The following is a 72,089-nucleotide window of genomic DNA, read 5'->3' on the forward strand; positions in this document are numbered from 1 at the left end:
ATATCAAAATCAAACAAGTGGTTTTATGTTTGTTAAGGTCTTCCGCTCCAGGCGGAAGACCTTCTACTGATTCTGATGGTTAAGATTATTCTTATTATTCTTTTTTTTTTCCTAGACGCCAACTTTGAGACCTCATATCTTGCTCATTTCTCAACGGATTTTGCTCAAATTTGCAGGGTTTAAAGACGTTACAAAATTCTATCAGAATGCTGTCAAACATTTCAAAAACCCACTTCCGCTTTTGGGTTATCTCCCTTTAAATGAAAATTTAGGGGGCTTCATTTCCAGACAAAGGCTCAGAGACTACTGAAGCTGGAGTAGAAATTCTACCGAATTTAAATAATAGAAGCACTGAAGTTGTGCACATCGGTTTTTGTTTTTCAATTTCTGTATTCAAAATGGCGCTAGAGAGGGGTCAAAAATTAGAACGCCAAAAAGAGCGAAAATTTACACATATTTTCCTTTTTATCTTCTAAACTAAAAATATTTTGATAAAACATGTAGAACAAAAGTTGTGCACAATTTTAAGGCCTTTCATTTGAGACCACTAAAAAGGGTCTGGCCCCTAAAATTAGGGATCTGGGGCCCTTTAAAGTTTTTGCTTTATAACTCAAAAACGGTAAATATTTCGAAATAGCTGCCGTAATTAAAGTTGTTATTTAACATCTTATTGATCTCAAGAAAATGTTATTTTGTTTGAGTCTTGTGTTCTAAATGAGCTAGAAGCATAACACATATACAGGTAAGTGTTTTCATTCAGCAAGTAAACAAGAGCTCTTCATGCGTGTAATTAAAATAAACTTACTATAAATAATAAACCTTGCTATATTAGATGCTAATATTCTTTAGAATCAGGTTTTTGAAGTATTTTGTGCTTTATTTCCAAATTATTTACTGACAACTTTCCCTTTTATTTCGTTTGTTTTCAAATTTGGATAAACCAGTCTACTAAACAGGGAAAAAAGATAACCTTTTCTTCTTATCATATAAAAACAAACAATAAAGTCAGAAAATAAAACAAAACTTTAAACATAGACTATTCACAGCCATTAAGTACACGCCTTTTACATTCACCTCGTGTGTTTACAATTATGTAACCCCTCCCTCGATAGCGCGTGGCAAAGGAGGTCACCGAGGATCAATCGACCAGCGACCTAAGGTCATACACAAAACAAACCATAGAATGGCCATTCCAAATACATTTTACCTAAGTGATGAGTGGATAAATATGTTGAATCTTTCAGATTATTTCATATCTTTGATTAAGTCGCTAGTACATTTCGATTTATATTTTATTCGCTCAATTACAAGAAAGTTGCATATTTATTCTTATAAACATTGCATTGTTGAGATAATTGCGCTTTGTCGAAAATTACTTTAAAATCATTTCGAATCTTTCATATGATTCCGTCTTACTGTTTAATTATCACTCGCTCGTTTTAATCAGCTAGTCTTAAGTGCCTTTCGCTTATTCACTTCAAATTCAATGCATTTTGAATGCCGAAAAGACCACTTTCTTTGCGTATTAAAGAAACAGTTTATTTATCTCTCTAATGTTATTATTTAACGAGTTGCTATTTCTTTCATGAACATTAAACAGGATGTATATAATTAAAAATGATAATTGTATGTAGAGGTCACATTTTTAATTGTCAGGAAAATCGAAAATAAAATTAAGTACTTTTGAGTTTGTATTATTTTCTTCCTAACTTACAATATTATTGCATACAAAATACTAGGTCGGATGCATGTAACTTAACCGCCTCAATATTTCACTTGTATTTGAAAATTCTATCGAGCGTCGAATGAATTTTACCCGTTAAAAAAGTGTACCAAAAAAGAACCCTTCCTATGCAGTTTTCTTTGGGAATCAATTGGCTTAGATAGTCTACTCCGACATGTGTTGACAAAACTCACGCAATGAGAAGCCATACATTTCAAACTTGTGACCTCTTGGTCAGTGCATGTGAAGATTACGCATGGCAATTAGTGTCTGGAAAACGAAGTATGTTTTATAAGTTATTTGACAGGTTAAGATTTGTTCTCATTCCAAATTAAATACAAACACAAACCTTTTATTTTCTTTGTTATTTTATACCGTCAGTTATATCAGATAGATTGTTTTAAAAACGTGTTGTTTAGGAAGATTAATCTTATGCATTTGTTTTATTTCATCTAATAAATTGAATTTACCCATGACACAAATTATTGGTACATGCATGCAAGTACGCGTAAATGCGATTTAATTTGTTTATGCGGAAGAGCGCCCAAAATAAATACACTTCGAACTCTGGAATTTCCCTATTTTACTGTTTAAATCATATATAGGTCCACTCAGCTGACGAGTTGTTTTAATAACGGTAATAAATTATATTCAAGTCCTGGCCAGCGATCGTTACGGTTGGTGACATTGCAATTAAACAGTTCGATACTAAGGTACTAAGATACTAATGGGTGTATATATTTTCAACTAATATGTTTTCATTGAGTGTTTTCATAAGAAGTAAATTGCTGGAGGATATCATGTTCTCCCTGATCACATCGATAGCGTGTAGAAACAGCGGTATATGAACACACGCTTTTGTGTACAAAACAAACGTGTAAACCAAAAGGATGGGAAAAAAACGACGAAATAAAAACATTTCTCTATTAACTGAAATTATTGTCTTTAGACAGATAAAAATAAATGATTATCCGCCTGAGAACATGTGAAAATTATACCCAAATACAATGTAACGAAGGATTTTGGGTTTAATCCCGAGAACACAATTATAGCAATGATGTGTACATGTACATGCAGAATACCCCTTTTTTTATCCTTCGTCCATGTGTTCCTCCTTAACGGAAAAAATTATCAGTAAATTATATTATACCGAACGAGGTTGAAAAATGCCGAACTTTATTTCTTAAAATTAAAAGCAATTATCCGACTTTTCTCATATCACTGTAAAAATGCCGTAAAAACTAAAACCGTCTGGTTTGACTTTGTCAACGCGTTTTAGATCGGGTTTGAGATTTTTATTAAATGTCTGGAGTATTTCGCTTATTCTGCAAGTCCGTATAATGAAAGAAAACACTGACAGATTTAGAGGAGGTTCAGGGGGACTGCCCCAACTGGCGGATTTAAGTGGGGCTTGGGGGCGCACGCCCCCCCCCCCCCCTAAAATTTTCAAAATATGACATGACTAATATTAATAATGCCATACTTTGGTTTTATAATTAATGGTCAATTAAAAAATGGTAATTTTATTTTATGACCAAGTATCAGTTTTCTTAAAAATCAAGTCTGAAAACCTTGCATTCCCTAGGCTATGAATATTATCTCATATTAATTATTCAAAGCGGAAAACGTCTCCCGATTTCGTTTGAAGGGTAGACAGCACTTGTCAATTTCCTATGATGATGCAAAGAAAAATACTGCTGGTCGAAGGTAAATAACATTCGGCAAACCTCGGCTGATTCCGTCACCTTCATCCAGATGAGGTACGAATCGGCCGAGGTGTGCCGAGTGAGGTAAATAAATGAATTTATAATCAGAAGGTCTACGTTACAAACCTATCCACTGATTGATGTATTTATTTATCAAATGGTGTAACTATGCAATAATTTACTTACATAGATACAAGACTTTTTTTAACGTCAGGATATAGGTTAGGATGGTCACAGACGAGTGTAACTTCGACCACCTGGTTAATTTCGACTCTTCATAAATACCTTAAAATAATTTGTTTTTAACCCATTATAGTGTACACACATCTATTTTATGCAGAAAGAAAATGCATTTTTCATATACAAATCAATGTTGATAATAATAGGCGAAATTTATTTCTTTACTGGAAAATTACATCCAAGAAGAAACTTTATCGCCCGAAAAATTACGGACGAGTATTTTTAAACCATTGCGGGGAATTATCAGTTTATCACCTCTAAAAATATCTTGTATATACAGAAAGACACAGTGGATATTCCTGGCGTGAAATTTATCAACTATGTTTAAATTTGCAACTTAAATTCATACCTTTTAAATTTATAGTATTTAGTTTTTACAAATAAAATGCAAATCAGCTGAACAGAAATCGGCCGAAGTTACCCTTTGCATGAATACGGCGTCAGCAGGTAACTCAGTTCGACCAATGAAAATGACGCAATGCTATTTGTTACCAGAAAAAAATCATGACCACCATCCGTATAAAAAAAGTATTAGGATAATTATGTACAAGAATACTCCGTAGAAACTAGTTCTATAACCGTGAAAAAATCATCTGTTTTGTTTACATGCGGTTTAGATGCCTGCGCATATATATATTTGTAGCATGCCTTGATAAATCGGTAAATTAGTCTCTAGGCACCTGGTGCACTTAATGTCTTCAAATTAGGTACATTTTGAAAATTGCTTTTTTTTTCTTTTTGTCAGCATTTTTTTCACAATCTTTTATGTTTTACAACAGAATATGTATTTTTTTTTAAATTGGAGATGACGCGAATAATTTCATTTATATTTGCACATCGATCGAAAATACACCGTGTGCAGTTGAAGTTACCCAACACACATATCTTGTAAATCGAACACATTTATTTTATATCATGACGAATAATACATATAACACAATGTAATCTGAACAATAAAAGGTATTCCGAAGGAAAAATAATCCAGTAAATGTTGAGCGTAATACATGTAATAGGCAGTGACATACTTGAACAAATCTAAATATAATAAAATAATCGGTCGAAATTACACCACCCTACCCTACAGTGTATCTGTCATATATGTATAATACTTATAAAAACAAACGTTGCAATATTTAATTTTTCAATATTCAGATATTCTTTGCGTATCATTGTGCTTCGTTTATTTCATACTGCTATAAAGGGAACTGCACGTTACAGCGTGTTTGTTTATATTGTTTCGTTGGCTGCGGTGGAGATACATGTGTAGGTCAGTGAATGGAATTTAAAAAAAAAACAACAACACTCTTTGGAATAACATTACAGTTACATACAAATATCAGGTTGACTAGCATCCTTGCTGAAATAGTAATGATTCAGAACGACTTGTGACATACACGAAGTTCGGAGATTCACGAAGTTCCGAGATACACAAAGTTTCTGCTTTCTCAAGAGTAAATTTGAAATAAAAATTATCAAATGATTAATAAATTTGTACATTATTCTTAAGCAGACGTGAAATTCCTACAAAGACTTTAGAGTATTGTAAGTTACAAACTTAATTCATATCTTATAGGCTTTTGTGTAAAGGAAGTAATCAATACAACTATTTTTGTGTCTGGTTTTACTGACTCTTAAAATTCACGAAAACCCAGGAGCTTCCGGGGGCTTCGCGCCTTAAGGCGGCCCCCAGACCCCCTGCCTGAACGAAGTTATCCACGCCCCCCCCCATTACAAATCCTATATCCGCCCATGGCCCCCTTTTGTATCCAAAATATACACAAGATTTAATAAATCAGTTTATAATGTGGCTTTGGGCCCCTACCCCGACACAAAACTGGTCGGGCCCCCTTTTCAAGATTCCTGTTTCCGCCACTGAAAAAGAATGTGTTGTTCTCTTGGATGTCGATATCTGAATTATGTTTTATTTAAACACATAGTCTAATATATCATGGGCGCCAATAATAGGACGATTATTTGTTTTTTAAAATAAAGTGGTTCTTACAGATGTTAAAAAACCTTATAAACGGCTAAATAATTATTTAATTCATCTACAACGAATGTTAGTTTAGTTCTTTGCTTTCATAATCTAACTTTTTATAAATTAACACGAAAGTCGTGCGATCGTATACAAATACTCAGAAGCAATCTTTCATATTTAATGAACGTATAGGTGAATAAATTTCCTCTCATCACTATACGTAAACCCCCATCCTCGAAATAAATAGAATGTTTTCCTTCGCAGTCGATTGGTTTTACCAGGTACATGTCAGTACAAGTGAGGATGGAGCTTTATAGAAGCAGGTGATGAATTCCGAGAGAAAGGCACTGCCTATTTTATATACAGGTACATTCTTAGGGACCTGGTTTTCTGAACCCATCTCACTGTTATTCAAAGACCTAGCTAGAAATTCTCTCTCTCTCTCTCTCTTTGAAATGCAGGCCCGTCGATTGTAAAAAAAAAAATGACAAAATAATTTCAATTTTTAATAAGTATCTCATCTCCCAAGCCAAAGACCCAAGTAAGCTTTTGCTGTTCATAATTCTTCATCTTTGTTTGCTATATTGGTGTATATAAGCATTATCGTCGTTGTTGTTCTAAAGCTACTCGTAAAGGATCACTTCTATATAAATAGGATCTGACCTATAGGGCCGGGCTTGGTTTTTTTCTCTACAAAAAGCTTGTCGATTTCCGTTCCGATTAATGACATTAGGCTGAATACATGTAACAACTTGTTTTTCATAAATCTTTATTTCAGTGAGTAGAGGTAGGAGGAACATTGATATTCTGAGTTTGTTATCTCCAAATGTAACAATTGAATGATATTTTTCTTTACTTCTCATTGTACATAATGGTAATGTCTACTGTCTCTGGAACTCTGTTTTTTATGTCTAGGCTATTTATTTTACAACACATTTCCGTTGGATATAATAAAAACATGCAATTAATGTGTGCAAATCATATGGGCCTAAATGAAATCCAAGGGAGTACAGTTACTGATATATGTAGCCCTACTGTTTCAAAACTTAAGATCTTAAAACATTGACTGAAAACAAAAGTACATGTATGTTATTCTAAATATATTAAGCTCAAATAATTCAAGCAATACGTAACATTCATGTGCTACATGTAACCCAGACAAGCACTAGTAGCACAGACAGAATAAAAGCAATGTGATTAAATTCTAAGGAATATAAATACAATTGAAATTCATCGCAGCTCAATGCTGCCGAGAATACCTGTATCCAGTAACACAGAGTGAGTTATTCTTGTCCTCGGAGAAAGTGTGCTATACTGAGACTTGTTCCGCCTGACTGACAAGTGTATATTGGATTGTTACGATTTGATCTCTCTCTAGTGTTTCTTATATCAAAAAATGGGAATGCATAAAGGATAGATAATTGAAGAAACATACACAAGCCTATAAAAAAATTAAAATAGTCTTTGAAAAGGCAAAAATTTAAAACTATAAAAGTGTGGCAACAGGTGGATTCGAACCCCCGATTTTAAAAATAAAGTACCCACGATATAAAAGTCAGCGCAGCGCATATATCAAATGAGCTATTGTGACTACAAGATTGAACGGTATAAATTTGAAGCAGATTGTCAAAATCAAGTTTACTTATTTTTTGTAGGTTTTTTTGTGAATTTCGACCCTAGGACAGGGGTGCCCCTAAAAAATCCTATCTTAAATTATTCCTTACATCCCAACCTATCAAAATATCACAATTTTATTTAGGGGCAGGCCTGCCCTGAAGGACTTCTAGGCCAAAATTTATGCAAAAATCAACGCTTTAACGGACAAAATGGTGTTTCGGCCAACTTTGGAGGTTTATTCTGAAGTTGTAAATAATAAATTTTAGTTGTAAAATTCAAATTTGAAAAATTTAGACATATATACGGTAGAAAACAACAAATAAAGATTGATTTTTAAATGTCACTTTTTCCGGGAAATTGTTCTCTCCTATAGGTCAATTCTTTTGTAATAGTGAATACATCCTTTTTCTCATTTTTATCTTATCAAGAACCACTGGACCATAACAACGAAAATTAACACAGAATATATTTGGTAAAGTTTTGTTTAAATGAAGTGTCACATCCTCTTTTAACGGATACATGTATAAAAAATTAGATGGGGTCCAGGCGCAGATCAAGGAATTTTTTTCCACGGAGGGGGGGGGGGGGGAGGAGGGGATCCCAATTAAAAAAAATATTTCAACCCAGAAATTTCTTGACGAGCCAAACAAAAGAAACTCTTTTCCCAAACGTGAAAAACCTATTTCGTGTGTGTGTTTGTGTGTGGGTAGGGGGGGGGGGGGTCGTTGACTTTTAAAGCTTCATACCTAAGACTTTTCATACCATTTTAACACAGATCCGCGTTTTCGAGGAAGTGTCCGTGTTTTCTAAAGGGGGGGGGGGCATGGTCAGTTTTACTTGTTAGCTCACCTGAGCTGAAAGCTCAAGTGAGCTTTTCTGATCACCCGTTGTCCGTCGTCCGTCCGTCTGTCTGTCCGTCCGTCCGTCTGTAAACTTTTCACATTTTCAACTTCTTCTCAAGAGTCGCCCGCGTGGCGCAGTGGTTAGAGCGTCTGCTCTAGAGTCGCGAAGTAAGGAGTCGATCCTTACGTCGCGGGTTCGAATCCCACTGTGGGACGTGGAGACCGGTCCTTCGGATGAGACCGTATAAACCGAGGTCCCGTGTCGCAGTAGGTGCTGGCACGAAAAAGATCCCTCACTGCTCAATGGCCGTAAGTGCCGAGTATAGGACAAAATTTGCAGCTCTCCACCGGCAAGTGGTGGCGTCTCCATATGAGTGAAAAATTCTCGAGAGGGACGTTAAACAACATACAATCAATCAATCAATCTTCTCAAGAACCACTGGGCCAATTTTAACCAAACTTAGTACAAAGTATCCTTGGGGGAAGGGGAGTTTAAATTTTTAAAATAAAGGACCAAGTCCCCTTACAAGGGGAGATAATCAAGAAAAGACAAAAATAGGGTAGGGTCATTAAAAAATCTTCTTCTCAAGAACCACTGGGCCAAAAAAGCTGAAACTTACGTGGAAGCATCCTGGGATAGTGAAAATTTTAAATTGTTAAAGTCATGACCCCCGGGGGTAGGGCAGGGCCACAATAGGAAATACAAGTTTTACATTGAAATATATAGGAAAAATCTTTAAAAATCTTCTTCTCTAGAACCACTGAGCCAGAAAAGCTGAAACTTATGTGGAAGCATCCTGGGGTAGCGTAGATTCTAAATTGTTCAAATCATGACCCCTGGGGGTAGGGCGTGGCCACAATAGGAAATACAAGTTTTACATTGAAATATATAGGAAAAATCTTTAAAAATCTTCTTCACAAGAACCACTGAGCCAGAAAAGCTGAAACTTACGTGGAAGCATCCTGGGGTAGTGTAGATTCTAAATTGTTCAAATCATGACCCCCAGGGACAGGGCTGGGCCACAATAGGAAATACAAGTTTTACTTTGAAATATATAGGAAAATCTTTAAAAATCTTCTTCTCAAGAACCACTGAGCCAGAAAAGCTGAAACTTTTTTTGGAAGCATCCTGGGGTAGTGTAGATTCTAAATTGTTCAAATCATGACCCCCGGGGGTAGGGCGGGGCCACAATAGGAAATGTAAGTTTTACATTGAAATATATAGGAAAAATCTTTAAGAATCTTCTTCTCAAGAACCACTGAGCCAGAAAAGCTGAAACTTATGTGGAAGCATCCTCAAGTAGTGTAGACTCTAAATTGTTCAAATCATGACCCCGGGGATAGGGCGGGGCCACAATAGGGGGAATCTCAAGTTCAACATTGAAATATATAGGAAAAATCTTTAAAAATCTTCTCAAAAACCACTGGACCAGAAAAACTGAAACTTATGTGGAAGCATCCTGGGGTAGTGTAGATTCTAAAGTGTTCAAATCATGGCCCCTGGGGGTAGGGTGGGGCCACAATAGGTATTACAAGGGGGGAAGTCTGGTAATGAACAGCATGGCCAAAGTTACTCAGGTGAGCGATGTGGCCCATGGGCCTCTTGTTTAGTATATACATTTAACTGCCCCCAACCCCCTCTAGATCCGCGCATGGGGTCATTTGAAAATAGTATTCTCAAGAATCCCTGGACTAGAATGAGAAAATTTCCAACATAGCATACATTCATTTTTTTTTCAAATATTGATTCCAGGGAGAAGGTTTGGGCCGGAAAGAATGTTCATAATTTAACAAAGGAATTTATATATCCCCCAATAAGAAGTGTGTGGGTTTGAGGTGGGGGTGTTTTGAGTCTTTTGGAATCACACTGTCCGTCTGCCTAGCAGTCCGTCTGTACGTGATAGTTCGCCAAGGATATTATAACTTCGTTATGAAGAAACTGGAAGGTCATACTTGGTACAAAGATTACTAATGATCCGAAGGTGTGTCATGGTTTTGATCCAACATCATTCCAGCAAGTTCAAGGTCATTGGAAAAAAATAGCAAGTATCATACTTGATACAGAAATTGCTTATGACAAAATTAAAGGGTTTGACACGACTTTCATCCAAGGTCATTCCTGTAAGTTCAAGGTCACTGACAGAAAACTGTAAGATTACTGTATGCGTTATAACTTTTGAAGCTCATACTTTGAACAAAGATTGCTTATGATCCACCGGTTTGAGATAACATAGTACTAGACTGGCAGAAGAAGTGGCAAAATTCGTGCCTGGATTATAAATTTATAAGGGGTGGGAGGAACACAGGAAACTTTTTCTCGGATTGCTTGAGATGGGTTTTCCTGACCTTGAACAAAGGTTTTTTCGGCAAGTTCAAGGTCACTGGCAGATAAATATTATTTTTTTTCCACATGCTATAACTTTGTTATATAAAATCACTGGAAGCTTTTACTTGATACAGAGATTGCTTATGATCCAAGAATGTGTTTTGACCTTGATCCAAGGTCTTTCTGGCAAGTTCAAGGTCACTGACAGAAAAGTGCAATATTCTTTTTCAGGTATATCTTTGTCATTGGGTATCACTGGAAGCCCATAATTTGTTCAAAGGTTGTTTTTGACCTTAACATAGGTCATTTAGGCAAGTTCAAGGTCACTGATATAAGTGTAAAATTCAAAAAGGTCTAGTCGCCCAAGTGGCGCAATGGTAAGAGTGTCTGCTCTAGAGTCGTGGATTATGGAGTTGATCCTTACGTCGCAGGTTCGAATCCCACTGTGGGACGCAGAGACTGATCCTTCGGATGAGACCGTACAAACTGAGGTCCCGTCTGGCAGTAGGTGCTGGCACGAAAAAAATCCCTCACTGCTAAATGGCCATGTGTGCCGAGTATAGGTCAAAATTTGCAGATCTCCATCGGCAAATGGTGGCGTCTCCATATGATTGAAAAATTCTCGAAAGGGACGTTAAACAACATACAAACAAATAAAGAAAAAGGTCTGTACTTTTGTAATAGAAAAAATTGCATGCATTTGCATTTCACTGAAAAGATGATAAATATATCATCCAGAGTGTGTAATGGCCTTGACTTAAATTCGAGGTCACTTAGAATATGATGTTTTGGATGAATAGTCTGAAAGAATACGTGACTGTGATTTTTTTTTATGTCGGTGACATAAAGATCTTGCTCTTAACCAGCTGCAGAATGTGTCATGGCTTGACGCAAAGTTATTTGGACAAGTTCAAGTTCACTGACAGGGGAATTTTACATTCCTTTACTGTCTTTCTACTGTTGAAACATTGAAAGTTGATGCCCCTTACAGGATTGTTTATAACCTTAAAATGTTGCATGACCTTGACTCAAGGTCGCTCTGTCCTGTCCGGAGCTCCGACGGAAGACCTATTCGTTGCATTGCAACGAGCTCGGCTCTAGTTTATTTATATGTTGTTTAAAGTCCCTCAAGAGAATTTTTCACTCATATGGGAACGCCACCAATTGCCGGTGGAGATCTGCAAATGTTGTCCTATACTCACCACTTACAGCCATTTAGCAGTGAGGGATCTTTTTCGTGTCAGCACCTACTGCGATATGGGACCTCGGTTTATACGGTCTCATCCGAAGGACCAGTCTCCAGTTCCCACAGTGGGATTCGAACCAACGATGTAAGGATCAACTCCTTACTCCACAACTCTAGAGCAGACGCTCTAACCACTGTGCCATGCGGGCGACAACAAGTGGTTTTAAAGAAAAAATCAAAAATGTGAAAAGTTTACTGATGGAAGATTAGCTATACAGACAGACATACAGACAAACAAATAGATGTCTGATTAGACGATGAACAAGGGTGATCAAAAAAGTTTTCTTGAGCTTTCAGTTTAGGTAAGCTTTATAACGCTCACATACACAGATTGTCACATACACACAAACTTAAATAAAGAAATTAATACTGCAATGCTTTCCATTTAGTTTTATCATTTATTTATCAAAATTAACCTATAGCTAAAAAAATGGCTACAGAACATAAATTATACAAAAAAGGAAGGAAAAATAATTATTTTAAAAATTCAAACACTGATGAATCGAATTGTCATGAAGAACTTTAAGACAAAATAAAACCATTGTTACACTAATTTTTTTTTTACCTTGGAGGCTAAGAGCTCTGTCTGTTGATTACACTAATACATTTCCCATAAGTAATGGTTACAGTGTTACCATTTTCTCAAAAACTTCCCTCCTGATCAGTGTAAAATCCTTATTGAATGCAACAAAAACTCTAAAAATGAAATAAAATGTAAGGAGTTTCCCATTTTTATGGTATGCATACATTTCAATTCCTAATCTCCTTTCAAAGATTAAGTAAATTAGCTTATTCAGCCCAGGTGACCCATTTCTTACATAATATATATTACATTGTACTCCTGCAACATCAGGATCTATCTGATTTTACAGTACACTGTACTTAATTAAACTACTCCCATCCCATATCCTATCAATTAATTCTAATAAAAATTCATATTATTAGCAATTAAGCTAGAACTTATTTGAAAACAATTTGAAAAATATCTTTTATTACAAGTCCTCTAGCAGTTTTGCCCTTTGGAATTTAGTTACACAGTTGTAAGAACATGTAGATACATTTTTTTTTCTCAAAAGTCATGAACACGCAACTAAATCGATATTCCAGAGTATATGATTGTATTCATGGTAAAATAAATGAGTTAAGCCGCATAAAGATTGATTTTTCACCCAACGTTTTTAATACTGTCCTCAAAGATTGAAAAAAAAGCATTGATATATATGACCCAGACTTCAGAGGATCAACCAATTTTCTAACTAAATATATAATAGTAATTTGATGTTTGCATGGTTACTTCCAACCAATTAATACAAGTAGATAAAATTTTCAGGCATTGCCTTTTGGGTTTGTTACATGTAGTAGGGTTCCTCATACTATAAGCATTGATCCCCATATCTCATTATCTTGACAGCAAAAGATTAGTACTTGCTATATATATATGCTATATCTGTATATGTTTGTAAACCCTAAAAACCACTTTTAACCATGTCTGAGAGAAGATAATGCTTTTTTTCCAGTCAGTGATGACAAGCTGATGACTATGATAAAGTTACTTATGAACTGTAACTTGTAAGTTACAGAAAATTTAAGACATGACAGTATTTCAAATAAGTACAATCACCAGCCAGTGTACACATTGAGGAAATTCGAACGAAAGAACACTACACGTTCTTATTGAGGAAATTCGAACGAAATAATTATAATGTATTCCTATGCGTACTGTCCGTTGATTGTTTACATTGTTAACTAGTATAATGTAGGCCTACTACAGAATATCTAAGTCAGCTGCTAGCTTTGCAAACAGTGACAAGTTCATAACAGTTGAAGACATGGTGGCTGTCTAATCATGATGATCTATAGATAATCTTAAACTTGTTTAAAAAAAAAAAGAATATATGAAACAGGCCAATAATTTTATGCATTTCCATACTTTTAATGAAATAAATAACAAATGAAATCATTCTAGATCTACTTACAAAAAAATAGGACATTCACAAGTCTTTGTCATAATATTCCTGTCGCCGGTTTTGGTATTGGGTAATTCTAGGAATATATGCATGTACAATGTATGAAAGAATATTGCTGGTTCTTTTTTTTTTTATTGGCTAATCCTTTTTTAAATTGAAATAAAGCACACTCCACAAGAAAATAAAGAAATGAATTAAATTATGTGGCCTGATTTTTTTTTTTTTTTTTTTTTTTTTGTAAATTAGGGAAATACTGCCATTGGTAATAATGGTAATACGATTGCATTTATGTGCGATACCAAATTTTATAACATGTTCATGTAAATATGAAAATAGGACATGAGAACATGATAAGAAGGAGGAGAAGCGGGGGGGGGGGGTGTAGTCACTCTGTATCTCTTAAATAAATTGTTTTCCTTGACAAGCACGCACGTAGCAACAGGGGGGGGGGGGCTCCCCCCCTTTTTTTCAAACATATATACTATTGAACATGTTCATTGAAAGGCCGCCCCCCCCCCTCACTTGTTTCGGTACGAATTAGGATTTTCGAGTTCGGGCAATTTCCTTTTTTTTTTTTTTTGCTTGTCAAGTTTTTTCAGGTAAGTTGAAATTTTTTTCTCTGGCTGCCCCCCCCCCCTTTCAAAAACGATGCTATGTCACTTACAAGTCAAGTGAATTCTATTTGTAGTCAGCGTATTTACTGTACAAAACAACAGATAAAAGTGCTGTCAGTGGCCTCGATAAAAACCCTTTTTAGGTCTTTCCACCTTTCTGTGGAAAGACCTATTGAAATTGTTCTGTTTATTATTAGGTCTTTCCACCTTTCTGTGGAAAGACCTATTGATTTTCTTCTGTTTATTATTATTATTACTAGATGATTTCCCGCGCAAGCGCGGAGAATTGAATTTATACCACTACCGACAGAAAATATCTTGTAGTTCTCTACTGACAGCTTACAGGCTTATAGCAGGAATAAATACTTTGTTCAAAATCCCACATGAAGTAGATTTACCTATCCTACCCCCCACCCCCGCCCGTTTTTTGTGTTTGTTTTATTATTATTTAAAAAAAAAATTGAGAAAATAGCAATTTCATTAATTGACGTTTATTGTGAAACCTGTTATACTATGTTATGGATATTGTACTCCAGATGCTCTTATTTCATTTCCGTCAAGGATAAAAACAACGAATGGGGGAAGGCGGTAAAAATTGGTTTATAAATATGTTTGTACCTTATTGATATGTAAAAATGTACTTTACTTTTTTACATATCAATAAGGTACGTATACATTTTTATAAACCAAGAACCAAGTACCTGTGTAAAATTAGCTTTTAACGCCCCATGAATAGGCTGAGTATTTTATACAAAAGACTAAGCTGCAATAATGTAGCCCTCTCCGATTTTTTTTTTTGATCTGATATTTTCTGGCTTCTCTCTCCGCCCCCCCCCCTCCCCCCTCAAAAAAGGAGAGGGCTACATTATTGCAGCTATAAAAGATTGTATTCAGAAATTAACTGTGCATTGATTAAAGCGCAATTTTTTACATCTTTAATTGTATATGAACAATACCTTATTCATTAATTTTCTCTTTTCATGTAAGCAAGTTTATTACGAAGTGCAAATTGTACTTCGGGTTCGTTGCCACGATGCTCTCAGTAAGGCATATATACATATTTTACCGATAAATTTATTAGGAGAATCTACTACATACATGTATATGTAATAGTCTTTCGATATATAATTATATTCACAACTTATAGTGTTATCAGTGATTTACCATTATTTCAATTATGACCATTTACACAAAAGTTTTTTTTTATGGTCATGTAGCTATAATCGCCTCGTTTTTTTCTTAACATCGGGTTCGATGCTGTATGATGTTCTAGAAGCTTCCGTCAATATAAAGATCGGTGAATGACGAAAATATTTTGCACATTTCCCTTTTTAATGGGTTATCACAACTTATTTCTTTTGTATCATTTAAATCGAGTTTTGATTGAATAATTCAGTGATGACGTTTTATGTAATAAATAAACAATTGCTTGTTGTCAGTTTCATCAAAAATTGCCAGTGACTTAGATCCGCCAACCGGAAACGCCACCGTATTCACGTTTTTGCTATTTCATGGCTGTTTATAGAAAATGAAAGTAGACTTTAAATTTAATGTACGATACTTACTATGCGAGTGAAATCTAAATATAGTTTACGGACATCAGCTTGTATCTAGTGTGTTGTTAGAGGAGTAAGTGAGAACTCTGGTGCACCCGTTTCGGAGTTTATTTGCAAAATTTATTAATTTATAAGTATAGATTCTTCTTCTTATTATTATTATTATTTTTCTTCCGCTGATTTTTTGTTTCGACATTTATCGAAAAGATTTTTTGTTCATCGTAAAGGTCATAAAAAGTTATGAACAAATTTGACCCAACGCGTATAACCTATGACCTCTTTCGCAGTTATTGCCCCTTTCACTAGAAACCTTGTTATCGCTACTCCTCTGAAACCGTATACCGTAGAGTTACGAAACCTTCACCAATGTCTTCGACTAATTGAGGAGACTCTTCAATCTATTCATTACGAAAGGATTCGTTGAGCCCTTTTATGAGTTGTTGCCCCTGAAAGTTTTTGAAGTTTACAAATAATGAAAAATTTTCAAAACGATAAGTCGTAGAGACATGAAACTAACTGCATTAGATTCCTTAACCCTAGACCTTGAAGTTTATGTCAAGGTAAAAGGTCAAGGTCATTCCAAATAAAAGAAATAAAGCTCTTTCTATAGCTCTTTTGTCTTTCAACATATACAGTATATCTTTGCATCTTTAATATGTACTTTTAAAACTATTTCAAAGATTTCAATCTTGTCCCCTTAGCTTAACCCTTTTAAAAGTTATTGCCCCTTGTGCGAAAAACCTTGTTATCGCTACTCCTCTGAAACCGTACACCGCAGAGACACGAAACCTTCACTAATGTATTCAGTGTCTTTAGACACAACTTCAATCTATTCAGTGCGAAAGTATCCGATGACTCCTTATATGAGTTATCGCCCTTTAACGTCTTTGCGCTCACTAGTAAACCTTATAACTTTAAAGCTAAAAGTCGTAGAAGCATGGGGTTAATTATAATGTGACCCTTGGCCTTTGACCTTGAATATTTGTTCAAGGTCAAAGGTCAAGGTCATTTCAAAATTTTTAAATTTTCATTTTTTCCATCTCTCAAGCCATTTCTGGTTTCTTTTGTATAAAAATAAAGAGTAGAGAGTTAAATATGAAGAATATATGAAATTTAAAGGTGGAAAGACCTCTAATTGTTCGAGAACAATTAGTCTACTAGTTATTTTTATTATTTTTCCGCCGAATGATTTTTTGTTTCATAAGTTATCGAAAAGATTTATAGTCCATAAGAATGTACTTCGTAAAAGATTTTTGCAGTTGACCCTGCATATATGAACTTTGACCCCTCAAGGAGTTATAACCCCTTTCGCAATAAAAGCTTGTTATCGCTACTCCTTCGAAACCTTAAACCGTAGAGATACGAAACCTTCACTAATGTCTTCGACTAATTGAGTAGACTCTTCAATCTTTTCAGTGTGAAAGGTTGCATGAACCCCTTTAATTAGTTATTGCCCCTGAAAGTTTTTGATGGTTACGAATAATTATTTTTTTTTTAAATGATTAATCGTAGAGACATGGGACCAATTGCATTGGATATCTCAACCTTTGACCTTGAAATTTATATAGAGGTCAAAGGTCAAGGTCATTCAAAATATGAGAAAATTAGTTTTCTTAATATCTCTTTTGTCTTTCAACATATACTAAATATCTTTGCATCTATAATATGTCCTTCTAAAACTATTTCAAAGATTTCATTCTTGTCCCCCGAGCTTGACCCTTTCAAAAGTTGTCACCCCTTTTGCAACAAAACTTTGTTATCGCTACTCCTCAGAAACCATAAACCGTAGAGATTCCAAACCTTCATCAGTGTCTTTGACTCATTTAGTACTCTTTTCATTCTATCATTGCGAAAACATTCTTTGGTCCCTTGTATGAGTTACTGCCCCTGAAAGTTTACGCTACTTACATTAAATGAACTTTTTTTTAAAACGGTGTATTCTAGAGACATGGGACCAACTGCATCGGCATATTTGACCTTTGACCTTGAAATCTAGGTCAAGGTCAAAGGTCAAGGTCATTTAAAAACATAAGAAATTCATTATTTATGTGTAAAATATAGCAATTCACCAAATGACCTTGAACTTTGACCTTTGACCTTGACTTTGGGTCAAATGGAGAAGTAAGGACATGCATTCAGCTCCAGTATCAGGTAAAAACTTAGAAAGTAAAGATTTCCTCCTTTTCTTTTTCTTTTTTTTTTTTTGTAATGACCTTGACCTTTGACCTTGACCCAAAGGTCACAATAAGGCTTAAGGATGTGGAAGTAGTTACAATTCTTAGTTTGAAAGAGGCATAAAATAAATAATTCACCCTCCCCCCCCCCCTTAAAAAAAAATCACATCAACAACAACGTAGAATATTACTCTAGAATTCAAACCAGACCTCGGATCGACACCAAATTTGGTACAAATGTAGTATAGACCTCAGAGAAACTTTCTGGAGAGTTTTACGGTGAGTCTTATAAGTTTATAGAAGTCATGAAGTTTCACGGCAAAAACTACAAGTTCTGTTGTGTTTGAAATTTGAGTGCAGGTGAACGAAAAAATGATCGAAACCTTTTATCGGCTATTTCTTCAGATGTCGTTAGTAGCATTCAATTCTCCTGATATGATACGAGATTTTAATACCAAGCGTTCTCTCTTTCTTTTACATTTGGAATTTATTTGATTTTTATTTAGAATTAATCAGTTTCCAGAAATAGCGATTTTCGGTATATTAAAAACAATTCTCACTTTCATTGTCGTGTTTCCCTTCTTAAAATGCATGTTGGGAGTTTAATTTGGGCTACACATATTTAATTAAACCCAAAGAAATGCTTATTTAAATGTTTCACATTTATTTCAGGATATTCAGTCAGAAATGTTAAAATCCGAACCCGATCTTTTAAGCTTACAACGAAGCTATTTACAAAAAATTCAGCATGCTCACAATATCGATGAATCGGGCTACAGTTCATTAATACATTTTCATTAGGGAACAGTGTTAACGTTTTCTCACGCAGCCCGTCCCTTGTTATTTTATATACTGCTTGCAAGTTCAGGAACTATTTCCTTTTACGGAACTTCTTTCTTCCCTACCGATTCTAAAAATACGCTTGCATTTCTTCAACAATTAACTTACGAATGATATCAGAATGCGTGGCCGAATGGTTAGCGCACCTGCCTTTCAATCCAAGGGTTTTGGGTTCGATCCCTGCTGGAGGAACAATTTTATTTTTCCCCATTTTTTGCATTTTTCTACTTTTTCTCAACCCAAATGACACGGAAACACTTAAAAAGGTGGAAAGGCCTCTAATTGTTCTCTGAACAATTAGTTTACTAGTTCTTCTTCTTCTTTTTTTTACATTGTGATTAAGGGGGAAAATATATAATTATATATTAATTGTTTGAGAATTGCTATCAATTGTGAATGCTTGGATTTCATTTTAAAACTAAAAAAGAAACAATTATAACTTGATCCGAAGGTTGAGTATTTGCATGGAAATTGCCATCCATTTCATGAATTTCTATTGTAGAATCAGTTGTTAAATCGACTTGCTCTTTTGTGTTTGTTTTATTAGTTCTATGCAAATTGAGACAGTTTTGATACCAGGGAGAAACAAAAGACTCTTGTCTCTAGGTATATACATATCATACCCTATCTCGATCTGTAGGTGTAGATTGGTTTCTCGAAAGTTAGCAAAGGGGGGGGGGTAGGTTTAACACCAGATTTAAGTTCCCTTATTATTATTCAAACATAATGCAAGATTATGAAAACGAGATAATACGAAAATGTTGGTAAATTTTCTGTGAAATCAAACTCAGATGAAAAATAACATAGTAAGTTCACGTTGAGCTTAACTGAGGACACCCCCGGCCCAAAATATGGTCTCGTCCAAACCTAAAACTTTAGAAGTCAACATGGTCAATATCTCGAAGTACGTTTACGAAGATGCCCTGTTATAAGTTGTTATTAGAAAAAAAATTAATAATAATAGCTTTAATTTTGCGCTTTCAAAATATCTCATGTGCGATCTAATCTTGTTACTACTGAGGACACTATATGCATAATACGATCCTCTTTACAGAGGACACTATATGCATAATACGATCCTCTTTACAGAGTTATGTCCCTTTCTAGGATCTAAGATAAAGATTTAACATACGTATGTTCTAATTGTTTACCTAAAATTGTTTTTTCATCTAAACAATAATAGCCATTGTATTTTTTATTTTAACATAGTTTGGACGAGAAACATTTTCTTTGAAAGATTAATAAAAAAGGACAATTTATATATCCTTGATTTAAATTCTCTAGAGTAATCAAAGCTGTCTCCGGAGAACTGTTGGTATATAAAGAGATTAATAAATTGTACATAGCGTGAAATCATGACTCGGTTTTAATGTTGAACACTTTAGTACACTTTTCTTACACTGCAATTAAATCTTACAACCCATAACCCTTTCTAAACAAGTTTCTAAAAAGAACTAGATTATGTTATAAACGTAAATATTAAGTGACTTTGTGATGTTGAAATTTCAAGTTTCAAGCTATGAAGTGTACACAAAAAACAATAATCGGGTGCCATACAAACTAACTAATGCTGTGTATTGAAAGTACACAGACCACATTTGTAGTACAGTCGTGATGGACATATGTGTCGCTGAGGCTACTATGATTAAGATTGAAGTCTGTTCCAAATGTTTTTTTCCCTCCTATTAAATCTTACGAATTGTACAAACTCAGCTATGTAAATCAACACCAAATACAGATGAGGAACGGAAAGAAAAATATTTCTTACACATTTTTCGTTTTTCGGTAAAAATAAAACAAAAAAAAAACAAAAAAAAACAAAAAAAAAAAAGCAATAAAAATGCTACCCTCACATTTAAACGTCTCTTTTACGTTACGAATATTATGTAACATAATTATAAAAGTAATATGCTTGTATAAAACCTTCATCAGTCGAGCCCACCTCCTTAAAAGTACCCCCCACCCCCATCCTAAAAGACAACTGAAATTGCTTCCGAAGGCCGGACTTTTTGTGCTTTTTCTTTCATTTATCCCAAGCTTTCCTCGAGTGTTGATATAAAATTAACAGAAGATTAAAAGACATGTATGTTATCTTTCTAGCACCATAAAAATTATGACATGCAATGCACATGATTATCATAATTTATTTCCAGGTGTGTTGAAATTTGGAAAACAGTCTAAATATATTTAAACCCCTTCTATTAGACAGAGTTCTCATGAAACTTCAAAGAGATGATCTGCAGATTTATTTTCAAGACATCTAAAGAAATTTCTTGATTCTGAAAAAAGTCGTCTTCATAATTGTTTATAACGTTGTAAAGAAACGATCAGATTGAAATCATTGAATGGATCCCGATTTCACACCTTTGAAAATATATTGGAAAATTTAGCCCGAACACAGGGGCTTGCTCCCGGCGTGTAATAATTATTTATTTAAAAAAAATCATATATGTTAATACTAATGTAGTTTTAGTATTAACGTATATGATTTTTTTTTAAAGAATTATTACACGCCGGGAGCAAGCCCCTGTGGCCCGAAGGAATGTTTTCACACCTTTCAGAATTTCAGTCTGAACGATGATATACACATATATTCAACAATTCATCTCCACGCCGACTGATCATGACACGCGCCATTTCCTGTTTATTATCCATTTGTGTATATATACCTTGTTTTGGAGTAGCTACTCTTAAAAATTATTTTTAAAAGTTTTCCAAGAATAAAAAGCATATTTCAAAGTGTCGATTGATGAACATGCAAAAAAAATATGTAGTTTTTACTGCATAACAACTTAGATGATAAGTCCTAACAATTACCACAGTTACCCTGTTTAGCTGTCACAGTGTAATTAGGAGTTAGGCTACAAAATGTTGGGCTAATTATTGTGTTATTACCAAATGAAAACAGTCATTGATATTTTTTCACAAGAAAATTTCATAATATAGGAATATAAGGCTTCATGGTTGCTCATTCAAATATAATATAGGACCTTTCTTTTTACATGTACTTAAGTACTGCCTTTTGGGTGAGTGGTGTAGATTACAACCACTTATAATAGTTCAGACTCCATTCACTAGAAATTGTATTTTTTTCATTTCAGAACTAATTGTTGGGGAAATTTAATGAGTAAAGTGTATAAAATTAAATGAGGAATATCTAGCTAGGTTATATTTCATCTTAAATTGCAGGTTGATTTATACATCTGAGCTTTTTGATACAACCCTTGAAAAATCTTAATTAAGATTATAACAATCCTTTAAATTTAAAAATAACCAAAAATTTGGTGTTGTTTTACTTGCAAAAGCATGGACTTTCTAAATCTAAAATGATAAATTAATGTAAAAGGATTTAAATTTTCATAGGGAGAATCCATCATCATGTTTATATACTCAGTCAATTGGCATTGGTGTGTTCTCTTAATTGACCGTAACTTTTTTACTTAATAAGTAACTTTTGAATTAAATTTGGCCAATTTGGTGTTGTTTTTCTTGCAATAGCATGCACTTTCTAAATCTAAAATAATAAATTGTAAAAAGACTTAATTTTCACAAGAAGAATCCATCATCATGTTATACTCAGTCAATTGGCATTGGACAGGTGTGTTCTCTTAAATGACCATAGCTTCTTTACTTTTCAGTGAAATTTGGCAAATTTGATTTGATTTTCTTGCAATAGCATGTACTTTCTAAATCTAAAATGATAAATTGTAAAAAGACTTAATTTTTTTATAAGGAGAATCCATCATCACGTTAAACTCAGTAAATTGATATAAGAGACCATAACTTTTTTACTTTTCAATGAAATTTGGCAAATTTGGTTTTGTTTTTCTTGTAATAGCATGTACTTTCTAAATCTAAAATGATAAATTGTAAAAGGATTTAAATTTTCATAGGGAGAATCCATCATCATGTTATACTCAGTCAATCGTATTGATGTATTCTCTTACATGACCATAGCTTCTTTACTTTTCAGTGAAATTTAGCAAATTTGGTATAGATTTTCTTGTGTTAGCATGTACTTTCTAAATCTAAAATGATAAATTGTAAAAGGATTTAAATTTTCATAGGGAGAATCCATCATCATGTTATACTCAGTCAATCGTATTGATGTGTTCTCTTACATGACCATAGCTTCTTTACTTTTCAGTGAAATTTAGCAAATTTGGTATAGATTTTCTTGTGTTAGCATGTACTTTCTAAATCTAAAATGATAAATTGTAAAAGGATTTAAATTTTCATAGGGAGAATCCATCATCATGTTATACTCAGTCAATCGTACTGATGTGTTCTCTTACATGACCATAGCTTCTTTACTTTTCAGTGAAATTTAGCAAATTTGGTATAGATTTTCTTGTGTTAGCACGTACTTTGTAAATCTAAACTGATATTTGAATTTGTATATAAATATATTAATATATTTTTGAAATGTTTAAGGAAACGAGAGATTTTTTTCTACTCAAGGCGTGCTGTCTTAAAAATTTAATAAATTATTGAAAAAAGGAGGAGCTTGTGAATCAAGTGTTCTTAAGCTGCATTATAAATACACAGTCATAATAATTAATATTCAAAATTAAATATTAGGTTTAATATAGTTAGATACCTGCATGCATTTTGTAGGTATTTATTAGACCCCTTGATCGGTGAAACCTGAGGTCAATATAGGTTTAATCCTTGTCTGACAGTCTGTCTCTCCCTCTATCTGTTTGTCAGCTAGTCTTTCCCACTTTGTTTTACATTTTTTTTTATTATAGATAATGGAATACTCTCAGAATGGCTTGTTTTAGGGATAATGTTTGCTTTATACAAGATTAAATGTCCCATCTGCATTTAAAGTCAGTAAAACATTGCTCATGCATATAAACGTAATGAATTCTTTAAAAAGTTCCTGTCTCATCATACTGTCCACTGCATGGTCCCACACTGGTGTTGATATATTGCCTGGTCCTTTAAGGTGTTCAAAAGTATCATGGGAGATATTGATTTTGAATTATTTCAAACTAGTTAAATATTTATAATTGCAAGATAATTAAAGTGAATTGAATCAAATTCATATGTCTTATAGTATATTAGAAGCTGCATGGCCATTTTGCATCTTAAACGTTTTTGAAAAATTATCTGCTCTTGTTAAAAAGAAGAAAATTTTAATTTTACTTTTGGAAAAACTCTGTGATCCTTAAAGATGATTCATTTTACTTCACGTTTTAATAAAGAGAGAGTTTATGCATATCTTACCATGAGATGTTTATGAAATACAAAGTCCTTTTTTTCTGAAGGATAATGATGAGAGAGAAAAAAAACAGCATACCTGTCCTTATTTCTTCATCTTAATAAAACATATGCTGATAAAGATTTCAGTGTAAAATTCAAAGTGTAATTAATTGGACAATTAATTTGTAAATTCCTTTGGTTGAGTACTTTTCTTCGATAACACCTTCAAAACGCTACCATGATGATAAAATATAGGAACATTCATTTATAAAGTACAAAATATAATCGTTATACACTGAATATAGTGGCGGATCCAGTACTCTATTTAATTGGTGTCACCACATTGTCACTACAAGCAAGACCCCCCTCCCCTTTTCGAAAAAAAAGACGCACACACATCTCATGCTATGACACCTAATGACAATTGTAAGAGGAGTATGTCTTTTGAGGCAAAACCACTCCAATATATCCTTTTTCCAACCAGGGACCTATATACTAACCTGCAATAAAAGGGGGACGAAACTTCTGGAGTGAATCCACACAGTCGGGACGAATCCACCCATTACCGATCAAGGTCTCCATTACGCTTTTTATTCGTAGTAAAAAATAATTCTGCAAATGCATTGTTGCAACAGAGATGCAGGAACTCCGAAAGAAGAGTAGAAAGCTGATCTTTGCTTGAAAGGATTAATTCACGTACATTTAAATCAATTTAGTCTCGTTTATATTCATTTTATTGAGATATTGGTTTAATATGCTTGAATTAGTCCATAATCACCTCAACGCAAATCTAAGCGCGTGAGTAATCAACAGGCAGAGATAGCAACACAGGTGTAAATTAAAAAAAATATATTTTGTTTTCAGTATGATCGTGTGTTGGACAGAAACAAGTGTTAAGAATGCTATGACAAATATAAGTCAGACAGTAACACAATAAGTACATGAGTGCATTTACATGTAAATCATAAAGTAGGCCTGTAGGCTTACATTTTGGTAACAACTAGGTCTATAAACAAGTCTTACAACTGTGAATTTGACACCACTGTAATTTAAAGACATAATTAGAATTTAACAAAACATTGCCAAAATCATGAAGTTGATAACAAAATCTTGGATTCATTAAAATACTCATGTTAGTAGTAGTCATTATAAACATAATCATGATAATAAATAATTCACAGAAGTGAAAGAAAAACATTGTAAAAAAATTCTTGAGTACTTTTTGGTATTAGACCTGTTCAAAGGTGTTAAAAAAAAAGGACAGCTTTCCTTTGCCATTTTGACTATCCAATGCTAATTACTAATTAATTGAAGAAATTTCTATGTTATATCTTAGATTAATTTCCATGGGATAAAAATATTCTATAAAGTATTAGATATGGGACTTTTATTCCTATATATGTGAAAAATGGAATATTTTCTCCTAATTCTTCTTATATGGGACAAAATATCCCATATCAGTTAAAAAATGGGACTAAAAATTCTGTGGGAGACAATATTCTATGGGATTTAAAATATCCTATAGGATTATGGTGGGATATCAAGTAGGATAAGAAATCCCACCAAAATCCTATGGGATTTTTGTTTTGCAGGTGTTATATCTCCCACAATATACAAAATACAGGTGTCATAATTGGTAAATATAATGAGAGTACAAAATCCCACCATACAATATTAAAGTTATATAATATCTTTAAAAAAGTGGTTGGCGAAAGTCCGGACACATGTCGTGTCCGGAGTTAAATATCGCACTGTTGTATATAAAAAAGAATTTGTTTAATATATCTTTTTTATTGTTTGACTAATAAAAAATACATTTGTTGGTGATATTTCATAAGCTGATTTTTTTTTTAATTAATAAAGTCGTTTTAAACGGTGAAAATGCGTTTTTTAATAAATTATAATGAAATAAAATTGGATTAAATTATACACATATCTATACAATTCAATTCTAGCATTTTCATTAAAATTTCGATTTTAAATGTCAAATGTCATTGTGTACTTGTCAAAAAGGGGCTAGAACGACGTGCCCCCGTCCCCGTACACAATGCATAAGGTGAGGTGTCAGATAATGAAGGGGGTAGTAAAAGTTTCCAATAGCACAAGGTTTTAAAGTGTCACTATCCCAATACACAAGGTATAGCGTGAGATGTCAGATAATGACGAGGGTATATAGTGAAGGATTCCACGCAAGCTTCAATGTGTCACTTGTTCTGCATCGCCAAAAGAAAACCAGCAATGAGAGGTATGTTAAAACAGTTTTGCACAATAATGAAAACCTTTTTTTTTTAGTTTCTCTTTACGCATCATTTAATTAAACAGTATATGCATTTGGAATGCTCCTACAATTTTCATAGAAGTTTTTCGCTACCCCCCCCCCCCCAAATACAGTTTCGCCTAATTATAAATGTTTTTCAAAGTCTTAAAGCTTTAGGAATTCTGCGAGTTAAAGTCCTTTTATTCAATGAAAAATTTAAAATAATTCTCTAATTCGAACTGAAACGTACAACATCATTGAATTATAAACGAATGATCATTGAATTACATGCATTATTGAATACTCAGGACTCTAGCTTTCTCGTTGTCTGGGGCAAGTGAAATGTCATCTCGGGAAAGATAGTTTTCATGATAAACTAAACCGAACGGGAGAGTAATAAATTTCAGCAATTTTTTTTAAGTACAAGTGTATTAAAATCAATCAAAAACAATAAACATTCAACTAACAAATCTGCACAAGGCTGGAACATTTCGTTTATTTAATCTCCGCCCATCGGTAATACATTTGCTTGTATAATATAGGAACCAATTCATAAGATTTCTAAATTACGGAATGGCTTTAAAAACAGAAACGAGGTTTCAAATAAAAAGTTTTGTCTACCTATGTGATTAAATCAATAGATATTTTAACAAAATAGTAAACAAGTACAAATAGTGATTGCTGTCAAGTGGCGTTTACATTAAGAATTCAAATAAAAAGAAAGAAATAACGAAAGAAAGAGTGAATTGTTAATATTTTTTCTACATTTAAGTTTTTGAGTTCTGTTTCCTGTGTTAGATATAAAATAGAGGGGAGTGGGATTTTCAGACTGGGCAAGTGGATTACCAGTCAGTACTTGCCCGTGGAAAAGTGGCTTTAAAAAAAATTCTAGACCCCTGAATACTGTTACATGTATCTCTCTCAGTCTCGCTATATTTCTGCAGGTACAAAAATGTTTAAGTTAAAGCACATAGTATAAATAATTATTATCTTTACTGGAGAGTTTAAATTTCTCGTTGCTGCCTTAATTTGTTTGTTTCGTATTAAAAACTGTTCAACATTGTTATATCATTATGAAAATTAACTTCCGTTTCGACCGCTCCCATAACCAACTTAAAATGTATATTACATTTTTTTACTACTGTAGCATATTAGCGTAAGAGAATTTATCATCTGATAACAATGTTCTACACTCAGTAATAAAATATGCCTGTTCATTTAACACGTGCGTTGTATCATATTTACAACCCAATTTAGGCGACCTCATGTAGATTCCAACCAAGCCTGCCACTTTGAAAAGAATCTTTATTGTACTGAAGCTGTAATGTCTATTTCTTTTCATATTGACTAATCAAGTAAATTATATACAGCATGATGATGTCAAAAAGTCAAATAAAAATCAATGTTAAATTTTTTCAAAGCACAGAAAATTTGAAAAATAATCGGAATGGGATTAATGACAGACGAAATGCTCCTCAATAATAATTTTTCCAAAGATTTTGTCATTGAAGTATTGCCATTTTAACATAAAAAAAATGAGGTACCTTACCAGGCATGTGTGTAACATACCACAGGATGGTGTTTCTTATATATTAGTAATCCTTTTGGGGGAAAAAGAAAACACTTAATTTGTCAATATCAATTTTTTTGTTTCGATTTTTCAAGACAATAAGCAACTGGTTTAGAAATCAGAAGGTAATTAAAATTTTGAATATTTTTCATACATTTTAACAAAGGTAATACATTCAAAACAGATTATGAGGAACGTATCGTTTCACCTTAAAGGGGTTATGCATTTTTTGCGACAGCTGCAACATTAATTCCCGTACTAACAACCAAAAGAAAACATTTTATTAAATAAGCACTCGCATAAAATAAGGAATCTTCAATATTCCTTGCATTATTTTAAGCCTTAGAATTCATTTACTTTAATATTAACATTAACTCGATCAACCACCAGTGTATCACAGATGCAAGAATGGTCCAATGATGGACTAATATGATAGACGTCACTCATCGTGTATTTATTAGCTTTCAAATGAAATTGTTGTAGGATTTTTAAGGATAAATATTTACATTTGCTATGTTTTTCTACAAAGTCAACTTTGAAATTGATTTGAATGCCATTTTCGTGTATACGCATGCGTAGAAATATGTACGGAGAAACTCGCGCGAAAGTGATTTCACAATGAGCTACAAATGTATAGAGACGTTAATAAAAATGTAACGATATAGGGCAGCGAATAATTCAAACATTGAGTATATTTTTGGTACTTTTGAACTCGTAAAATGTTATACTTAATTGAATGTTTTTAAGTTTACTGTGAATTATTGGTGTGTAAATCACACAGACTCGCACGTAGACATATTTTTCATGACGCGCTAGCGCCCTTCATGAAATATGCCTAGGTGACACACTCCTTAATTAAATGTCTCAATAACGGCCACTGTAAATATTGATTATTTCCTTTGTAGTGTTGCACAATTTCACTCCCAAGAGTTACCTCTCTTTGTACATTATCCCGGGTATGTAACCCTTTACGGTTTTTTTTTTTTTTTTTTTTTTTTTTTTTTTTTTTGAGACTTTTTATGTTGTTCCTACATGAGGATAGGAGGCCATCTTGGCCAACGTGCTTGTTGTTTTTGCTTGTTCCAAGCATTTACCACCTAATAAATCATTCTTGTGGGTACACTCCTGCACCATGTGTAAGTATTGCAAAAGAAAAATAAAGGAATGTGTTTGTTATTAGCAGTCTGTGTAATGTTTACATATTATGACTGGGGGATAGACTTGGGATTTGGCACATGTCTTAAATCTTATTCTTGGATACATTTCTATATATGTATGTATGTATTGTGTTAATTATATTTTAAGCTTACTTTGATCAGATAGGTAGATATATTTTGATGTGTATTAGAGTTATTAGTTATGTAAATTTCTGTTATGAATGTAAATGCTGTATTGATCCTCAGTTCATGAGATGTATAAACTGCATGTAACTCAGAGTGTATTTAATATTTCTATGATAGGTCAATGACCTATGAGTTAGCATCCCATGTCGACCGATTTCACCTGCCCGGCGCTTCATATCATGATCTAGCAAACGGAAAAATCCTTAGACGATTCATAGTATTTGTTTGTTAAACGTCCTTTTCGAAAAATTTTCACTCATAATAAGACGCCTGTAAATGTTAGACCCATGAGGGTAGTCCAAAAAGTCATAGGCAGAGAAAACAATTTATTCTTGCTTTGCTGAATTAAATTTCATGTAATAAAATCGGTACCGTATATTATTTACATTGACACAGAAAAAGCATTTAATGATCAAGAATTTCAAGTTTCAAGATAATACCACATTTAAAATGAAAAAAATAAAATAAAGATAGCATATTAGTGCAGGCCAGCACACGAAAGAAAACGTTATTTACGCCTCTTATAACGCCATGAGCTGTTTTTAGTACTGTCCTTTGAGCTAAAGCATCGATTTTTTTTTAAATGGCAAACTCTTAAAGGGATCAGACTAAGCGCTCAAGAAAAGAAGTTTCAAATTGGGCTTTAAAAGACATGAATAGTTCAATGACTTTTAAAATATGTTGAAAGACAAACGAGATAGAAAAAGAACTAAATTTCTTGTATTTCAAATGCTTTTGACTGAACTAAATTTCAAGATCAAACAGTCTAATGCAGTAGGCTACATGTCTTTACAATTTGTCGTTTAGAAAATTTTTAATGAATCTTAAACATTAAAAACTTTCAGGGGCAAAAACTACTTAAAAAGATTGACGAATCTTTTCGCACTGAAAAGACTAAAAGGTCAGCTAAATAAGTCGAAGACATAATTGAAGGCTTTTGATCTCTGCGGTTTACTGTTTCTGAGGAGTAGCGATAAGAAGCTTTTCTTGAGAAAGGGACAATAACTTCATAAAGGGTCATCGATCCATGACGTTGGATAAAATCTAAGAATCATTTTTTAGTCGACATGAAAGACGGAAGAAAAACAAATTAATAATAATAATGATAAACAGAACAATTTCAATAGGTCTTTCCACAGAAAGGTGGAAAGACCTACAAATGTTCTGATTTGAAAGAAAAAACGGGGGGGGGGGGGGGAGGGGCTGACACCCCCCCCCCTCGCCCGACTCCATACTACATTGTAGCAAAGGTAGAGAAAATAGTATAAAATACCTTGAAACATAATTTGCTGAGTGAATGTTTCCAGCTAACTGCCAAACGAATTATTAGGCTGTGAAAAACCAATCGATACATTCTATAATTAGAGATAGCGTCGTCATAGACCGTCGGGAGGTCAGAAAGTAGCCCGGATCACCTGAAATTTTTGAGCGGGCAGATGAAAAGCAATGTGGCAGAAAACGGCATAAGAAATTTTCTTGAAGGTGAAATATTCGTTTTTTTTTATCATTTGCAGTAGTGTTAGTTTCAATAAACATACAATACTGAGGTAAAAAGTAACTTTTACAACATGTTTGTTTATATTTGCACGACCAACACTTCATTTTTATACTTTTAAAGCTACTTTTCTTTTTGTAAGGAGGCCCTATGCTCCAGATTAAGAGGTTGTGCATTGATTTAATCTAGTAAATATTAAAATGCAAATATATCCACTTAATCGTTTTCCCCGTCCTTTCAGAGAAAATTATTTATTTCAGCAACACTTTGCACTCATATCAGCAAGACTAACCGAGTCAATATGTGATAAAGTGAACCGGGTAATCTCCCTGGTGTCTGAAAAAAAGTGCACCCTGTGATATCATGTTGTATTTTGGCAAGCACTTTTTTAAAAAAAAATCATCATTGCGAAAAAATTCAAAGTAATCTTAACTGAAATGGTGCAATTTGAAATTTCAATATGCTGAACGTCCACAGTGCTATAAATAGACAGAATTTGACTTGCATAGTTTTTGCTTACCGGTTGCCCGCGTGGCGCAGTGATTAGAGCGTCTGCTCTAGAGTTGCGAAGTAAGGAGCTGATCCTTACGTCGCGGGTTCGTATCCACTGCGGGATGTGGAGTTCCTCCGGATGAGACCGTATAAATCGAGGTCCCATGTCGCAGTAGGTGGAACGAAAAAGATCCCTCACTGCTCAATGGCCCTAAGTGCCGAGCATAGGTCAGAATTTGCAGCTCTCCACCAGCAAGTGGTGGCGTCTCTTTATGACTGAAAAATTATCAAAAGGAACGTTAAACAATAACAAACAATCAAATAATATTGCTTTCCGAAACGCCAATCAACGAATAAACTTACCATTAATGGAAGTGTATTTCCTAATGAAATACTTGCGCACGTAAATAAAAAAGTAAGTTTATTCGTCATGTAACTGTATAAACGTTTGCCTCTGTAACAGGAAATGAGAAAATGAATGGCTGGGACGGGAATGGAAACCCAGGAACCCTGCATCACTAGTCAGGTTCTCTACTGACTAAGCTACCAAGGCCGATATCCACGGCCTAAACCATTACATTACCCCCTCCTTCAATTGTCTTAGCCCTCGAAGACACACGCCAAGTTTTATTTGCCCCTAGCAGGACTTTCACCTGCAAGTCCTGGGTGGTAACGGCACCAAATCTGTGATAGGAAAGGAGAAAATGTACGACTGGACAATGAATCGAACCAGAGACCACTGCATCCCACTAGTCAGATGTTCTACGGACTGAGCTACCTAGGCCGATATCCACGGCCTAAAGCGCTATATTTCTCAAGGTAAATGCATCAGAATAATGCTTGGTGGTACTTAACACGGTAAGAATGATTTACATAAAGATGTCAGTGCGTAGTAATCAAAGTAGTGCAGGGTGTTATATCTGCACAGATAATTATAACTGCCGGGTGCCTCATATGAAATCAACTGTGATCGGCATCAGCTGTGATTGGGATTGGCCGAAGCCGACCACAAAAAGAAGAGCAAGAACACGTAAGGGAATTTTATTTTAATTTATAAAATCTAGGCACTGTAGGGTTTGTTTATAATTGATAAGTTAAGACGCGAAAGTTTTGGAATATCTGTAGGTAATACAGGGTCTTGACTTCATTTTTCGTAGGGTGGAAAGCAATTTATAAACAACTTTTCTACTAACATTGCAGTGTGTACAGCTGTAATATGTCGCTTCTATATCTGAAAGGGACAAACCACATTCAAAACAACTTTATCACATACTCGTTAAATCAGCAGTATCAGTCCCAAATACCAAATGAGAAGATAGTTCTTTCAATTCTATTAACCGGTCACGGTAGCCTAGTGGTAGGGCAATCGCGTCGTGATCGGAAGGCCCGAGTTCGATTCTCGTTTGCCGCGCCGCGTCGAACCTAAGATATAAACATAGGTAGTGACTGTTTCTTCGCCAAGCGCCTGGCACTAGAAGCGAAAGTCACGGGTCTTTCGGATGAGACCTTAAAAGGTCCGTTGTCACGGTAGGCTTTGGCACCATAAAGAACCCTCACTGCTCAATGGCCCGAATGCCGGGTATAGGTCTAAATTTGAAGCCCTTCACTGGCAAACGTCGACGTCTCTATGTAAATGAAAAATTCTCGAATGGGACGTTAAACATACAATCAATCAATCAATCAATCCATTCTATTAAGAAATAAGTTATCACTTTTTAGAGTTTCACTGGGATATGACATGAAGTTGGTTACGTGATCATATCCTATAACGTGTACCGTGCGCTATAGCAGATTTGATCACGTTGAAACTTGAAATTCCTAAAAAAAAAAAAAAATTATTTCTCATATTTATATTTCTAATTTCATTCATGTTGAAAAGAAAATATGCAGTATTTAGACTTTATTTTTGAAATGCATCATAACGTACAAATAAGACGTCATGTGACGTCACAATCTAGACCTTCCAAAAGTCTCGAGAAGTTTGCTTTCCTTAAGCACGAAAGTCTGATCACATGACCGTCTTCATGTCATTGAAAATTGAATGTCAATTTAATTCGTATTGTCATATAAGGAAATACATTGGCATTTATAAATCAATGACAAAATAAATATTTCGATGATCAATATTCAAATATATATATGCATTTTTCTAACGGCCACGAGACAGGGAAATATTCTTTGGGCCTACACAACAGATGTACAAATTGCAGCAATGGTTGAAGATGGGTCCTGCTTTGCTGAAAATGGATAAGGAGAAAGATGAAAGGGAAACATAAATTTGCGAATATGAGAAAAACAAATAATTCCCAACATGGCCACCAAACGATGCTATCTATAGTCCCTGGATAACACTATTGATGTCTTAAAAAGATTTAAGTGAAGAGAAAAATTGTCTTATAAATTGAAATTTACATAGTACCACGAACATGTCCAAGTTGTGGTTTGAACAATATTTCCTAGTTATACTATGAGATTTTGTGAATGGGATGTTTGAAATTCAATTTTCACTGTCTCATGATGTTAGTTGTTTGAAACTTCTATGTTGAACACCTTCGACCTGACACGATGCCGAATCCAGAATAAATAAAAGATGCAAGTGATAAAGAGAAAGTGTTAAGTATATTCAAAATTTTGGATAAACTTTTAGGCAGCAGCGTGAAAGCAAAGCATGTAAACAATTGGATATTCCATATTTTTATATATGCTTAAACTTGATGATTCGAACCAACGACGTATGGATTGACTTCTTTCTCCGCGGTTATAGAGCGAAGGCTCAAAGCACTGCGCCATGCGGGCGACGGTCCTACGTTGGAGAAATCACTTTCGGGTTAATGAATAATGGGCCATCGTTGGGCCAGCACAAATAAAGGTCACTCGAACATTATTTAAACGACGTACGGACATGGTGCCTTTGTTGGGCCAAAGCAAAATATACGTTGGTTCATTGCTGGTTCTTTGTTTATACAATTACTATTGGTTATGGACGTTCATGGGCCACCATTGATCAAATGCAAATATACAGTGGACAAACGATGTGCATAAATAGGGCCGATGAATTGAATTGCAGTTGGCCAACGTTAGATTGTCAACATTGGTCCAAAGCAGTCTGTGGGCCATCGTAGGCCAAACATAGTCATGCATAGGTTGCAGGATAACCTCCGAGGTCAAAAAATGTTGTTTTGAAATAAACCCGAGACGTTGGCCTGCCTTTCAACAATGTTTGTGTAATCATGACAGCAAAAAGAACCAGGCGATTTTGATATTATATGCATCTCAAAACGTACACTTATAAACCAGATATGTAAAAAAAAAATTCTAATAACACAATGTCAATTTCTTTACGGGAATGCTAAATAGTTCCTCCTATTCACATGATCCTAACTCTGTTTTCTTGTTTTCTTCCCTGTTCTCAATTTGCAGTTTTTATAGAATCAGCGCATTGATTTCTTTCCTTAATTTAATATTTTCAAAATATCAAAAAATGATGGTTACAAGTAAAAGTGTAATAATTAATATTTGAAACATCTAAGCATTATGCAGCTTCTATTTATTAAATTTGAAAATTGTATATTTTTTTCTATCGTTGCGATGCCTGCTAAAGATAAAATTAAATTATCTGCTAGAATTAAAATAAAATAATTTGCTTTTAGTATTATCTTTTACATCGGGCATAAACAAACACTAAATTGTCGGGGACGATCGTTTTTGAAAAAAAGAGGGGGGGGAGAAAAAATTCAACTTACTGAAAAAAAAATTGGAGAAGCAAAGAAAAAGGGAGGATTGCTGAAACTCAAAAATCCTATTTCGTAGGATTACCCTTAATTAATTATACTAAAGCAAAACGCCAGCTGTCTTCCAGTGAACATTTACAATAGGAAAAAGAAGTCTGTGAGCTAACGCTCACTAGTAATTCCTCCTCTTTGATTGAATATAAATCTGATGTGAATATACACAACCGGTCACGGTAGCATAGTGGTAGGGCGTTCGATTCTCGTTCGCCGCGCCGCGTCAAACCTAAGACGTAAACATAGGTAGTGACTGTTCCTTCGCCAAGCGCCCGGCATTAGAAGTGAAAGTCACGGGTCTTTAGGATATGACCTTAAAAACGTAGGTCCCGTGTCACGGTAGGCGTTGGCACGATAAAGAACCCTCACTGCTCAATGGTCCTGAGTGCCGAGTATAGGTCTAAATTTGAAGCCCTTCACCGGCATACAGTGACGTCTCTATATAAATGAAAAATTCTCGAATGGGACGTTAACAATATACAATCAATCAGTCAATGAATATACACAAGTTCAATTCCGGACTGACGCAGGAATAAACAGGAAGTTGACATCCCACCATATGGCATGCCTCAACAAAGAGTGTGTAAAAATTCAAAACATCTGCAATGAGTAGTTGCTGAGAAAGCTGCGGATTAACAGGAAGTTGACATCGGATGAAAACAGAAATAAATTCTACCAAATGACATGCCTAAACAAAGATTGTTATAAAAATTTCAAGCATCTGCAATGAGCAGTTACTGAGAAAACTGCAGCGAAAATTTGTTATGGTACGGACAGGCGCACGGATGAACAGGAAGTTTACATCGGATTCATACAAAAACGAATCCTACATGTACCATATGACATGCTTAAACAGAGGTTGTGCTAAAATTTCAAATATCTGCATTGAGTAGTCGCTGAGAAAACTGAGACGAAAAATTTGTTATGGACAGACATACACAGACACACAAGGGTAAAACAGTATACCCCTTCTTCTTCGGAGATGGGGTATAAAAAGATATGTTTTGAAAAAAAAGGGTGGGGGCAGCCACTCCTCTCCGGCCCTTACTTTGTTCGCTCAACCTTTTGAAAGTATATCCCTTCCATTCATTTTGTTATGATTTTTAGTTTTAAAAAAAGAGAAAAAATTACAATGTCCTAAAATGTAGATTTTTTCCAATTTCACGAAAACACACCCAAACAGTGTATTTGGTTACAGTCCCGCGGCTTTTTACATGGCCGTAGGAACCGGGGGGGGGGGGCATGGGGGGCCGTGCCCCCCCCCCCCCAATAATTTTGCCGATATATAGATTGCTATAGAAAACATAGCTACTACACGCTTGTGCCCCCTCAATAAAAACATCTGACCTTTTTTTTTTTTTTTTTTTTGGTAGTCGATATTGACCCATCAACCAAGAATGTATGGCTGTGCCCCCCCCCCCCCCCCAACTGAAATTGCTTCCTACGGGCCTGTTTTATTTATTGAATGCAAAGCCACGTCAAATTTATGGGATTTTATTGTGTTAACTTGCATTTATAAATTGAATGCACAGCCATGTAAAACCTATCCAATCCTATTGTGTCTACCCGCACACTGAAAAAAAAATTGATATCTTATTTTACAGATATGAAAAGTTATTTATTAGTATGCTTAAGCAACATACAAACTGACTATCTAAATGTGTTCTTAAAGAATATCTCAAGGATTAACCTAGAGTTTAAATATCTTTGTTATCTTTCTATTCTGACTTTCTTTTAACAAAGATAAAGATCAGTGAAAATTCTCGTATCAATGATAAAGTATAACAAGCTAATTCAGAAAATTTGTGTCTCCTGTTTAAGGAAAAGAGGAAGAGCATGCGTAGACCTGGGGTGGGGTGTTCAACAGGATTTGCAGAGTTATTAAATGTATATTCTGAAGGAAATAAAAAATACCATTATGGATTTATAGATTTGATTCCTTATTCTTAAAATTTGAACGGAAGATTCGTATTATATAAAATATTTATCACACTGTAATAATAATTTTATAAGGTTTGTACACGCCAGACGTCAAAACTTCTTCATTTCATATATTGAATACTATCATTTAGTAAATCGAAAAAAAAAAACATTCACCCCTCTTCCCAAAAAATGGAATCGTCTGGGATTTGAGCCGGGGACCTCTAAGCATTCGAAGCGAGAACGATACCCCTAGACCAACGAGGCGCTTGATGTTGATACAAATCAAATGCAAACAGGTCACATTTACATATATATATTCACATTCGATATTGTCAAAATTTTACACAACACATGGTGTCTAATTTAGCCTTAACTAAGCAGTTTAGAATATAAAGTCCGCTGACAACCTGCATTATATGTAATAACTCTCTAAATGCCCCTGTGCTAAAAATAGTGCCACGCGACTTTTAATATAAATGGGGATTAACTCAAAAACTTTGAACGTAATTTCCAATTGACTTTGGGAAATAAATGACCAAAATAAATTTTAAAAAAGCGCAACATTTTGAGAGGGCAGGCGGACCCAAAGGGAGTTATTGTATAAAATTGCGTTGCAAAAGCTAAGAAGCTTCTTGAGATATCGCCATAACACGAAGGTGTTACACACAGACAGAAAAAATAACAAGTTCTTGTTTCATCTTTTCCTAATTTTTAGCTCTACTGGTCAGAGACCAGAAGAGCTTATGCGATACTAAGGTGTCTGTCTGTCCGTCCGTCTGTAAACAATTTTTCAAAATGCTACTCCTCCTACAGTTTTGGTCTGATTTCAATATAACTTGGCACACAAGTAGACTACACTAAGATACATAATTCTGTATATCGGTTTTTAGGTCACCTGAGTCACTCAGGTGACCTATTGCTATCCGTTTTCGTCCGTCGTCGTCCGTCGTGCGTCGTGTGTTAACATTTGAACATTTTCCGCTTCTTCTCTAAAACCGCTGAACCAATTTCAGCCAATTTTGGCATATGGCATCTTTGTGTAAAGGGGAACAAAATTTGTGAATTTCATGGTCCCTGCCCCCCTGGGGCCTGAGGGGTGGGGCTAAAACCACCAAAATTAATGCAATTTTTAAAAATCTTCTTCTTTACTCCTGGACAACAAGGGGTCAAACTGTTGGCATGATTGTAATAAGCATTGAGCCCTCTACCAAAATTGTGAAATTCATGGCCCCAGGGTCAGGGGTTCTGGTGCTAGGGCGGGGCTATATAGATCATATAGTGAAAGTGCATTATTTCTTTGAAAATCTTCTTCTCTACTCCTGGGTATTATTGAAACAAATTGAATACATAGTTATGATAAGCAAGGGTGACTCTACCAAAATTGTGAAATTCATGGCCCCAGGGTCAGGGGTTCTGGTGCTAGGGCGGGGCTATATAGATCATATTGTGAAAGTGCATTATTTCTTTGAAAATCTTCTTCTCTACTCCTGGGTACTATTGAAACATATTGAATACATAGTTATGATAAGCAAGGGTGACTCTACCAAAATTGTGAAATTCATGGCCCCAGGGTCAAGGGTTCTGGTGAAAAGGTGGGGGGCTCTATTGATTATATGGTGAGAAAGCAAAATTTCTTTGAAAATCTTCTTCTCTACTCCTGGTTATTATTTAAACAAATTGAATACATAGTTATGATTAGCAAGAGTGACTGTACCAAAATTGTGAAATTCATTGCCCCAGGGTAAGGGGTTCTTGTGCTAGGGCAGGGCTATATAGATCATATTGTGAAAGTGCATTATTTCTTTGAAAATCCTCTTCTCTGCCCCTGGGTATTATTTAAACAAATTAAATACATAGTTATGATATGCAAGGATGCCTCTTCCAAAATTGTGAATTTCATGGCCCCAGGATCAAGGGTTCTGGTGAAAAGGGGGGGGGGTCTATTGATTATATGGTGAGAAAGCAAAATTTCTTTGAAAATCTTCTTCTCAACTCCTGGGTATTAATTAAACAAGTTAAATACATAGTTATGATAGGCTGACTCTACCAAATTTGTGAAATTCATGGCCCCAGGGTCAAGGGTTCTGGTGAAAAGGGGGGGGGGCTCTATTGATTATATAGTGAAAAAGCAAAATTTCTTTGAAAATCTTCTTCTCTCCTCCTAGTTATTATTTAAACAAATTGAATACATAGTTATGATAGGATGCCTCTTCCAAAATTGTTAAATTCATGGCCCCAGGGACAGGGGTTCTGGTGCTAGGGTGGGGCTATATAGATTCTATAGTGAAGGTGAATTATTTCTTTGAGAATCTTCTTCTCTGCCCCTGGGTGTTATTTAAATAAACTAAAAACATTGTTATGATATGCAAGGATGCCTCTTCCAAAATTGTGAATTTCAGGCTCCCAGGATCAAGGGTTCTGGGGAAAAGGGGGGGGGGGGCTCTATTGATTATATAGCGAAAAAGCAAAATTTCTTTGAAAATATTCTGGTTAAAAAGCAAAGAAGCCAAGTGTATAGTTATGATGAGCAAGATTGCTTCTTCCAGAGTAGTGAATTTCATGACCCCCTAGGTCAGATGTGCTGGTGTAAGGGTGGGGCTCTTGATAATATAGTGAAAATGCATTAATTCTATTAAATAATTCTGTCTGCTCTTAGTGCTAAGCAGACAAACAAAGTGATTACTTATGATGAGCAAACTTCTGGTCCCAGGGTGAGAGGCTCTGGTGTTTCTCAGTGGGGAGAAGGGGGGGGGGGTGCTCTATTGATAATATAGTGAATATAGTGAATCTGTAGTAAAAATGCATTATTTCTTTAAAAATCTTCTCTGCACCTGGGCATATCAGAGGCAAAAAGAGTAAAAGTTTTAATAAGGAAGGGTATTTTTACCAGATTTTTGAACATCTGGACCATTTGTTCAAGTGTTCTGGTCCTGTCCAGGGCTCTATTAATTTGTATTCTACTGAGAGGAGTTATTCCCCTTTGCCATTTACTTTTGATAATTAATCACTGTAAATAATGTACTTGAAAGGTTAATAGAAAAGGAGAATTATGCAAGAATTGTTATTGTATAATACAAAAAGTACTTTCTTAGTTTTAATGATCAGGTAGACATGTAAGTAGTAGATAAATAAAAATCAGACAAAAATAACTTGTCTTATGAAATGTTCATCAAAGACCAAGAGAGGCCAATGTAAGAGATTTCAACAAGGAACGAAGCACTGATAGTTTGTTAATATACTTATGGTGAGAGTGATAAATGGGGAAGAGTTTAGAACCTAATTTATGAACTGTTAATGAATACTAGACTAATTATTTTGTTGATCCTGATCACCCTATTTTTCTTGCTTTTGGGCAACAAAGGTTCACCTTTTAGTTCATTTTATACTAGATGGATTCTCTAAATTGTTGTATGATACTCAGGTGACCGTTAAAGCCCTTGGGCCTCTTGTTTTTTTCGATGAAAGGTGTTGCCATGGTTACTAAAAATAGAAATTTCTGTGAAAAACATTCAAAATGCTACTCCTCCTACAGTTTTGATCTGATTTCAATATAACTTGGCACACAAGTAGACTATACTAAGATGCATAACTAAGTGCATCGGTTTTTGATTTCGATGAACGGTGTTGCCATGGTTACTAAAAATAGAAATTTCTGTGAAATACTTTCAAAATGCTACTCCTCTTACAGTTTTGATCTGATTTCAATATAACTTGGCACACAAGTAGACTATACTAAGATGCATAATTCTGTGTATCGGTTTTTGATTTCGATGAACGGTGTTGCCATGGTTACTAAAAATAGAAATTTCTGTGAAATACTTTCAAAACGCTACTCCTCCTACAGTTTTGATCTGATTTCAATATAACTTGTCAGACAAGTAGACTATACTAAGATGCATAATTCTGTTTATCGGTTTTTGATTTCGATGAACGGTGTTGCCATGGTTACTAAAAATAGAAATTTCTGTGAAATACTTTCCAAATGCTACTCCTCCTACAGTTTTGATCTGATTTCAATATAACTTGGCACACAAGTTAGACTATAATAAGATACATAATTCTGTGTATCGGTTTTTGATTTCAATGAACGGTGTTGCCATGGTTACTAAAAATAGAAATTTCAGTGAAAAACTTTCAAAATGCTACTCCTCTTACAGTGTTGGTCTGATTTCTATATAACTTGGCAAACAAGTAGACTACTCTAAGATCCATAATTCTTTATATTGATTTTCTAATTTCGATGAACATTGTTGCCATGGTTACTAAAAATAGAAATTTCCTTGAAATACCTTCAAAATGCTACCCCTACAGTTTTGACCTGATTTTAGTATTACTTAGCACACAAGTAAACTACACTAAGATACATAATTCTCTGTACCAGTTTCGGATTTCAATGAACAATGTTGCCATGGTTACTGAAAATAGAAATTTTCTTGAAATACTTTCAAAACGCTACTCCTCCTACACTTTTTGTCTGATTTCAGTATAATGTGGCATACAAGTATACTACAGAGATACATAATTGGTGTTATTGTTTTTTGATTTTATTGAATGATGTTGCCATGGTTACTTAACTGAAAATTTCTGTAAAATTGTTTTAAAAGGCTACTCCTTCTACAGTTTTAGTCTGATATAATAATAAATCTTGCCACAAAAGACTAAACCAAGGATCATTATTCTATTTATTGCTGTTGCAAAGTTTCAAGTCCAAGTGCTACTTTTATCTTTCTTTATAAATACAACCAGTAGAGCTACAGTCTCGTCAGAGACTTCTCGTTATTCTAGCCATTCTTGGAAGCCAAGTTTGCTGTAAGGCAAATAATATATTTGAAGTAGTGGAAAAATTAAGGTTATTTTATGTTTATTGTAGAACAAAACATGAACATGTAAAATAACAAGCTCATGGAATCAAATAAAACAAACCCCAGTGTCTGAAAAGATGTAATTTATTTATAGTCATTGTCATACTAGCTCGATTATAATTTTAATTAATAAAAACAGGATCACAAAATGTCCTATAACATCTTTCAGATATTTATGAAATGGTGTAATCATGGCAAAATCAGATTTCAGTCACAATTCAAGTCCCTTGTGGGATTCTATTTCACTTTTCGTTTGAAAATTTATGTCCTCAAAGTCAAATATATGGAATGATGTGTGCATGAAAAAATGGAGTTTTTTTTTTTCAAAGGACTATATCAAATAATGTTTGATATTGTCAATGATAATTTGAAAAGCCTGTTAAAGTTAGGAACATATTTAAGGGTCCGGTGTAAAGTATTCTATTTTTCCATTTTTTCCGATTGCATTTTATTTGTAATTTCCAATTTTATCAGAAAGGAACCTTTTTGTCAACCTGAATTGCAACCGCGCCATATTTGCATGAGTTGATGCTTCCTGTAGTGTAGCTGTTTATTCTTATTGCATCGATATATCAGAAATAATTACGATATATTTTTACAAGCTCAATATTATGTCTATCTATTATAAAATTATATTCAATCTTTTCCTACTTCTAATAAGTGATGGAAATGAATTGGCCGATTTTGATATACTTAAGAAAGATAAACAGTTTCAAGGCATCACAGCGTTATTCAAACATTAAAATCGCATACATAACTAATCCCCTCCTATCATTCGATAGCTTTTTCAACTAAGCATACGCATCCAATCAAAATTTAAGTTTTTTTTATATGGCATCTACTTTGAAAAAAAAACTTAGATTATATATTGACCTTTAAAAGCTTAATACGCCTTATATTATTCAGTAAGGACTCAAGAAACAACGATCATGAACAAGGCTTTGGTTTGGGCTTCGTTTGTTATTTTCTTCAGACTTACGAAATCTCTGTCAAGGAGCTTCTTTGCTCATTTAGACCAAGTCGACGTAATATTTCAGGGAAACCTTTCGGCAGAATATGATGCTTTTTCGCTAACTAAGTGTGCGGTAATGTGTGGTTCGGAGTGTACGTACTTTGGTGTTAATTTGCAAAAAAAGAAATGTCGAATTCACACGGGGCGTCAATCAAGCAACCTAAAAGTAGGGGAAGCGGGATGGAGATACTATAAAAAGGAACTTGAAGGTATTATTACTTACAATTACTTTAAATACAGTAAAATATGTTTATTACTATCTCGAATGTAAGAAGTTCAATATTTTAGGAATGAATTTAATAGCTACCCATGTTATACTGGTATAATCTGGGTTGGCACAGTTTACGCTTTATAAACCGCGAAGCGGTTTATAAAAAAGCATGAACTGCTCCAACCCAGATTATACCAGTATAAATTGGGAAGCTATTAAAATTATTCCTTAAAATTTAATTCTCCATCATCAAGTATACAAAATAAGACAATTTATCCTTCAAAAATCCCTTCAAACTGAATACATTTTAAAAGTAACGCGAAGCGGATTGATACGTTTTTAGCTCTACTGGTCAGAGACCAGAAGAGTTTATGCGATAGTAAGGTGTCCGGCGTCCGTCCGTCTGTCTGTTTGTCTGTCCGTCCGTCTGTCTGTAAACAATTTGTCAAAACGCTACTTTTCCTACAGTTTTGGTCTGATTTCAATATAACTTGGCATACAAGTAGACTACACGAAGATACATAATTTAATGCATCGGCTTTTGATTTCGATGAACGGTGTTGCCATGGTTACTAAAAATAGAAATTTCTCTGAAATTTCTTTAAAACACTACTCCTCCTACAATTTTGGTCTGATTTTAATATAACTTAGCACACAAGTAGACTACACTATCATACATAATTCAGTGCATCGGTTTTTGATTTCCATGAACGGTGTTGCCATGATTTCTAAATGTTGAAATTTCTGTGAAATTTCTTAAACGCTAATCCTCCTACAGTTTTAATATAAGTGGACCTTACTTAGATACAAATAATTTAGTGCATCGGTTTTTGATTTCACTGAACGGTGGTGCCATTGAATACACTATGATACAAAATATGTATTTCGGTTTTTGATTTCAATGAATGATGTTGTCATGGTTACTAAAAATAAAAATTTCTGTGATTTACTTTCAAACGCTACTCCTCCTACAGTTTTCGTTTGATTTCAATATAATTTGGCACAGAAGTAGACTACATTAAGATACATAATTCTATTTATTGTTACATGTTGCAAACTTTCAAATCCAAGTGCTACTTTTCCTTTGTTATACGTACAGACCAGTAGAGCTACAGTCTCAACAGAGACTTCTGGTTTACGTAAGTCACTGTGATGTAGGCAACACAGATTATACGATATAAACTAATTTTTTATCCAATCAAATGACACGTTACAATCAAAGTTAAATTATTTAAGGAATAATTTGAATCTCGCAAAAATGATAATGGTAACACGGAAAATATATTTTAAAAAAAGTATAACAAAGTCTCATATTTTAACTTCGCTCAAAATAAAGAACCTGTGTAATAAAAGTACTAATTCAGAAATAATTTATAATTCCGCATAACCGAGAATTTTCATGAACATTTTTTCTCCAAAGATTGCAGAAGGATGGCCAAGGATTTCAAACTTTTCCTCTTAATTTCTTCAGTGTATACAATGTACGTGTCAGAGATATATTTCATACGAAGAAGAAATTGTATATTTTAAAACAAACTCTCAAAATATACTTCAGCATTTTTTTTTTTCAAAAAAGACTTATATGAAGATAAATAAACTTATGCAATTTCCTAATACGGATAAACATGTAAGGATATGACGAACTTCAATTGAAAGATTTTATATGTATCCGGAGGAATTTCATGTATGTTACTTATCATTACATTGTCTGTCTTTCCGTGCTCTTATGTCTGGGAATTTTCTTTGAAAAGAGAAAATTGTACTTGTAAAAAGATAGCTTATGACCGGGGGATATGTCATGTACTTGACGGTCTTTCTAGCAAGTTACAGGTCACTGGCAAAAATTTAAAAAAAAAGCATTGAAATGTCCGTTCAACAACGTACGAAATTTATTCGATACCAGGACGATTCTACACAGTATTGGGGAAACATACTGTCCCAAATTTGAAACAAGATGGCGATACGAACATGGAATTTTGAGTTTCCTAAGAAGATGGCCCCAAATTTTTCAACATCTAATTAACAGTTAACGTGCATGTAAGTATGATGCCTACAGAAGGTTCTTAGATGACACCTAAAGCACATACGAAGGCAATACAAAACTGTTTGTTTAAATGGTTGTTTAAGGTTCCTTCGAGAATTGTTCACTCGTATTGAGACGCCACAACTTGCCGGTGGAGGGCTGCGAATTTACACTGTACGGCTTTTGAGCCTTGAGGAATCTTTATCGTGCCAGCACTTACTGCGACACTGGACCTCAGTTTATAAGTTTATCCATAATTCCATAGGTTATGATATTATAAAGTCTATATTAAGTAGTATGGGAAGGCCACACGATGGATTCAAGACTTCGTATTTACAGCCAAATGTGTACGAACTATGGCACAAAGTCATCAAGACACTTCGACGGCTTGAAACATTCAGCCCACCGCCTGTATACTTGTATATAAACAAGGAATGTCAAAATCTTTATTTTTTATAGGCGATTACTCGATTGCATCATTCGAACTGTAGTCGTATATTCAGTACGTTTTGTGAACATGAATTTCCGTTAGCCAAGTTAGCCAAGAATACGCAAGATTTTTCCTTCTTTAATTCATTCACTTTTACGGGTACATGACGTATTTATAACTCAAAAATCCTCCTGTTACTTACGTAACATCAAATGGCTGTGTAAGACATAGATGTTTGTGATGTTTTGTTCACAGGCATCTGACACGTGGATAGAGTGTTTATATGATATAAATTCAGAGCCGAATTGTGTGCTTTTCATCAGCGTCAATAGCATTCATGAATTGATCTTTAAAGTCTGTTAGTTTAAGTAAACAGTTTTCAAATATGCTAGCACGATTTTTTTTTATTATTATTAAATTAATTATAAATTGGGAAGGCGATTTAAACGCACACATTCACCTTCAGGTGCTTGTATATTGTTAAATACTGTTTGTTCAACTCTTGATTACCCCGGTTTTCAAAAGGCCCACTTTTTTCAAAGAATGTTATTTTGAAAATTATTGAAGTATTCAAAGGTATTACGGTATGTTCCCTGCATTTGAACAATTAATAAAAAATAATGGGTACATGGTATATGATCAAGTCCAATTATCTGTACTTCATTATAATTTTACAAACAAAACCCAGTAAAATGATCACCAAAAAAAATCACCAAAAAAAAAAACCAAAGACAATAATTGACGAATTATTTTCGCAGTATTGAAGCATTTATAATTACTTTTTACATGTACAATGAAAAGTCAACAGTTTTTCTTGAGAAAAATTATCGATATTGTCTAAGAAAAGACGTTTTTTAAACTTTGAGATAAGTACTCCTGCCGAAGAAAATATTCTTTCTGATGGCACAGAAATGGGGAGGAATTGTCAACAGTCGACTGCGCTTCGTCCTCTTATTTATTTGGATGCATGTTTGTCAATTGGTAGCATAAAAGACATCGTTCCACAAAACAATAATTGGGCTTAACAGACTGTACCTTTTACAGTTTTCTCTTCATCCGTTCCAATTAAAAAAATCCACATACTAGATTTCGGTATTTTCAAGACTGACCTGAAAATCAATGGTCCCTAAATCTAAAACGGGGGTTCGATTTTTCAGACCTGTTACTATGTAATGAATTATACTCACGAATGGGTGGCTTAATGACGTTGTAAAATAATATATGATTACCGAAGTACTTTTTTTTAAATTTCTAATCAAGAGTTATCACTCCTTTATTCGAATGTCGTTTCGTTATTCGATCGTTGGTACATTCGACTGATAGTCGAATATTCGCCTATTCGTTGACTTCCATAATATATACAGACTTTGTTCATATTTTGGTCCATAATTCATTAAGTTATGTTATTTTTATGTCTTTCTTTAAGTAGTATGGGACTACATTTTGGAAACTATTCCAAATTAACGTAAGGTCTATTTAATTTATTCAGTTAGAAAATAACAAGGATTTTAAAACGTCGATAACAAATTTCATTTCTCCATACATATAATTATATTTGGAAATAATGTATTCGTCATAGTGCTAATGTCTTCGCATTGGATTTTCCCTCACTGCTTTTTGTGAATTGCATGTCATCTTGTCTTCCTATAGCAAGGAACCAGCCTTTGAGTAAAGAAAGTGGCCTAGGTATTTTCTAATCTGCTTTCCCCATGTATCCTGGTATCTCTTGCCCTTCCACGGCCTTAGTCTTGCCTTCCATGGCCTTAGTCATTTCGTCCTTGACCCTTGGTCTATATACTGGTTATGGCCCTCACAGTACCTGATCACATTTGAAATCAGAAATGCCAATAGCTACAAGGTTCTTTACTGAAAGAGAGCCTGGATAGTCCGAACAACATATTTAATCTCCCTGAAAAGATTGCTATAACTGATGAAGTTCCTGACCCATTTTATAATGCTTTTGGGATCAACAAGCGCATGACACACCTGTTTTCCACCAGAAATTTGGAGTACCAAGAGAACTTTTAATTACAGACTCTCTAGTGTATCTCTACTGGAAAATGTCTTTGGTATTCTGACATATGTATAAATAATGAGAATAGCCCAGGATCAAGAACCAAAGGCGAGATACATCGGAAAAATCATCACGACCCGTCAATCACATCAAACTGAGATGTCCAGCCACCTAAAACAAAATTAATGTGATCATCTTTTATTTTCAAAAATGGTTGAGTGAGCAAGAAAAAAAATTAACAAAAATCTGAAATAAACTTTTTTGACAAGAAAGAAGAAAAAAATTAAATATGAAAAATAGAGTTATTTAATCGTGAATACATTTTAGACAATATCGACGACGTGAAAAACTTAATCATGTTCTTTACCGTCGGCAAATAGGATAGCAGTTTCCTTCATATAATGACATTTATTACCAGTGTCGGAGGGAGAAAAGGGTAATTTTTTGGTATCTTTACATTTAATAGCCCTGAAAATCTCACCCCCTTGATCCGCCACTTGGATTGGACTTTTTTGGTTACGATCGTCGATTTCTAACAACACAGTAAGAAAAGGGGGGGGGGCTAAGTATTTTTTGATACGCGTGTACTTATATCAGTATTAGTTTGAAGTCATCGATTCGTTTAAATTTAGAATTCATGACTAAAAGATCTAACAGACAAGGGGAGAGATAGAGTACTTATGTGATAAAAGATTTTTAAATAGATTTTCTAGAATAGGTAGAAGGGAACCCCGGAAATGGGTCCTTAAACAAACGTCTTCAAGTTATTTACAGTGAGGTTTTCCTCGAGGAAATAGGATTCGTGTGTGTGTTTGCTAAAAATAAAGATCTATAGAGAAAAGTTTACCCTCTCCTCTTATGCTCTCCGTTGAAATACCTTACTAAACAAACTGGAGTGTTCTAAGGAACGCATCTGTCGCTTGCTTTATAGCTTCAACAAAGGTGTAAATAAATCTAAGAGTGGTCAACTTTTTATTTACCATTAGCATGATAGTTCATGCATTTGCTTGCAAAGAAAAAATAGATTCTCTGGAATAGGTATATATAAGACAACCCTGGAACAAACGTCTTCAAGTTATTTACAGTCAGGTTTTCCACGACTAAATAGGATTAATGTGTGTGTTTGTTTTGTCTTGTGTGCCTGCTCTTACCACAGAAATATTCTCTATTTTAAGAACACTGAAAAATAAAGATCTATAGAGAAAAGTTTACCCTCTCCACTTATGCTCTCCGTTGAAAGACCTTACTAAACAAACTAATGTGTTCTAAGGAACGCATCTGTCGATTGCTTTGTAGCTTCATCACAGGTGTAAATAAATCTAAGAGTGGTCAGCTTTTTATTTTCCATTAGCATGATAGTTCATGCATTTGCCTGCAAAGAAAAATGGCATCCATGGATAGTATAAGACTGCAATAGAATCTGTTAGATTAAAGAAGTTTTGATTTCCGTAAAAATGTATTTAAATCTATACTTTTATGGGATACAAATGTTAATGTCATACAAAACGAATTCTAAGACTTTAAAGAACCTTGCATCATTTTTTGATGCATGAAATGAAAAATGTTGCACGAAAAGACTTCAATACCATGCTTCATTCTACGACTTTTTAAAATAAAATAATAAATTTTAAGATTTATCGTTCCTTGCTTTGGAGGAGGATATCCTAAATAACTAATTACTATTGATGGTGCATTCTTGGAGTCATTTTTTCACATATTAAATAAAAAAAAATCTATAGCAGCATTACTCAAAACAGCTGATTGCCTTTAAAATGAAATGTTTGAGTGTTATTTTTAATAGTGGTGCGATCGCAACTCACCTCCCTTCCCAGCCTTCCGTTCCGACAGCCTTGAAAACTTTGAAAACTTACATTTAGGGCCAAGGAGTTTTTTTAAATGAGTTCCATCTTCTTCAAATAAACTAATTAACCAAGTACGAATTTCCCTTTCTTTTTTAAGTTCTGCCTGTCCTTTGTCGACATGGACAAGATGTTCAATTGTTTAAATTTTTTACACACTGAATTGTCCACTGATATTACCGTTATTTCCCGATGATGACACGGCGGGTGTGACCGGTCGGCAGGGGATGTTCACTCCTCCATTGCACCTGACCCCACCTCTGATGATTTAGAGGTCCGTGAATGCTCTGCTCCTGATTGTATCGCTTAATGAACCTTTGATAGAAAGTGCAGATGGGAATTCTTTATTGAAAATATTAGGTATGGTTATTAATAGAAGTTTTAAAAAAAATACTTTATTGACAAAGATTCAGGTTAAAATCAGTGATAATATATAAATACTTATCTCTAAGGCATTATTTGGATAAAAAATGCGGTTATATTGTACCATGTCTATTGATCTTGCAAGATGTGTAGTTGATTTGCAGATATTTTTGAAATTAAAATGCAAATACTTCTCCACTTTGAAAAAAAAATGTCATTTTATGATCCATGAGTGTCTATTTTTGACCCTTGTGAAAAACTTAAAAATTATAAAAACCATTGTGACGGATTTCACTTTGCATCAATCTTAATTTGTTACAATTGTATTGGAATTTAAACCAGTCCTTTCAACTTACATGCACTAGTTCTACTCTAATAGATCTTTGATAAGCTTAGGTATTAACTATTTTAAATATTTAAAAGTACCTTGTAATAGTATTACATTTCTATCGCGTTTAGACGTGATGTTACATTACAAAAATGACGTTTACTTTTTTTCCCCTATCAAAACACTTCCATACTGAAAAACTGCTCATTAAAAAATGAAATAGATATTAAAGAAAAAAAAAAGGTTTGGAAAAGCTTAAATTCTGTGTATCTATAATCAAAATAACGTCAATGTTTGAGATGAGGTCATTTTTGAATGGTTCCTGGACTTTGCTCGCACAAATACATACCATGAAATATTTCAAATTTATTACCAATTTACATCTGTGAAATCACGGAGAAGGTCAAAATCGAGTAATTTACACAACCACACTTGATAATGTTTATAAACATGAAGGCGCTAAAACAAAAAAATATAATGATCGTAGTAATATTAAGAATTATTACATTATTTTATTTGCAAAATTGTGACTTAAATGTTGTTTAGTTAAAAGAAATTAATAAAAAAAACGATAGGTTGTCTTCATTCAAAAGGCAAAAAAGATGACGTCGTACAACGTCACACGCTGTATAAATTTGTGTTGCACTCGAGAAAACTCTAGAATTAACTCTGAAAATTCTACAGGAAATATGTTAAAAAATAGTTTTAATTCAAGTGTAAATAGGACAACATTTCAAAATGCTCGCAATCAAAACAAACCTCGACAATGTGATAAAATGTTTTCATCAGACACTTTATATTACAAAGGAACAATTTAAAAGCGTTATACGTAAGTACTAGACTAGGTTGCGAATTTAAAATTTTCATATTGGCGCAGATTCTGACCTTTTCCTTGCACGTCAAATATCAAAATCATGAAAAACGCCTGGAAACATTAGACATTTCGGAGTAGGAAAGAGAGATGATGGCTTCACTGTAGCGGATATTGTAAACACAGAAAAAAGGAAACACCGACAAACGATCTTAAATGCTACAGTAACAATTGTTAGCAAACAATTTTGGTATAGAAAGTTTTTTTTAATTGGTATGGCTCAGGACTGTGTTTTAAAATATATGGGGAGAGAGTTTTTGAGAAACTCAAAACGTTAAGGTTTATATTTTTCATTACTGCTATGTTTGTTCCATGATATCAAAGTATGTTAATTTTAGAATCCAATATGAGTTAATTTAATCACATGGAATGAAACTTTACACATCAGCAAAATAAATATTTTTTTTTTACATATGATAATGTATAAATTGTGAACTTCTTAAATAATGAAAAAGGTGAAGATAACGAACAGTAATAAGATTGACATTGTCCACGAACTTTTCGAACAACCCTCGTAATCTGACATTCAATTTAATAAAGCTAGTAACATTCTGACTTCGTTTCAACATTGAAATTCGTGCTTTTAGTAAATCTCTTTTGCCATTTCCAATCTACAAATTTATTTTACCTTTATCAACATTTGGATATTTTACTAGAAAAAGACATTAATCCGTTTTGGGGGTTTAAGAGGCCTGTATTCTGCCCTATTCCCTACGGTAATAAATGTATGTTTTCCCAATGTCATTACAGAAAATTCCCAAAAGACGATCCTAAACGTAATCAAATATCACTAAAAAAAATGCCCAAACTCAACAACATGTATATCAGGATCGGTGTTCAGAAAATCTAAAACGCATGCTCCAAAAAACCGATTAACTGATTGTAAAATATTTTGATAAATACCTTGCAAATGATAGAAAAAAAAAATATTGTGATTTTTTTTTTTTTACAAAAATGTAAAATATCATACGATATTTTTTCCCAATTGTAGCGATTTTACTCAGATGAAAAGACCCAAGCCCTTGATTTTACTACCTAAGAAAACCTGCGTTAATGGCAAACTTACAAGAAATCTTTATCATAAACGCGATGACTTCAACATTTCTATCGTCAATTTCCTTTATTATGTAGCAAGATACCATCAACACCTACATATAGAGTTCATATTGATCAACTATCTCAATTAATTCGATTGACAAGAACATGCTCTACATACGAGCAGAGTCGAAAACGAAGCAAGCTTTTGACAAATAAGTTGATGATACAAGGATTTCAACTGTCCCATTTAAAATTAAAATTTCATAAATACCTTTGTGGACACAATGAGCATATTAGCAAATACAACATATATCGTTAAGTCTAATGTTGACTGGCGTTTTTCATACAAATTGTTGAGTCATTTTTTATTTTGAACTATCTACAGATTTTTCCGTTTGATTATGACAAGGAGCACACGGCGGGTGTGACAGGTAGAAAAGGGATTTTTACTCCCTCATGGCACCTGATTCCATTTCTGATGGTTTTAGAGGTCAATGTTTACTCTGCCCACAATATATATTGTTGCACTGTACTTTTGAGCTTGATTGCTGTTCGTTATTTTCATATTTCACTTTACATACATAGATGTTGAGAGTAAAATAAATCACGACAAACTTAAGCGTGTGATCTTTGTAGGAGAGGGTTGGCTTTTGTACAGAACACATTATTACCTGCATATCAAGAATAGCACCACATGGCAAAATGCAAAGGTAAGAATTATATGTCTGTTATACATGTTTTATACATCCTGATATGAACACACGAACGTGCTTCCTGGGGCTTTAAAACCTGCTTGGTATTTCATATAATTTATATATATTTTTTCTCTTTAGAAATTTGAACTAGGGACATAGCTTAACACCTTCACCATGTTGTTAGGTTCCCTGTCTTTGTAAGGATCCTCAAAAGAAGGTTATGTAAATTGATAAAATCGAAATTTGCAATAAAAACAGAAGCACTTATCTTTCAATTAACATATTTACTTTTGCTGTCTTATGATATGATATACTATGGTATAATTTTTAGACATTTAAATTTTCAGGCTTTGCTTAGTATTTTTGTTAAGTTTTTTACTCACATTGCTGTTGTTTTCTTATCTATAAAGTCCTGTGTTATCTATATTGCAATTTATTTATTATAGTTACTGAAGAGCTCTGACAGAATTCTTATACGAAATTATTTTGTCTTACCTACAACGTTTGAATTTTTGCCATATGTTCATGCCCCTCCCACTTAATAAATACATGCATTTTAGCTCACCTGAACTGAATGCTCAGGTGAGCTTCTATGATCACATTTTGTCCGACGTCTGTATGTTTGTAAGCATTTCACATTTTCGACTTCTCCAGAACCACTGGACCAATTTCAACCAAACTTGCCTCAAAGTATCCTTGGATAAAGGAGATTCAAGTTTGTTCAAATACATTTATATAGGGAATATCTAATATGACATCACACAAAATTACAATACTTTGAATTACCTCAAAATGAAATGATTTGCAATTTCGAACATTCGGAGAGCTTTAAACTTTATTAAACTTACTATTGCATGCAGTTTTGTCGTTTATTAAATCTTACACAGCAAGCAAAATGTGACTTCATATCGAATACTTTGACGCAGTTTGTATGCTGTGAGAGGCGGATCAAATATTTTATGCAATGAAAAATGTATTTTTTATTCAAATGAAATATTATTTGCAGATAAATAAGAGGCTATTAACGGGATGCGATACCTGTTTTATGAATTTATTCATATCTTTATCGTACATATCCTAGTCGAGTTATAATGCCAATATTTTATGCCGATTTATGAATTTTTGGGTAATAGAAGGGTCTTAATGAATCAATATCTTGCAAGGGCATACCCTCAATGGATCGTGACAAGCTTTTTCACAAAACTCAAGAAGTGTATAGATAATAGAAAAAAAACTGCAAACCTGACAAAATCTTGCAAGTAAATAAATTATTTCTATATTTAATGCAGTTTACCAGCAAAATATTCAACATGCAGTTCAACAAATGTAATTTTAGCAACTAGATACTCGTTGCGAGCAACGAGAGGTCTTCTGTCCGAATAACCATCCTTAACTGTGATATTCTTTGCACGTAAAATTACATTTATATCTGCTCGTTGTAAAGACACCAAAAAATTTAACATGGGTCTTTAAAAAGATTTTTTTTATTTATGAAAAAAGAATAAAAAGAGCACAGAATTCACAAAGAGAAAAAAAAGTTCTTCAACATCATTGATAAAGATGAAAACGTAAATTGAAACAAAAAATTCAGATTTAGTCGGGATTAAACCAAGATCGGCTGCCCAAAAACAGCTAGGTTCACTTTATGCATAAAATAGCCCTGTAGATATACCAATTTATTGACTAACACTTTATGTTCCATTTTAAACATCAAGATAAAGTAGAGACTTAGTGCTTTCATTTCCTATTAAAATTTTTCTCCTTTAAGCCAAGGTCTTAGAAAACAGGCTTCATGGAATTGCAATGTTCTTGAATTTTAAGGAAAACAAGTATATTTGAGTACTTTCACAGAAGAGAAATAATATGAGCGCACCCTCTGATCTAAAAAAAATAAAACAGGTTATGTAATCCTCAGAAATAGTTCTGTCATTTCATAGTTGCATATTTAAGATCAGAGGTTACGCCCTATATTAAATATCGAAAAATAGCTTTAAAAATTGGCTGTTTTGTAGAAATTTTCAGGATATGAGGAAAATGACGCATTTTATGACGTCTTAATGCATAGGCTAGCCAGAAAATTACGTCATTTTTGATAGAATCGCAGTCATCAAAGGTCTAAATGATATTTAATGCTTTCATTTCATATAAAACTCATATAAAGATCTTTTATCTCTGAAAATTTCAAAGAGATTCATTGAATAGTTCTCGAGAATTTGCGTGCAGAAGATTTTGTCTAAAAAAAAGAGAATAATGAAAATTCTCTAGAGTTTGGATTTATCAATTTTAAAACAAATTATATATTTATCATTCTTAAAAGAGTCTCTATTAACCCTACTAATATCATAGAAAAATATTGAAAAGCAGAAAAGTTGAAAAATTCGACTTTTTTAATTCGCTTCCGGTAGCGACCGGAAGTACTGATGACGAAAATCAAGGTCGATTTGCACATCTAGAAGTCATGTTCTCTAATCTCTAACAAGTCTCCAGTTCATATCTTTAGTTGTTCTTTAGATATCCCGTGGAAACTATTTCATTTTAAAATCAGAAAAATGTCCATAACTTGGAACCGGAAGCGAATTTTTCCAAAATTCTTTTAAATGTAACAATGCCATTGACTGGCGCATTATCCCTGAAAGAATGATGAAAAACCACTGAATAGTTCTCGAGATATTGCTTGGACAAAATTTTCTAAAAAATAAGAATAATAATAATAACTAGAAACTCATTGCGAGCAATGAGAGGTCTTCCGTCCGATTCTGAAAAAAAAAGAAGAAAACTCAAGCTGAAAAGTGATAAAAGAAATTCAAACACTCATGAGATTTAACCCTGGTCATCAACCTGAAAATCCAACGTGCTAACCATAAACCATTCCCTTTTTTGCATCACTTCCTGTCACGATCGGAAGTAACGGCGATACAAGATTTTGTCACGATTTAAATAAACTGATGACTGACTATCAGTCCTGAAAGTTTTAGACTTCAGTCGTTTACTGTTGCCGAGCAATAGATCGGAAGTTGACGATTATTTCCGGTGGAATCTAACATATTTTAAAACAGCGAAAGAAATGCAATAAAGTGATGCAAATTTTAGTTTAAAAAAAGGTAAAAAAAAAAAACAGGTTTTGTAATCCTCAGAAATAGTTCTATCGTTTAATTGTTGCATATTTAAGATCAGAGGTTACGTCCTAAATTAAATATAGAAAAATAGCTTTAAAAATTGGCTGTTTTGTAGAAATTTTCAGGATACGAGGAAAATGACGCATTTCATGACGTCTAAATGCATAGACTAGCCAGAAAATTACGTCATTTTTGATAGATACGCAGTCATCAAAGGTCTAAATGATATTTAATGCTTTGTCAACTAAAAACAAGCAGTTTCAGTTTTTCTGAAATTCACAGGGCCAAAAAAGGTCCTAAGTGAACCTTGTTCTTTAATATTGAAACCACTACACTAGCGCAATGTACCAGCCATCATTGATGTTTACCTTGCACTCATTCCCTGAAGTAACGAGTGTCAGGCAGGTTAATTTTTTTTTCTTATAGTGCCGAATTATAGGATGAAAACTAGCCAGCTAAATTTTGTGCAAGTGCTAGTAGATTTACATCGGATTTGTTACTTGATTTTTAACAATAACTGATAGCAGAGAAAATAATCTGTTACTGATAAAAACTAAAAAAAAAAAAACTATTGTGTTTACTTCCTTTATTCTTTATGCATTCAGTTTTCTATTCTATGCAATTCCAAATACAGATATGTCCGTGTAATCTTTTTCTGTACTTCTACACTACTGCATCAGACCATTTGTGAAAGGCGGGTCAAGATACATTATTTCGCGCCAAACGTCACGAGTAAATCTTCGCGCCTTTTCTTTGAAATGTGTCTTCAATTGAATAAGTGTACGTGATAGATTCAATGAAATTTTAAAAAAGATATGTTGCTATAGCCTGATTTTCGAGCCTAAGAATGTTTATTTATCACACTGTACATAAACATATCGTATAAGGGCAAGTAACATAAAGGCAGCGCTAAGTTTTCTTACACATTTCATATTCCTCTTAACCCCCAAAGTGGACTTTTCCATTTAGTAACACATTAATGAAAAGTCTTGAATGTTTTGCAACAAAACACGTCTCGCCATATGACGCTCAAGGAATCTGATACCTATTATGTTCGGTAACTTGCATCTGTAAAGGAATATAACCCTACTAAGATCAAACAAAAATATTGAAAAACGTAAAAGTTGAAAAAATGGACTTTTTTAATTCGCTTCCGGTAGCGACCGGAAGTACTCACGACGCACGAAAAGGCAAACCCGCATATAATAATTATAAGAAGAAGAAGAAGAAGAAGAAACAGTAGAATCACTATAAGGTCTTCCGTGAAGACGGAAGACCTTAATAAGAAGAAGAAGAAACAGTAGAATCACTATAAGGTCTTCCGTGAAGACGGAAGACCTTAACTAGAAACTCATTGCGAGCAATGAGAGGTCTTCCGTCCGATTCTGAAAATAAAAACGAAAATTCAAGCTGAAAAAGTGATAAAAGAAATTCAGACAATCTGGAGATTTAAACCTGGTCGTCAGCGTGAAAATCCAACGTGCTAACCATTAACCATTCACTTTTGTACATCACTTCCTGTCACGACCAGAAGTAACGGCGATACAAGATTTTCTCACGATTCAAATAAACTGATGACTGACTATCAATTCTGAAACTTTTAGACTTCAGTCGTTTACTATTGCTGAGCAATAGTGTGAGAACATTGATCCTTATTGTAGTTTCCTTCAACAAGACGATCGGCTATTTCCGTAAACTCCGACCTTCCAATCGGCAATCCTCAGCTGACTCCGCTACCTCCATACAAACCTCGGATGTGATTGGTGGAGGAATGTGTATCAAATCAATTACATTTCTCCGCCGAAAACTTCCTTGTAACTCATTCCATATTTCGCTCTGCATACAATTCTTCAAAAAGTTTTTTTTTCTCTTGTCTAATTCTATCTTTTATATTTGTTTTGATTACAACATCATGTAAGTAGTCTTTGAAAGCAAAAACATAGTGTTGGGCGTGCCACAAAGTAGCTCAGATTTCAAAGGTATACATTTGGAGGAATTTCAAAGAAGATCACATGACTGTATCAGCAACATGGTAGAACACCGTTGACGTCCGAGGTTAGTGTGCGAGATACGAGCCACCCGAGGAGGTCTGAGTGCCGACCTCCTCGTCGGAGTGTACGGTGACAGCCGCCATTTTGCAGCCGCTTCAAATTTTAAAATGCGAATATCTAGAGTTTGAATTTATCTATTTGAAAGCCAATTATATATTAAGCATTTTCAGCAGGGTCTCTATTTACACTACAACTATCAAAGAAAAATATTGAAAATAAAAAAAGTTTAAAAATTCAATTTTTTAAATTTGCATCCGGTAACGACCGGAGGTACTGACGACGAACGAGAGGTCACGTCCCGGCTAGGATTTATCACGACCTATAATCCCTGCAAGTTTCACATTGATATCTTTTATCGTTCTTGAGATTATCCGCAGACAAAATGTCATTTTAAATTCAGAAAATGGTCCGTAACTTGGCACCGAAAGTGAATTTCCAAATCTCAGATAGATCAAGTTCATGTTACGACACATCTCTCCTGAAAATTTCATGTAAATCCATCCAATAGTCTTCGAGAAATCGCGTGCACAAACTTAGAAAGTCAAAAAAATAATAAAAAAAAATAATAATAATAATAAGAAACAGTAGAATCACTATAGGTCTTCCGTTGAAAACGGAAGACATAATAATAAGAAACAGTAGAATCACTATAGGTCTTCCGTTGAAAACGGAAGACCTAATAATAAGAAACAGTAGAATCACTATAAGGTCTTCCGTGAAGACGGAAGACCTTAATTAGATAGTAGAATCTATATAGGTTCGCAGCACATTTCACAAACTACAAAGACTGTTGAAAATATTTATAAATGAAACGGAAATTTTGAACTTGGTTGTGCCCTTGCATATTGGAATTTTTAAATGATCTCAATACTGCAAGTATATTTGCTAAAATCACGTGACTCCCACATCACGTGAAAAGTTTGAATAAAAAAATATATATAATCGTCTTCAATATCAAGTTTTTAACCATATTATATTTGTCCGATAAAAGTAAAGTAATAACATGGAATTGCCCATTCTTGTAAACAATGTATTTTTAAATTGAATAAAAACAATTGTCGATATTTCCATTGGGCGCTTTAACTGTACTGTATAGAGTAGAATCAAATTTGTTCAAATCATGAACCCCTGGGGTAGGGTAGGGCTACAACTGTTGATCAAAATTTAACATAGAAATACATTTGAAAAATCTTTTAAAATCTTCTTAAGAACAGCGAAGACTTGGATTGTCAAATATGGAAGTATCCTCATGTACATGTAGTATAGATTCAAGTTTGTTCAAAACATGACCTCCGGGGATAAGGATTGGCCACAAAGGGTCATGAAAGTCACACATAGGAAAACATAAGAGAATTTTTAAACATCTTCTTCTCTAGAAGAAAACAGAAAAAAATTGATTGGTCATATTTTTATGAAGTCATCAACAGGTAGTGTAGAATCAAGTTTGTTAAAACCATGACCCCCGGGGTAGGCAGGGACCACAAGGGCCATCAAAATTTTATATAGGAATACATAGGAAAAATCTTTAAAAACCTTCTTCTCAAGAACAGCAAAAACTTGTTAAGTCACATTGACATGGAGTCATCCTCAGGAAGTGTAGAATCAAGTTTATTCAAATCATGACTAACGAGGGAGGGAAGGGCCACAATTGGGGGGGGGGGCAATGTTTTGCATTGAAATTTATAAGAAAAAGCTTTAAAACTCTTTTTCTCAAGAACAGCACAGCCATGATAAGTTTAATTTTTATGGAAGCCTCCTCAGGTAGTATAGATTCAACTTTTTTTTTCAAATCATGACTCCCGGTGGTGGGGGGGGGGGGGGGGTGGGGGAGTTCACAATGGGCGATCAAGGTTTTACAAAGAAATAGACATAAGGAGAAACCTTTAAAAATTATCTTTTCAAGAGCAGCAAAGCCAAGATTTGTCATATTCATGTGGAAGCATCCCCAAGTAGTGTATATTAAGATTTGTTCAAATCATGACTTTGGTTGTAGGGAGGGATCAAAATTGGTGATCAAAACACTACAATATAATAGAAGATAAACCTGTTGTAAAAAAAATCTTGCGAAGTCTACATACATGTAAGCCATGATTAGTCATAGAAATAGGAAATCATCCTCAAGTAGAGTAGATTCTAGTTTGTTCAAGTCATGAAACCCTCGCTCTTTCCGGGAATACTTAATATTTTAACTTTTCCAGAATGGCTGATTTAAATTTTTGCTTTTCGTAGCCAAAGTGCTCAGGTGAGCGATTAGGCCCATTTGCCTCTTGTTTTTAAATTTCATACATTGATCCAACGGTCAATAAATATTATAGATAAACAATTTCAGGATGAGTGTGAAAAGCTAGGGGCCTACTTGGTTACCATAGAAACAGAGGAAGAAAATTCATGGCTAACAGAAATGTTTCTACCAGTCTGGGAATCTGGTACAGTTTTGTTTGTTTGTTTTCTACCATGTTTTGTTTTTTTTGTTTGTTTGGTTATTTGTAAATTGTTTTTTTTTGTTTGTTTGTTTGTTTGTTTTATTTTTTTTTTGTTAAATGTTAAAGCTATTTATGGCGTATCTGAGCTAAAATTAAAAATACGTAATTGAGTTTGGATAAACATGATATAATTATGTTATTACGGCTTGGCCAAGATCAGGTGCCCATGTTGGTTGCAGATTAACAAAAAAATGAAGTCAAATGAAATGTATTACAAGTATGTTGTATGTAACACTGCATCCTTTTGGCAGATTGTCTGAAATTTCTGTCCATTTCTGCCAAGCGGTTAAAAAGATTTCACTCTTACTATAGCAGACACCCAAGTAGGCTACGGACTATACATATTCAGGCATAACATTTATCTTTATCATATTCAACTTAACAAAAAAAGTATAATTCAAATACAAACTTTTCACAAAATATTGCCTGAGCAAAAAAATCAAATAATTCATTTCCATTTAAATGTTACCGTATATGAAGGACATGGGTAAATTTGTTAATCTTTGAGAGTTTTTCTACGCATAATATTTGGACATTTGAAATAAAAATTCATTAAAGTACTTTCAATTTTTCTAAAGATACTGTATATGGGGATGAAAATTTCAAACTTATTTGGTAATACTCAGAGAAAAACTGTGTCAAATATTTTTTGATTGACTATTTTGAGACCTTGGGCTACGGACTATACATATAGTATTTTCATTTAATGAAAAACCATAGAAAAATAGTTAGGTTTTTTTCAGTAAATATTTGTTAAAATTATCATCTTGGAGTTAACACGTGTTTAATAAATCCTTTCATTTGAATATTAAATCAATTTATACAAAATCCTGTGAAATTTAACGAAATAAAACAAAAACTTTATATAAATTCACAATAAGAGTAAAATATAAATAGTCAGATCAAAATAATATATGTCAGAAATACATGTAATTGGTGTTTTGATAATAAAATATTGTTTAAAACAATCTAAAGACCAAGAATGAGCTTTAATTTAGCATCTAAGAAGGATGCATTTCATGTGAGCACGGGGGCTACGGACTATACCGTTAAACATCTCTATTGTGGACGATCAACTTAAAGAAAAAATATATAATTGTTTAATCAAATTTTGGGCATTTTTTATTAAGTGGTTTTCTATAACAGTTCACACCACTTAGTTTGTTTATTATACCATACTTAAAAATCAATTGTCTTATGTACTTTCAGTGCCAAATGAAATTCCACTTCAACTTATTAAAGCATAGTTGGTGTTCAAACTATAATGAATAAAAGCAACAGGAGCTGAAATTAAATCAAGGCATGGTTTGTGTGTGTGTGTGTGGGGGGGGGGGGGGTGTTACAGACTATATTGCTTCATTTTTTTTCGATTTAATGTAATGCATATTACTCAAGATGGTCATTCAAAAGGTGTATCAGTATATAATTTATAATAATCATGTGGTGTAATTCAAACAAAAAAAAATTGCAAAACATGATTGACCATTTGAAGTAGAAAACATAATAGTACAATATTTACCCAAAAAGAATCATTGTTTTTTTTTAAATTAACAATTCAGTGACAAGAAGATTAGGTGGGACAATTATAAGAGTGAAGTTCTCAGTTTGTACTAAATTGCAAAGTAAGGAGTTGATCCTTATGTTTTGGGATCAAATCCCACAATGGGATTTTAAGACTGGTTGATGAGAACTAATAAACCATTGAATCCCAATTTTGCAGTAGATACAAGTAGGAAAAAAATCTCTTGCTAATACAGAAGTACGGTGATATGGTCTGTAAATTTGCTAAATTTATTTGTAGAGTCTGTAGCCCTTTTGTAAGTAGGATTTGTGTGGCTAAATAATCTTTTAAAAATGTTCCAATGCTAATCATTGTAAATGGATTGATAGTATGTATCACAAGAAGGAAAACTTTATCATGTATATTTAGAAATTTGTTGAGACCACAAACATAACAAGACAGACTACAGAAGCAAGCCTTTAGTTGAAAAATGTTAATTTTCAGATATTTCATTTTTAATTACAGTGGTATTTGTATTTAAAAACATTGCAATTGTTCGAATAAACATATTTTTGTATTGTAGTTATTGTATCAATGACTTTTTCTGGAAGTTATTATATTGGGGCTACGGACTATACAGGGCTACGGACACTAATCATTCTTCTATAACTTCTTTTGGTGTTAGCGCAAAAGCTATTCATTACTGTTTTTTACTTTACTAGTAACTGTGAAAATATTAAACAAGAGCATGATTAATTCTACATTCTTTTGTTGAACACAAACTATAATGAAATTTGGGGCTACGGACTATACAAAAAATTAGACTAGTATGGAAAATAAAACACAAAATGTGCACACATTTTACAATATAACCACTATATTTTTCTCATAGTACTTTTTATCTTAAGTTAAATAAAAAAAAATAAACAAATTATATTTGCTCTTTTTTTGATAGAAATTATGCATTTATTCAAATATTAATAAATCTTAAATTTTATAACAAAGGTATATCTGCACACATTTATTCATAATTTCCACAATTTTTATCCTTTTTCTTTTCTGTAAAAAATAAACTTAACCAGAATAATTTCTCTATAATAAAGTACATTTATTTTGGAATGTTTCATTCAAAATATTTCTAAATAACCATTATTTAAAATGTAAAAAATCAAGTGCAACAGCATAACGCTTCAAAAATTATGAATCTTTGACTTTATTCTGTTGTTTTTTTTTCAAAAATGCAGATACTATATATATGATATTATATACCAATGGAAAGCTCTCATTCTAATCTTTGCAATGCAACGAAAGATATTTAGATTAGATGCAACTATAAAGAGTTACATCTACATAACATCATTTAGTTGGAAATGGGCACCTGATCTTGGCCAAGCCGATTAACGTTCAAATTAAAATTTTCATCGATGTTGAACTTGAATAATCTTATGTTTCCAAAGTTAAATTTACTTTAAAATGTGTCTGTTATTTAAATGCGGAGTCGGTAAATAAACCGGTTATTGTTTTCAATTTCTGATATCTTTGAAACGTGAATCTTTGAAACGTGATTGATTTAAATGGTGTAATTTACAGAGAAGTCCTATCTTTATATAAAATAATAAAACAAATAGAAAGATCTTTTTAATTTTAGTAAGTCTGAACTTATAAAAAATACACCATATATGACTTTAAAAGTAATATGGATTCCAATCAGTACGTCGCTAGTTTTTATTGGTAAAATTCAGTAAGTCGTAAGTAATACTGAAAAGGCAAAGATAACGAACAGTAATCGTAAAAAATGTACAAAAAATACGAATCTGTGAATCAGGCATAAAATACGGACCCCCGGAAATTCTAGAGGTGGGATCAGGTGCCAAAGAGGTGTAAGCATCCCATGAATAGCGGTCACACCCGCAATGAGCGCTATGTTTTTTCTCATTCCGTATTCAAATTTCGTATAAAAACAAAGGCCTAAAAGTGGTATGAAAGAAGTCAGCCATAATACGACCCAATAATAGGTTATATTTTGTTACGCGAGAGCATGCTTTACGTAAGAACTATTTCTTAAACGAGGCAAACTATTGACAAACAAGTTGATAAATCAAGTCTGCATTTCGCAAATTCTATGGCCGATACAACGACCTTGTCTACGAATACAATCAATCAGTAAGGCGAATGCTGACTGTGGTTTTTTATACAAGCTATTAGGCTATTATTTACAAAGTACATTGTCTACGAAATTTTCTGAAACCATATCATGGGAATGAACACATGACGGGTATGAACGATCGACAGGAGATGCTTACTCCCCCTTGAGACCTAATCCCACTTCTGATGTTTTTAAACGTCCGTGTTTGCGCTGCTTCAAATTTGTATTGTTCCAAAGGATTTTTTAGCTAGATTACTCCATATTCCCTTGTTAACAAAGTCATTCAAGCATTGAATTTACGAAATGCTTATGTAAACGAGGTTGTGTTAAACCTTCACTCAACAAATTAAGTGCAAGGTCATTTAAACTACTTTCTTAGCCAAATCTTTGCTAGGGCTATTCCTGAACATAGGCAAGAAGCAATGGGGGTGGGGGTGACCCCTCCTTTTTTTCCCCAAACATAACTTTATAACTTAACTATTGGAAATATTCATTGAAAGTTGATTTTTTTTTGTCTGCCCCCCCCCCCCCAACCACTTTCAAAGATGATACTTCGTCCCTGTAAACATATTACTTATTAATCATGTTAATAAAAATCTTTACAAAATTCACTAGGTAAATCCATAAAAAATAAAGTTTTATTGCCTTGCTACTGTAATTAAGAACTCTGTAAAAATTCTGATAGTTTATTTATCTGCAGATTTTCGTCGCCCGCGTGGCGCAGTGGTTAGAGCGTCTGCTCTAGAGTCGCAAAGTAAGGAGTTGATCCTTACGTCGCGGGTTCGAATCCCACTGTGGGACGTGGAGACCGGTCGTTCGGATGAGAACCGAAGTCTAGTGTCGCAGTAAGTGTATCAAGAAAAAGATCCCTCACTGCTCAATGGCCGTAAGTGCCGAGTATAGGACAAAATTTGCAGCTCTCCACCGGCAAGTGGTGGCGTCTCCATATGAGTGAAAAATTCTCGAGAGGGACGTTAAACAACATACACTGTACAATCAATCAATCTGCAGATTTTCTTTTCCAAGATTTAGCTCATTTGATTTCATGTCACTCATCCCAATCCCCCCCCCCCCCCCCCAAATACGAATATTTTTAATGCCAACATATTGTGGTCATGCTATTTTATATAAAAATAATGCCCTGTTGAATTTTGTTTTTCAATTTAAATTTGGTATGTTAAGAAAAGCATGTTTTTATGGATATCTTTAACATGTCACACTCAGTTGAGAATTAATGTAAAATTAAATATATGTATATACATACTCAAAGAAAAAAAATTAATTTATGTCAAATAAAATAAAAAGAAATATTTATAAACTTATTTCAATACATTTCATAATGCTGACTGCATTTATTATCCCATGCCGATAATTACTTTCAAAGGAATACTATTCTTTGTTCAGTTTCCATCAGCATACATATTGTTTTATCAACATTTTTTTTTTAATTATGAAAGATTTTTTTTAATTTGGCGATTGCACCAAGTTCGTTTCTATTCCTTTTTATACTAATATTGCTCCTTTTTAAATTTGCTCGGTTTCTTTTGCTTCACTTCTTTTAAGTTTTTCATTTATATCTAAATTTAAATTTTCATCCTTCATCAGCTCAATGTAGCAGTTGGTGGCATTGTTGTTCACATTGGATTGGTGCAAACGATATTGACCAGGAAGGGAGTTTCGTCTGGACAAAAAACAACAGTGACTTCACTTTGTACTCCAACTGGCATCCTCCCAATGAGCCTGATAACAACGGCGGACAACACTGTGTCCATATATGTCGTCACGGGACTTGGGGAGATTACTTTTGTGACGGAATGTTCTCATACATATGTGAAAAAGAATAAAAATCTTTCACGTTGTGTGAAAATGACCAAAAAAAAATTTTGGTACAAAGCAATAAACCATTTATAGAACTGTGATTGTGACAGTTGATATTCTGAAAATATCAGCTGAAAAATCGTAAGAAAATTTTTTTTATGTAAATTATTTTTGGGATCGGATTCTGTCGATTCTCGTTGATTCAATGAGACATCTGAAAATTTAACTTTCTTCGCACACATTACGCCCTGCACTGCTTTGTTCACTTTGCACTGACAGCTTCAAATAAAACTTTCCAAGCATGTTAAGAACTAACGAACATAGTTTTGATGCATTTACCTTGAGATGCAGACATTTATTCAATTACATGGTGAATACACTTACATTATTTTTTTCATGCGTAAAAATTTCTTTAATATGTACACTTCTCTTAAGGACAGAAGTTTAATCGTTCATTGGTGTTTCGGAAAGAAACGAAAATATTCAAGTCAAATCTGTGGCATGTCAAACGTTGCTTTTCAATTCACAAATGGTAAATTATGGAACACAAATGGAAAATTATAGAAATTATAGAATACATATGGAAAATTATGTAATACAAATACAAATTACACAATACAAATGAAAAATTATGTAATACAAATGAAAAATTATAGAAAACAAATGAAAAATTATAGAATACAATAGAAATTATACAATACAAATTAGAATTATACAATACAAATGAAAAATTATTCAATACAAATGAAAGATTATTTAATACAAATAAAAATTATACAATACAAATGAAAAATTATACAATACAAATTGAAAATTATACAATGCAAATGGAAAATTATAGAATATAAATGGAAAATTATACAATAAAAATGGAAAAGATCGAATATTACATTTTTGACATGCCATACAAATCAAACTAAGAAAGTGTGATGCACATGTATGCTATTCTATTTATAGCATTGTGGACTTTTAGCATATTGTCGTTTTAAAAGAAATATCACCGATTTCAATTTGGAAGTATTTTGAATTTTACCGTTATGATGATTTCAAAAAGTGCTTGACAACCACTTAGTCATAACGTTACATGAAAACATGTTGCCTCCATCTACCTACGATTACGCTATCTTTAATTATAGAATGCGTCAATTGATTTTGCACACGGCTCATAATTCGTTTGAAAACATTCATTCAGCATATTACACACAAGGTCAGTCAAATTATTTCTTAGCATTTACTTTGCTAGACATATTCCTGAACATGATTAATAATACTGAAAAAAAAATTACAAAATTGATTAAATGTGTAGGTACATACATGGATACTTGTTTTATTTCCTTGCAAATTTAATGAAGAACTCTGTAAAAAAAAATATGATAGTTATTTTTCTTTTCAAAAAAAAAGTTCACATAACATTTTTCATGTTTTTCCAAAGAAAAAATATTTTTAATGACAACATAATGTGGTTATCCTTTTTTATATAACAACAGTGCCTTGTGAAAATTTGTTCCTTCATTTAAATTTGGTATAAAACGAAAAACATGCTAATATGGGGTTATCCTTTACACGTCGAACTCAGCTGAAAAATAATGTGAAATTTATGTATATATACGAGGGGTTATTAAAAAGGTCGTGGACTGATGCGATAAAATTAATACTATGAAGTCTGTGCTTACAAAATTTACAAGGAACAAAAATCAACAAAAATTTAAGAAATGTTGAAAATTTTAGCCTTATACGTTGATAGTTTGCCAAATTATTATAAAATAAAAAAGACATTATATGATCAACCGGCGCTATCGCTATTAAGTTTCATGATGTCCGCTCCCTCTACCTCATACACTTATCTTGATCAGATTCCCCGTAGTTAAATAAAAACTTGAACCCGTCTTGTTTATATGACTTTACAATGGCATAAACAGCTGTTTTCAATGCATATAATATTGTAAATGGATCTATACATATAGAAAGATCCTCACTTGATTTTACCAGCATATTTTGCTTGTCGGAATTCAATATCTACCATACATAATCAACGTCACTTTTCGACGTGAATGGCTTTTGAAGACCCCGAATCGACATTGACTCGGCATTTATAAACAAGTACTCTGGATGGATTTTTTTTCTGTAGACTGTTTAAACATTTCCTAGGTCAATACTGGTTTATCTAGGGGCGAAACATTACAGAATGTTGGAAAAAGAAACCTCTCCTCATTTTTGACGTCATTTCAAGCCCTTAATTGTTTGGACAGTCCATATGAAATTTACGATAAAATTTGTTATAAATTACAGAATAAGATAAAAATTGTAAATTTTCGGAACAATTGTTTCATACCAAATGCCTGCATTGACAGGATTTTTGGATGGCAAATATTAAGTTTAAAAGAGTTTTTCTCAGTTACAACACTCAGGTAGAAAAAACGCAATTTTCGAGGTTGTGCCGCCTGGACATACCATTGCTTAAAACAGTAAATATCTATTAAACCATAACATCATTGATGTAGGGTTTATTCTTAAGATAGAACAGATGATGCTTACTAAATGTGTAAAAATTCATTGACGTACCTAAAGCGGGTTTAATTTTAAGATGTTAGTCCACGAATTTTTTTTGATAACCCCTAGTATGTATATTCCCATAGACACAAATATTAATTTATTTAAAAGGAAAAATTTATCAACTTATTTCAAGACATTTCATAATACTGACTTTATGATCCCGTGCCAGTCATTCCTTTAAAAGGAATACATGTATTTGTAATATTTTACTTTAACATCACCATTCAATGTAAAGAAACACCGAAATGAAAGTTATATATCAATTAGAAGCACACTTATATAATATTAAACTAATAAAGGATGAATCTTTTTTTTTTTTTTTCAATTAAAAAAATTGTGAAATCACTAATTTTGTGGGGGTTTAATTTTTGGTGTTTTCGAGGTATGAAGAGTCCCACAAACTCATCACAATACTACTCAACAATTCTTCGTCTACGAAATCAAATCCCCATAATCCCATATTTTATTTCTTCAAACTACGAAAATCTGACCCCACAAAAATATGTGATTTTACAGTGTAGCTTGTTTTAAACAAAAGTTAAACTCTGTTAACCCACTGAAAAAATCTTTAAGAAATATGTTGCGCATCATATTGCACAAGATAAAAGCTTCAAATAGGAACATTATACACATACATGTATCTAGAAAATTATTTAAATACTTTCTTATCTTGCTAATATATGAAGTTATTGTGAAAATATTTACATTTCCAATTATTTTCTCTTAAGATCCTTTACAAATTAGAAAACAGTTCATTTTGTCATGAGCATGAATATATCTATTGTTAGGTGATAATGCCCTACTTTACGTCGAAACTATTTCTCTAGTGCAAACTGTTTTTTGATTTAAAAATGAAGTTGAATGGCATTATTAATGGCACCTCATCAGATAAATAATGTAAATATAAGATATGAATTTAATTTTTTTTTAAATTCATCAGGTATATGAACTACATCGCTTCACGCCGGCATATATATCTGGAAACGCTAATGCGCTTCAAAAAATATGCCGGCGTGTACACTGTATTCGTGTTATACATGAAAGATTTCTGACAAGTGTTGATAGTGTAGATTCAATTTCTTTTTTCAAATCCCAGCACCCAGTGATTGGGTAGGACCGCAATATTATTATCTAAAAACGGATTTTTTAGAGAATAAATTGAAATATCACCTTCTACAGAGCAGCAACTCCCTGATTAGTGACATTAAAAGGCAAGCTTTTCAGAAAATGAAGATTCACAGTTGCTCAAATCGTGCTCCTTGAAGATAGGTTGGGGCCACAAAAGAAGATCAAAGATTTACATGACAAGGAGCACAAGGCGGATGCTTACTCCTCCACGAGACTTGATCTCACTCTGAAATTTTTAGAGGTCCTTGTTTGCTCTGCTCCCGATTTGTATTGTTTCAATGAACTTTTGAGCTTGAATACTGTTCCTTATCTCCATATCTGATGGCAATGAATAGCAAAGATATTTTCACGTCTTCTTTACAATTACAGCAGAAGCACAGGCCCCCTGCCCCCTCTTGCGTTTTACGGGCCTGTGTGGTGTAAGGGTTTGGGGTGTGGATATCGGCCTCGATAGCTTAGTCGGTAGAACACCTCACTAGTGATGCAGGGGTCCCGGGTTCGATTCTCGGTCCAGCTATACATTTTCTCATCTCCTGTTACAGCTTTGGTGTCGTTGATCACCCTTGGACTTGCAAGTGAAAGTCCTGCAAGGGGCAAATATTAACTTCGAGGGCGAAGAAAATTTAAGGAAGAAGGAGTGTAATGGTTTTGTCTGTGGATATCGGCCTGGATAGCTCAGTTTGTAGAGCACCTGACTAGTGATGCAGGGGTCCTGTGTTCGGTCCAGTCATACATTTTCCCCTGTCATATTACAATTGAATGTCTACAAGTTATAGCAATTGGAAATTAAATGTTCGCGTTATTGCCAACCCGTTATGACTAAGTGTGTTGTACACCGTCTTGCAAAATTTATTGTTGGAAACCCACGTAGAGCACATTTTGTCGATTATCATTGTTTTTTTTCTCATTTGGTATTCCTAATAAAGGATAAGTTTATTAATATATAATCACAATCCCCAAGAAGAAACATATACTAGTATATAACAATCGTTTTCAAAGGGATCGTTAAAACGAAGACAAGCTAACACTGTCTATTGGTTACAAATCTTTATCAGACTCCCTGCTTGTCGGATTTTACGGAGACAGCCGAGCGTCTTGTTAAACGAGACTATGTCGGCAAGACCCGAGCACGTTGTGTAGGTGAGAAATTGCAGTGATTTGTGCAGAGCCATAGTTTTAAGTACTTCGTTTATATGATTTAATTGTATAAAATTGTAAAATATTCTAGCATGTATAAGCTTGCATATGGAGATATGATGCACAATTTCTCAATTTTTCGGTTAGCCTACATGACTTATTTCTGCATGTGTAGTGCAATGTTTGCAATTGATAGGCTGTTTATGCAAACAATATCACACTGTATTTTGTCAATAGGAATCAAATTCTTCTTGTTCGAGATAATGTGCTGTGAAATAAAGCTTTATTTTTATTGATATTGAATCAAAAATGATACACGTGGTTTTCAACAGAATGGAAAAGTGCGGAGGCCAATTAATATTCTTTTTTACATAAAATATTGGAAAACTATGCATTCACATAATTGTCATAATTGAAAATTTTGATGTCTAGTCTGTATCGATGCATTTTATGATTCATTGTGGACCTACTGTTTGTTGTGTTTTGTTTTTAGCCGTTTACCAATAAAGTATCGGGACATTGTGTGTTTGTTTGATTATGTCTCATAACAATGTGCCCTGGGTTTAGAAGGGGCTACAATCGGGGAACAAGTATTATATAACCAGAAAAAAAGTCTTTTAATATAGCCTCTTTCTCAAGATAAGTAAGACCTGATTTTGATATTGAAATGTCCAATGTCATGTGGATTTAACGTTTTAGCCGTAGCCTCTGAAAAAGGCTAAAAAGCGTCGCAATCTGGGGTCATAATTTTTCATATGAATAAATTTGGTTGAAAATTTCTTATCAAAATCATTTTCTGAAGGACAGCGTTGTGGCCCATGGGCCTCTTCTTTTGTTTGAAATAAGGGGAGGGGGTATTTGAAATAAGTGGAAAGGCATTATCTTAATGTGGAATTTAATGCACCAAGGGGAACCTGAGGCTCGCATTTTTTTCAAAAAAGTATAATTGAACGACGTTAATCCCTAGCAACATTGATATCCTTTGTTTATTACACATATCAACTAGGACCATTACATCACTTAAAGTACCTGACATGATACCGTTTTATTTTTGATCCTATGTCTCATCCAAATTTCAGTTATGATACAGCCTTCGGTATTCTAATTTTATTCAGGCAAAATCCTCAACCCAGTTCTATTCTTATTATCAACAATGTTGATTTGTGACTTCGGTTTAATTACTGTTTCCTCTTTTAGCCATAATATTTACCAGTTTCAATCCCTCATAGAAAATTGTGGTCTTTCTTGCAAAACCAATTCAATCAAATAATATTTTAAGCTAACCTTCATACTCTACACGAAGTTAAAGTTATAAAGTAAGCTGTGTGCACTCAAGCAAAAATGATTTCCTGTTGTCTTGTGCTTTTGACAGCCTAAATACAGACATTTGTATGCATTTATTTAACATAACTGCTAACTGCTTGTTTTGAATGCACAAAGTCATTAGCCTGGAGTGTTTGTTTGGTGTAAACACGAAAAGTGAAATTTTTTTTACAATTTATTTCTATACTGTACATATACATAAATTGGCGTACTCAAAATTTAGCG

This window comes from Saccostrea echinata, unplaced genomic scaffold (assembly GCF_033153115.1).
Source record: "Saccostrea echinata isolate AGI-Se365-2 ecotype Australia unplaced genomic scaffold, CSIRO_AGI_Sech_v1 ptg000033l, whole genome shotgun sequence".
NCBI classification, from domain to species: Eukaryota; Metazoa; Mollusca; class Bivalvia; order Ostreida; family Ostreidae; genus Saccostrea; species Saccostrea echinata.